The 72089-nt window shown below is 36.9% G+C and overlaps 4 protein-coding genes and 1 non-coding gene across 8 annotated transcripts; 2 read left to right on the top strand and 3 right to left on the bottom strand.

The window, feature by feature from the left end:
• Window positions 1-34451: 34451 nt before the first annotated feature.
• LOC113296723 (histone-lysine N-methyltransferase, H3 lysine-9 specific SUVH3-like) lies at window positions 34452-37272 on the top strand. The gene is made up of 2 exons (XM_026545050.1): window positions 34452-36260; window positions 36631-37272. Exons 1-2 carry the CDS (start codon window positions 34703-34705, stop codon window positions 36645-36647), a joined length of 1575 nt encoding a protein of 524 aa, XP_026400835.1. The 5' UTR covers window positions 34452-34702; the 3' UTR covers window positions 36648-37272.
• Window positions 37273-37567: 295 nt separating this feature from the next.
• LOC113294374 (egg cell-secreted protein 1.4-like) lies at window positions 37568-38017 on the top strand. The gene has a single exon (XM_026542771.1). The coding sequence runs from the start codon at window positions 37568-37570 to the stop codon at window positions 38015-38017; it is 450 nt and encodes a 149-aa protein (XP_026398556.1).
• A 204-nt stretch (window positions 38018-38221) lies between these two features.
• On the bottom strand, window positions 38222-40895 carry LOC113296722. Its single transcript, XM_026545049.1, has 4 exons — window positions 40753-40895; window positions 40539-40652; window positions 38918-39022; window positions 38222-38761 (listed from the first exon to the last, which is right to left on the bottom strand). Exons 1-4 carry the CDS (start codon window positions 40826-40828, stop codon window positions 38490-38492), a joined length of 567 nt encoding a protein of 188 aa, XP_026400834.1. The 5' UTR covers window positions 40829-40895; the 3' UTR covers window positions 38222-38489.
• A 108-nt stretch (window positions 40896-41003) lies between these two features.
• Window positions 41004-41074, bottom strand: TRNAG-GCC. Its single transcript has one exon. It is a non-coding gene; the product is annotated as a tRNA-Gly (tRNA).
• A 2050-nt stretch (window positions 41075-43124) lies between these two features.
• Window positions 43125-50214, bottom strand: LOC113296721 (probable serine/threonine-protein kinase At1g54610). Of its 4 annotated transcripts, XM_026545046.1 has the most exons (12): window positions 50125-50214; window positions 49048-49109; window positions 48737-48891; window positions 48441-48572; window positions 45759-46156; window positions 45384-45662; window positions 44966-45280; window positions 44529-44717; window positions 43970-44064; window positions 43841-43865; window positions 43656-43732; window positions 43125-43422 (listed from the first exon to the last, which is right to left on the bottom strand). In XM_026545046.1, the coding sequence occupies exons 4-12, from the start codon at window positions 48547-48549 to the stop codon at window positions 43392-43394; spliced, it is 1518 nt and encodes a 505-aa protein (XP_026400831.1). In that variant the 5' UTR covers window positions 48550-48572; window positions 48737-48891; window positions 49048-49109; window positions 50125-50214; the 3' UTR covers window positions 43125-43391. The 4 variants fall into 4 exon arrangements, with proteins under 4 accessions (XP_026400831.1, XP_026400829.1, XP_026400832.1 ...); XM_026545044.1 differs by having other exon boundaries at window positions 43656-43865; XM_026545047.1 differs by lacking the exon at window positions 44529-44717 and having other exon boundaries at window positions 43656-43865.
• Between the last annotated feature and the right edge of the window lie 21875 nt (window positions 50215-72089).

Raw genomic sequence — 72089 nt, 5'->3', positions numbered from 1 at the left:
AAATATTAGCTTGAATCTTAATCAGGTTTTCATCTAACGGTGAATATTGATTGTTTTGTACCTAAGGAAAAAACCTTATTTGAAGACTATATAAAGGAGACATATAGCAATGGGAAAAACTAATCCCCACACGTCTGTATAATACTAGTGCGCTCGCTAGAGTCGATTCTCCTCTAACCTTTGGTTTTCTTCTCTAAAACAAGGTTAACGACTTAAAGACTTCATTGGGATTGTGAAGCCAGACCGATACTACTTTTATCGTAGTTGTGTGATCTGATCTTGCATCTTCTATCGTACGAGTACAATATTATTGATTGGCTTGAGATCGTGAAAGTTCTCCGATAGGAAAGATAAAGAAGTCACAAACATCTTCGTTTCACTGTTTGTGATTCCTCGACGTCCTCTTGTTTATACAAGTAATACTGTTGTGAGGTGATTGATTAATCTAGTTTTTCTTCGGGAATATAAGACCGGATTATCAATTGGTTCATATCATAAGACGGAACAAAAACCTAGGGTTCTTCTGTGGGAGACAGATTTATCCTTTGATAGAATTTTCTGTGTGAGACAGATTTGTTTATTATCAAGTCTGCGATTTTGGGTTGCAGCAACTCTTGGTTGTGGGTGAGATCAGCTAAGGGAATTAAGTCCGCAGTATCCTGCTGGGATCAGAGGCGTAGGAGTACAACTGTACCTTGAATTAGTGGGAGACTGATTGGGGTTCCACTATAGTCCAGTCCGAAGTTAGCTTGGAGTAGGCTAGTGTCTGTAGTGGCTTAATACAGTGTGTATTCAATCTGGACTAGGTCCCGGGGTTTTTCTGCATTTGTGGTTTCCTCGTTAACAAAATTTCTGGTGTATGTGTTATTTCAGTTTCCGCATTATATTGTTTATCTTTATAATTGAAATAATACAAGTTGTGCGTTAGATCATCAATTAGCATAATCCAACCTTTGGTTGTTGATTGTCATTGATTGATCCTCGGACATTGGTCTTTGGTACCGTCCAAGTTATTCCTTGTGTTTGATTAACTACTCGCTGATTTCTATTAGCTTGAGTAAATTAAAACAAGAAAGAGATATTAACTCCTTGAGATACTCTTACCTAGATTGAGTCTGACTGTCTAGTTGATTCTCTAGAAAGTGTTTCGGAGTTAGTCCATACATATTTCTAAGCGAAATATTGGGTGTTGTTGTTAGACCCCCGCTTTTTCAATTGGTATCAGAGATGGCAAACACGTTAAAGACCTTATAAATCTGTGTTTGTAGCGATCTGATTATGGACGAGTCTATCTCTAATAACGTACGGGTTCAGAAACTACCAGATGATTCTAAAAGCTTGGATTCACCTGAGAGAACTGTCACATCTAAGTCAATGTCTAAACATTCTCTTGATGAAAAACTGTTGATTGAGAAACTCTCCTGGAAGACAGTTCGATGAACTTTCTGATGAAGGTGATTCAGATATTGATAGAGATGTTGATGAGGAATTCTCAGAGTATGTTAAGTTTTTGGATTCATGGAATATGAAGAATATTACAACTTCTCATGTCTTACCTCTTCTGACTCCTCTCTGTCGAGAAAACAAAAAATTGAGAAGATGTTACGCAGATGTTTATTTTTCGAATCGTTCTTGCGAATCGATCCTCAAGGATTCTGAGGAAAACCTACGTATGAAGTCACTTGAATGTGATAATCTTTATCAAAAGTACTTTTTGTTAGAAGAGAAACTTGCAGAATCTGAAGCAAGGTTTAACTCTCAGCAAACAAGTTTTGATGATAGAGAAAGTGTTTATCTCGCTCGAGAAAAACGCCTTAAGGCTGATTTAGCTGCTGCTCTTGATAAAATCAAGATGTTGTAAGATGACTTGAAAAAGTTCAATACTAGTTCAAGCAAATTAACCTATGCTAGGAGCAAGTAAAAATCATCGCGATACACGAGGATTGGGCTATAAGGGAATAGATGCTCCAAGTATTAGCAAAGAGGTAAAATTTGTCAAGGCTAGTGATTCTTCTCAACAAAAGGTTTCCACTGATGGAAAAAGTGAAAAACCTTCACCGGCAGTTAAGGTTCAAAAGAGCAGAGTATATCAACCTCTAAAACCACCACACATGAATCCGGGTAAGAACGTTCCTTATATTTGTCATTATTGTGGAAACAAAGGTCACCTGGAAAGGAGATGTCGTTTTCGTATAAGGAATGAAAAACTCCATGATATTCTTGTTTGGGTGTCAAAAGGAGTTATTAAACCGGGATCATATGTTACAGCTAACACTCTTGACATTACAGGTTGTAAACGTCCAACCTTTAGGCAAAGGAATCAGTGTTGTGATAATCCTAGATTTGCCTATAAACGTCATACGAAGTCTTTTCACAATTGTAATGATTATTGAAAGAATAACTTTGTAAAGACGAAGACAAGATCCGATGCTCCCAATTGGAGAAAGACTAACTTGCAAAGAATAGTCAATCCAATTCTCTTCCGAGAAATCTTGAAGGGAGTAATGGGAAGAAGGTTTCGGTTGTTCCTAAACACACTCAGAAGTGGGTACCAAAGAAGGACAATGATGTTTTGAGTGTGAAAAGGAATGATCTTCCAGAAAATTCCATGAGTATGGAGAAGGCAGTATCTAGAGCTGGAAAACGGGCGGGGCGGGGCTGGCTTGTGACCAACCCGCGGGTTACGGGTTAATACAAGCCTAAGCTTGCGGGTTGAAATTCTTCACGGGTGGTCATTTCTCCAACCCGCGCCCGTCCCGGGTAAAGCTTGCGGGTTCACGGGAGCTCACGGGTTAGTTGGTTTTTGTTGAGTCAACTCGCCAAAAATCGATTTCTGGTCTATTTCCGGCCACATTCAGGCCATCTAAATCTCCTTCCCAACCTAAGTATTTAATTTAACATTCATCATTTCATCTAATTCATTTGATATTTCGATTCAAAAACTCAAAATTGCAAAACTAAACTACTTTTGCATTTAAAGGAGTAAAGGAACACAAATACTAGTCATTAGTAGTTTAATACTTTAGTTACAGTACTTCATCAGTTCATGATGATATTTTCAACAAAGAAAAAAATCCTCCGAGACTGTAGCAATACCATTGTTTGTTTGTATTTGCAAGTAACCTAAAAACAATAGCACAAAATTAGAGCTAAACACATCAGAGAGAGTAATATCATTGTTTGTACTTTATGACTTTGTGTCCAACAATAAAGATATTAACAACCACTTACTTGCATTGCAATTTGCATCCCATTCAATTGACAGTCACAGACTCATAGTAACATTATCAGTTTATCACAATTCACAGTTTCACACAAATAGAGAGCATAATAAGATGATATCCAGTTATCCACCATACACATTATTATCTTGAATACATGAAACTAGCCTAAAGCATGTAGTACATCAACAATTTATGCTGCATTGTTGAATTTAACAAACAAAATTTAAGCTTTAACAACCAAAACCCAGTCATGGACTTGGAATGTTGGATACTCAACAAAGAAACATCAAGCAGGGAAATTCACATAATAAACCCCCACTTTGTTCTTTCAAGGTAGGAGGTAGCACACTAGCACTAGTCAGTAGTCACTACTCACTACTCACTAGGTCTTGCCAAACATAGCATACAAAATTACAAATATACAATCATTGGAGAATGGAGAATTGAGATGAATGAAAATGTAAAGAAAGAACCAACTGTAATTGTGTCTGTAACACTGTATCCATGCTCTAATTAAAATAAAATATGCACAATCACATATTCACATACATAAGCAAATCCCTAATTAAAACCACATAGTTTGAGCCTTTGAGGCTTTGATCTAATAAAAACATCCATCCAAGATTCCTAATAAAACATAAGCAAATCCCTAATAAAACCACGAATGAAAGTAAAGTATGAAACGCTATTCAAGATTCTAAAACCATAGAAAATATTAAATTAAAACCAATCTTTAATCAAGATGTTATACCTGAAGATCTTTGAGAACTTACTGCACCTGGAGGCTGGAGGTCTTCCACACAATATTAAAAAGAAAGGAACTTCAATTGAAACCTTAACAGAGAAATTGAAGAAAGGAGTTACTGGACAATCTATCAAGAAATTAACCTCTAACAATTCAAATAGAATCAAAGTGATGGAGAAATTCAAATTACCTGAAGATTAATTTGCACCTGAAGGACTTCTACATTCAAAAAAAAAAAAAAAATTAAATTCAAACCCTAACATCCAAAAAATTGAAAACAAAACAAAAAGAAATTAACTTTCGAAAACCATAACATTACCTGATGAGAATTGAAATCAAAAATAGGGTTTTGAAGAAAGGGGATTTTGAAGATACGAAGAGAAATAGGATATGAGAAAAGGGGTTTATAGATATAGAATAGAATAGGGTTTTGAAAACATGGATTTACAGATATAAAAGAGAAATAGGGTTTTCCTTTACGGATTGGATTTTCCAGTTCCCCTCTTTCATTTTCAGTCTTTCTCCCACACCCACAGTCCCGCTTGCTTACACAGAGAATACTCAAGAGTCAAATGACTCAAATCCTTCAAGATCGAAGTAGTAGCATACGGACAAGACGAAAGAACTTTGTCTGTGAACTGACAACTGAGGCTGCCGCTGGGAAGTGCGGACGGAGAAGACGAAGTAAGTAGGGTTTTTTTGTTTTTATACCATGGCTGCATGGCAGATTGGCAGGAGAGGAGACACGTATAGACATAAGTGACACCCGGCAAAAACGAAGTGCGGGTTAACGGGTTAATTCGTGATTGTACGGGCCGGTCCGGGTTAACCCGTTTTTTGACGGGTCACCATTTCTCCAACCCGAACCCGGCTTGTTTAGAAACCAGCCGATCCGGGTTCGGGTTTTCACGGTCTGGGCACGGGTTAACCCGCGGGTTTCAACTTGTTTTCCAGCTCTAGCAGTATCCATGATGTTGGAACTTAACAAGTTTTTTGGAAAAATGGAATTGGATGTAAAAGGTTCTAAAAGCGATCTCTTTCATGATAATCCAAAGGTCACTTGTGGTGATCAAGACATTGTTCACCCCAACGCAACTTGATTGTGTTGTAAGTGCATCCTCACCAAGGAATGTCCTATTATGTATACGGTGAGGGAAGCACGAGAATTGGGGCACACAGTTTATGTTCGGTAAAGCGGTAGAATTCAATTGGACTTTTCTAAAAAGGTATGTCTATAAAATTGAGCAAATTTTATGTTTTTGTTACTTGTTTGAGTACTTATAGTGATCCATGTACCTTTCTTATCGTTCATTTCTACCTAACTTGATCTGTGTTTAAGGTTCTTAAATGTTTAGGTTTGAAAACATTAGTTCGGGATGTTTGGACTTCATGGTACACATAACAAGTATGCATAACATCATTTAAAACCAAAATTCAAGGGTTTAAGTTCGCAAACCCCGTCTGCATACTGCTACAGGATACGAAAATTCGTTTGCAACCCGTATGCATACTTGACGTCGATATTCGGTAAACTTGTTTTGGCCGTAACTTCTTCGTCCGAACTCGGATTAACCTCATTATTTTTGGACTCTCTTCCTCTTTGGATTATCTTCAAAATGGAGATGAGAAACCTTGAATTTGGATGAGTTAATATTGGTATTTGTCCAGTATCTTGTTTTTGAGTATTTTGCTCCGTTTCGTTGTACTTGTTCCACTTCTCTTGAACTTGGGCACTTGGATTCTTGGAGTACTACTCTTCTAAGCTAATTTGTAGCTTTTACAAGGATGTTGTTGGTGAATCACAAAGAAGGAAGTTCAAGAATGGAAAGTAGTACGCAGTGCTATGGAATTCTTGAATGTTCACAATCATCCTTTGTGAACTATGGTGCATAGTCGTTATTGACTTTGTATGTTCTTCTTTGTTAAGAAAATCTTTTTATATGCCTTTGGTAGCTATTATTGGTGTAAATCCATGCGAAAAATATTGATTCTACCGTATAAGGACAAATTATTTTGTATGTGCATTACGAGTTTGTCTTGTTGCCTAGGAAACTTCTTATTATAATTTATTCTTATTTTTGAAGGATTACTAGAGTTTGGAATAGCCATTATTGTGATTACACATAGCTATGTCCAACGTTTTCATCTTCATGTTTTTAGATATATTTGGAGGATGATGTTTTTGCAGTATTTAATCTTTATGATTTGTTATATTGCAACTTGTTATGGGATATGTATTGTTTGCATCTGTGAACTTTAAGGTCCCATATGTTGTCAAAAGTAAAGTCGTTCAAAAATTGGTATTCGTATTGATGAAAGGACGAATGGACTTTTGAAAAATACAAAAGTGTGCCTATGCAGTCATTTATTTGATGAAAAATAGGGTAAAATATTTTGTGTGACAAGGATAAAGTCTATTATGTCATTATGAAGATAGTGATGGAAAAATAGAATAGATCCTTGTATGTATTCCACAATAATGATCACCACTGATCCATATCTTATGTATTACTGTGAGGCTCCATAATGTGTCTTATGTCGAGCACGATATAACCAAGTTGATTATTTTTTGATTAACTTTGTTGGTTGTTCCGTAAGGTACTTTATTTCGAGCATCGTTGAACTAAATTAATCATCTTGGTTGGTTATTTAGTTATTTGCTCTGAAAGTCTTCTTTTGTCGAGCAAAACAATTGACAATTAAATTGATTACTTCTGTGATTAGTTTGGTTGTGTTTTCCAATTAGATTAATTATAGGTTCTCTTGTAATTAGTCTAGTTGAGTATTCATATATTCCACAAGCCCTTGTGTTGAGTATATGAACGGATATACTAATCATGTTCTATTGGTTAATGTAGTCGTATATTTCATAAGGTTTTCCTTATGTTGAGTATGTGAACGATTAAGTTAGTCATCTTCGTATGATTACCTTAGTAGTATATCCGTAAGTTTACTTATGTTGAGCACAATCAATTAAATTGATCACTTTTATGGTTTGATTTAGTTGCGTATTCCAATTAAATTAATCATGGGTTTACTTGTGATTAATTTGATTGAGTTTTGGATATAGAAAATCATTCCTATGGTTTTTTGTGTCCAATTAAAAATCCTTCTTTTCCTTCGAAATTAAGGTCGCTCTTGTTGTTCTTTCAGGAATGATATCAAATGGGGGAGAGTTCTTTTGAACTTGTGCTTAATGGTAATATCTTGCGGGGTGTGCGGCTGTAGAATTTTATAGGGGATATCTTGTATCTTAAAACTCCTTGATGAATGCATTTATCTTTGGCTTTATGATTGCATCTAAGTTAAGTTGGTATGTATTTTTTTTCTTTTAGTCTATGGAACGTCTCTTCTCGGAAATTTCATTAGGATCCCGTTCTTGTACCTTTGCCAATTTTATTGACAAAAAGGGGGAGAATCAATGTGTAGTTCTACTACATATACATATGGTTTTCGGATCATTGTGTAAGGGGGAGTGGTTTCCATGTGAGATGGAGTATTGAATAAGGGGGGGTAATACATATCACCGTAGTATTATTGTTAAAGTCGTGATGCAATTGGACTTTGATGTTACATAATAATACTATGTTAATGTATAATGATGATCGAGAATCTCGATTTCTCTCATTGTTATAGCTACGGATCTTCAACAACGGTGATGTTAAACTTACAACCTTTGGGATCATTGGAGTACTTGGAAGGACGAAGATTTCAGGGAACGTTGAAGATTAGACTATGGAATAGGAGCCACTAAAGTTTATCTTTTTTGTATTCCATATGTATTAATAGTTTTGTCACTAAAATTGACAAAGGGGAGATTGTTAGAGAATAGCTCGGTCGACCTCGCGTGCGTTGCTATATCAAGCATGTTTGTCAATGTTAGTGTTCAAAACTATGAGTCTTGATTTCTAGTCTACATAGCTAAGTCTCGGACTAGGATATAAATGTATATTTGAGCTCAAGGACTTCATGGTGATTCATCATACAACGACGAAGATCTACACAAGGAACCGTGGAACTTCATCAACAAAAAGGTATGTGGAGACTTGAACTTATCTATCACTCAAAAGTCTATCTATTCTATCTCCTACTTCTTATGAGACAAAAGTCGTATACTATATAGACTGGATCATACACATTTGATATTTCGAGCCGAGTATATCTCGCCTATCTATATCTCGAAATCATGTGTTGGTAAAGCGTTTCGCTTTGATCAGGTTTATCTTCACCTAGTGACGAAAGTCATAATGTTTCAATCGCTTTGACGAGAAACAGTGTAACAACTATATAACGTCCTCTAAGAATGTTTCAATGGTTGGAATGAGAGTTTAGGTCAATATAACCAATGATGGATATAAGCATTACGTGGTAACACATATGTGCATAAGTCCTATTTCTTAATCCGAAGTTTGCGAACTTTGTTAATTGAGAGAAACCGGAGGAATTGGCTTTTCCAAGTTTGCGAACTCAGTCCGCGAACTGACGGAAGTTCTCTTACCGAGAATTTCTGCTGGGATTTCCAAAAACTCGTTTGCGTTTTTAGTCCGCGAACTGGCGGAAGTCTCTTTGCCGAGATTTTCTGCTGAGTTTGGAAAACTCTGCCGGTTGCCTTAAGTCCGCGAACTTGTTTGCGAACTTGAGTGGGTTATGATCTAAAGATGTGCTCTGAACATGAAACTTAAATTACTAAGGAATGCAATATGCAAACAGTGGCTATAAAGTTCATGAGCCGATTCAAATCGAATCGAATCATCTTTGTTTCAATTGTGTCTTGTGTAGTTACATAAGATCTCGTAGAAATTGAACAACTCTCTAACTAGTTCACTTGAGTCAATTGAACTAGTTATGGTGAAGATAAACAAGGTTAATATGAAATGCTCATATGATTAACCTTTTGGGTTACTATGTTGAACCAACATACACGTACACGTTCGGGCACGGTTTTCACAAAACCAGTAAACATATATCTCAAGCGTGTGTGACAAGCTAAGTTTTCGATCTAACAGTTGAGAAATATTAGCTTGAATCTAAATCAGGTTTTGATCTAATGGTGAATATTGATTTCTTTGTACCTAAGGCAAAACCCTGATTTGAAGACTATATAAAGGAGACATCTAGCAATGGGAAAAACTAATACCCACACGTCTGTGTGATACTAGTGCGCTCTCTAGAGTCAATTCTCCTCTAACCTTTGGGTTTCTTCTCTAAAACCAGGTTAACAGCTTAGAGACTTCATTGAGATTGTGAAGCCAGACTGATGCTACTTTTATCGTAGTTGTGTTATCTGATCTTGCATCTTCTATCGTACGAGTATAATCTTATTGATTGGCTTGAGATCGTGAGAGTTCTCTTATAGTCAAGATAAAGAAGTCACAAACATCTTCGTCTCACTGTTTGTGATTCCTCGACGTCCTCTTGTTTATACAAGTAAGACTGTTGTGAGGTGATTGATTAATCTAGGCTGTTCTTCGGGAATATAAGACCGGATTATCAATTGGTTCATGTTCACCTTGATTTCATATCATAAGACGGAACAAAAACCTAGGGTTCTTCTATGGGAGACATATTTATCCTTTGATAGACTTTTCTGTGTGAGACAGATTTGTTTATTATCAAGTCTGCGATTTTGGGTTGCAGCAACTCTTAGTTATGGGTGAGATCATCTAAGGGAATCAAGTGCGCAGTTTCCTGCTGAGATCATAGGCGTAGGGAGTACAATTTACCTTGAATTAGTGGGAGACTGATTGGCGTTCAACTATAGTCCAGTCCGAAGTTAGCTTGGAGTAGGATAGTGTCTGTAGCGGCTTAATACAGTGTGTATTCAATCTGGACTAGGTCCGGGGGTTTTTCTGCATTTGCGGTTTCCTCATTAACAAAATTTCTGGCGTCTGTGTTATTTCAGTTTCCGCATTATATTGTTTTATCTTTATAATTGAAATAATACAGGTTGTGCGTTAGATCATCAATTAGCATAATCCAACCTTTGGTTGTTGATTGTCATTGATTAATCCTTGGACATTGGTCTTTAGTACCGTCCAAGTTATTACTTGTGTTTGATTAAAGAATCGTTGATTTCTATTAGCTTGAGTAAATCAAAACAAGAGAGAGATATTAACTCCTTGAGATACTCTTACCTAGATTGAGTCTGACTGTTCAGTAGCAAGTACCGGGTTGGGGAGGAGATAATGTTAACTCCCAAAAGTATAGCTAGTTTTCTACCGGCGCGCCAAGCCTGCATAATATAAGAACCGTCGTGATAAAATTTCAACATCTAAAATGGAATTGTTAACATGAGAATGCACTAATTATATATGTATTGGTATTAGGCTTTTTGCATTACTAAAAATAAACATCTTGTATGCATAATATAAGAAATATCTTACACAATCTAAGTCTCATAAAAATTATTGTTTACCAATTGTGATTTATAAGATAATTTTTTCAATATATGTGATACTTGTGGTAACTTTAACATTTCAAAATGTATTCTCTAGAAAGTGTTTCGGAGTTAGTCCATACAGATTGTTAAGCGAAATATTGGGTGGTGTTGTTAGACCCCCGCTTTTTCACCTTCTATTGCAAAGAACTTGATTTCTGTACATCAATTAACCAAGGAGAATACTTGTTTCTTTCAGTTTCATCCTGACAAATTTATTGTAAAGATTATGGCTTCTCACAAGGTCCTCCTTCATAGTGCCGGGATACAAAGATTCCAGTTATTTGAGGTTCCCCTTTTATAGACTTTTAGACCATAGGTTGCTTTAGGTTTAAGCTAAGATAGCTTTGAAACCAAGCAAAATATATCTATCTTTAGATGAATCTTTGAAATGTGATTGACATATCAAGATATACACTCTGGTTAGGATGAACCGTAAACGAACCGTGTACAAAGACATTGTTCATAAACGGTTAGCCGAAACTAGTCGATTGAACTATAAGCTTAATCATTTTCATAAACACTTAAGACTTTTAAGTTTGAATCACAATCATAAGTTATAATATGATCAATGATGTCTATATAACAATGATTGAGAGCTACTTCTTCACATACTTGTATGTCACAAAATAAAAAAGTTTCGAGCAAATAAATGACAAACTAAAAGAATCTTACAAATCTAAAAGACTTGTAAACAACCTATCAGAGTTAAGCACAAAGGTTTCACATACCACTTTGGATAACCAATATTAAAACCGAAACTACAAGTAATTTTAGATTTAATATGTTATCAAGGAAACAATTGCCCGAAGTTATTTTCCCTAATAGTTTAAAAAATCGACTAAGAAACTTAATTCCCTTGTTAAACCGATTGCATATGTGCAATCGCTTATTTCGATAAGACAAAAATAAAGATCAGAATTAACTTTATTTCTCTCATTGGGCTCTAATTCAGACAACGACTTAGACCTTTCTCTTTAGACAAGACAAACACTAGGTTAGTTAAATAAAATTTTCTTGTCAAGGCATTCGATTAGACTTGAACAACCGAATCCTCCAATTTGATAAGTCTAACTAAGATCAAAATTAACTTAATTTCTCTTATCCGGAATCAAATTTGGACTAAACAAATGATCCCGTATTTTGTTAAGCCATAAAAAACACATACAAACCAAAATAAATTGACTTGCATAATTATTTTCTTAACCGGAAGCAATTAAAACAAACATAGACATTATAGCACCGCAATTGCACCGAATTTAGTTAAGCAAAAACACTTGATACCCAAAAATAAAGAAGATACCAAACAATAAGCCAAATAAATTGACACACTTTTTCTTAACCGGAAACAATTGAATCATACACACACATACACATCCATACACAATAATAAATGTCTTTTTATAGCTGCAATCCTTGAATGAAAATCAGTACATAAATTTGAAATGCATCTTCGGATCTATACCCTACAGGCTAACGAGTAGTCCCCAATATTACAACTTTAAAGGATGCACAAGTAGGATAGGAATAATATTCCACAAATATTCGATATCCTTGAGCCACAAGCCATCAAAACCTCCTTATTTTAGATTTAGGATTACCTTTGTGCATCACCTTCCATGCTCACATTCCATGATTTGTATAATTGGCATTTCTCTCTGTTTTGTCATATTTACAGGGATTAATTTGAAAAGCATAATGGTCGGGATTCCTTATATTTTGATGCTATGTTTTGGAAGTTGTTTACATCTGATCAAAGGCTCAAGGATCTTTGTGTATACTATAAACCAGCACCCATACTAGATTGGAATGAGTGGAAAGCTTGGATCCTCTTGATAATGACAATAAGTATGGGAATCTACATTTCCATGTCTCCTCTGCCTGTATGTGGGAAGTGGGGGAACCCTCCAAATTCCAATATATGTTAAACAAACAAACAGTAAATAAATAAATGTGATATTTTCATGAAAATCATGGAAAACTGTGATATAAGTTTTGTCCCTTCATTTTAAACTTATTTATGTACTTTATAAGTTGTGTCCACTAATTTTAGACCCGTTACTTTTCACTTTGCTACATAAGTTGTGTTCCTTATGTGCAATAGCAATAACTTAATTATAAAAATGTATCTCACGTGTTAAACATACAATAAATAAATAAATAAACATGATATAAACTGTGTCCTATCATTTTTAACCCATTGTTTAAAAATATTGTTGATTCTTGTGAAAGAATGTCTATAACTTGGCAAAAAAACATGAAAATTTATTTTAAGAACCCGCAATTGAAGGATAATTTCACAAATTGGGGATACTCAAAAAAAAAAAAATTTATGAAGTAATTGGAAGAACCCCTTGTCAAAATAATTAAGGTAATGTCGACTCGTCGATCGGCATTGCGATAATAGATTAAAAGAACTAACGGGTTACCTACTTACCTTGTATTGTCTTAAGGAATAGTAATTCCCTAAAAAAAATATTTTTCTTTCGTCCTCCTCTATTATCGGATCTAAAAGAAAAAAGAAGACAAAAAATAAATAAAAAATAAAAATTGTAAAGAGTAAATAGGAAAAAAAAATTATTTATCCAGGTATATGTAGGAAAAAAATTCCTTTTTCTGCTCCTTTCAATTGAACTTTGGTCCCTTTGTGTCAGGGCCACCCTGCTTTGAACGTGTCCAATTCTGCCCAACATTGAAGTCATCAGGTTGCTGCAAGATCAATTATAAGAAAAGTGTTAAGGGTCTATTTAGAGGACATACAGATACTTCTCACATGCCCTCGTCTTTCCGGTTGATAAAGAGTTGCCAACAAAACGCTATCCGGTGGACGTCGTTCGATCTCTAATGCAGAGCTATGGAAAGTTGGAGGACGAATTGATAATTTTATTGCAGGAGAAGATGTTACCATTTCAGCATGAGGTACTTTTGACAAATTCTTGGAAAAGGGGAAAGTTTTTTGAAATTGAAGAATTGCCTCAAAAAAATCAATTTTAAAATCATAGCAACTTACGACAAAAAAAATTGAAATAAGTGTTAGTATTTGTAAGTTTAAATCATGACCGTGTAGGTTTTCAGTCATAGATCTACATCTCATTCTTAAACTTCTCTTTTCTTGTTCCCCTCCCAAAAGGATTCATCTCTAGAACTTTCTCTCTTTAGTAGTCCCTCGATCCCTCTTTACACGGACCGTCCAATATGGATATTGACCAAAGAGTGTCCCTATATGACGGTCTAGATATATTTCGTCTTTTTGAAACAGGGATATAATAAGAAAATACTATTGCGGGTGATTATCCAGAATCAGACAATCTTTTACTATCTGGGCAGAGGATTGGAAAAGGTAGTGGAACTGAAGTTATCCCATATGAGCATGGAAGGTGATGCACAAATGTTGTAATCCTGAATCTAAAAGCAGGAGGTTTTGATGGCTGATGGCTCAATGACATCGAATATCTGTGGACTATTACTCATATCCTACTTGTTGCATTGAGCATATCCTTAAAAGTATAATATTGGGGACTCCTCGTTAGCCTGTTTGGTAAAGAGTAAAAGACGCATTTCAAATTTATGTACAAATTTTTATTCAATTGTTTTTTGTTTTGTTTTTTTTGAAAAATGGCAAACTTATTTTTATTCATCAAAATAATGAAATAACAATTAAAAAAAAGAAAAAAAAAGTTATACCTAAATGCTATCAACTACAGCTTCTCAGTTACAAATTAAGGTGCTCAAATGCCAAGAGACCAGCTAAATATTGTACATTTTATCGAAATAATAAGCTGATCGAAGTTCCTTCTATAATTTCTGAAAATCCCTTCCGTTACATTCATTCCAAACAATCCACCATATAGAAAATGGTAGGAGATTCCGAATCTGCTTCTTTAAACTACGGCTCTTGCTAACTAAAACAAGAAAGAAATAACGAACTAAACAACGTGGAGGACCAAAATAAAAACCCTAAATGCAAAGTCGACAAATATATCTAACTTGTTGAAGAATTTTGGGCATCACTTATCATTGCCCAAAACCAAAAGATAAATAACAAATAAATCTACAATTATAAGTACTGGAGTTTTCACAGTTTACACGGGCAAAATGAGACATGTAAGTAACTGATCTTATCAAAAGACGTGAGAGAGACAGTTAGTACTATCTAAACTAAAGTTACCACGTATAACTAAGTACATCGTCTAGTTAGTACATTTTCTGAAGCTTCATCTTTTCGATAATAATTGGGGCACTCAGCATTCGACCAAGACCAGGTACCCACTCCTCCAGAATATGTTGGCCATAATACATATATCCATTAAAGCAATCATCATAGAGTATATCCACTACTTCCTCAGAAAATTTATCCGGCTTAATTACCATCTTATAAACTTCAAACTCACCATCTAACAACTGAAACAGTTTCATTTCCTCAGTTGTTGGATTTCCATAACACTTTCCAAGATGAATCGAAGCTTGAGAAAGATTTTCTGAAACACGTACATAAGGGCCCAATTTACAACGCAACTGTAAAATTTCGTTGATAACTGGATGCAACACTTCAAAATTTTACGTGATGAAATATTCAAGTAGATGCAACCCCTCACATGCAATACAAACATGAGACTCATCACCATCATCTGATTTAGAATAACGTACAACATGTGATATTTCAATTATAAAGATAAACAATATAATGCGAAAAAATAAATAATACAGACACCGGAAATTTTGTTAACAAGGAAACCGAAAATGCAGAAAAACACCCGGGACCTTGTCCAAATTGAACACCAAACTGTATTAAGCTGCTATAAACACTAGTCTACTACCAATTAACTTCGGACAAGAATGTAGTTGGGACCGAATTAAACCCTCACAACAATTCAGTTACAGTCGCGCTCCTTGTGCCTCTTGAATCACAACAGGAATCCGCATACCTGATTCCCTTAGCTGACGTCATTTACAGCCTAAGAGTAGCTTCAACTAAATAGAAGACTTTAAACTAGATAAAGGTGAAACTAGAAATCAATTGCAATAGATAAAGTCTAGCTAACCTTTGTGTGATATTTCCTTTTTGATCGTAGATCAAGGTGAAACTAGAAACCGATAGCAATAGATAAAGTTTATCTAACCTCAAAATCCGGACTTATGCTTCCCGAAGAGCATCCTAGATTATTATTCTCCTCACAAGTATTAAAATTGTGGAATCAACAAAGTTTGAGACGAAGAGAACTTTGTGATTTATATCTATCTTGATTGATGGAGCAATCTCAATAATCAAACAAGATCAGGATACTCGAACTATCAAGATAAAAGATAGCTGGACCTGGCTTCACGAATCCCTATGAAGTCTTTTTAGTCGGTAAACCCTAGAACGATTTTAGGAAGAGGAGGACTCTAGTTTACAACTAGGACACACAAAGATAGTGTCGGGATACAAAGATCCCAGTTGTTTGAGGTTCCCCTTTTATATACTTTTAAAGCATAAGTTGTTTTAGGTTTAAGCTACGATAGCTTTGGAACTAAGCAAAAAATATCCATCGTTAGATGAATCTTTGAAATGTGATTGACATATCAAGATATACACTCTGGTTAGGATAAACCGTGACCGAAGAGTGTACAAAGACATTGTTCATAAACGGTTAGCCGAAACTAGCCGATTGAACTATAAGCTTAATCATTTTGATAAACACTTAAGGCTTTTAACTTTGAATCACAATCATAAGTTATAATATGATCAATGATATATATATAACAATGATTGAGAGCTACTTCTTCACATACTTGTATGTCACAAAATAACAAAGGTTCGAGCAAATAAAGGACAAACCGAAAGAATCTTACAAATCTAAAAGACTTGTAAACAACCTATCAGAGTTAAGCACGAGGGTTTCACATACCACTTTAGATAACCAATATTAAAACTAAAACTACAAGTAATTTTAGTTTTAATATGTTATCAAGGAAACAATTGCCCGAAGCAATTTTTCCTAATAGTTTAACAAATCGACTAAGAAACTTAATTCCCTTGTTAAACCGATTGCATATGTGCAATCACTTATTTCGATAAGACCAAAATAAAGATCAGAATTAACTTTATTTCTCTCATCAGGCTCTAATTCAGACAATAACTTAGACCTTTCTCTTTAGACAAGACAAACACTAGGTTAGTTAACTAGTTTTCTTGTCAAGGCATTCGATTAGACTTGAATAACCGAATCCTCCAATTTGATAAGTCTAATTAAGATCAGAAGTAACTTAATTTCTATTATCCAGAATCAAATTTGGACTAAACAAATGATCCCGTATTTTTTAAGCCATAAAAAACACATACAAACCAAAATAATTTGACTTGCATAATTATTTTCTTAACCGGAAGCAATTGAAACAAACATAGACATTGTAGCACCGCAATTACACCGAATTTCGTTAAGCAAAAATACTTGATACCCAACAATAAAGAAGATACCAAACAATAAGCCAAATAAATTGACACATTTTTTCTTAACCGGAAACAATTGAATCATACACACACATACACATCCATACACAATAATAAATGTCTTTTTATAGCTGCAATCCTTGAATAAAAATCAGTACATAAATTTGAAATGCATCTTCGGCTTTATACCCTACATGCTAACGAGTAGTCTCCAATATTACAACTTTAAAGGATGTGGAAAGTAGGATAGGAATAATAGTCCACAAATATTCGATATCCTTGAGCCACCAGCCATCAAAACCTCCTTCTTTTAGATTTAGGATTACAACATTTGTGCATCACCTTCCATGCTCACATTCCATGATTTGTATATTTGGCATTTCTCTCTGTTTTGTCATATTTACAGGGATTAATTTGAAAAGCATAGTGGTCGGGATTCCTTATATTTTAATGCTATGTTTTGGAAGTTGTTTACATCTGATCAAAGGTTCAAGGATCTTTGCGTATACTATAAACCAGCATCCATACCAGATAGGAATGAGTGGAAAGCTTGGCTCCTCTTGGTAATGACAATAAGTATGGGAATCTACATTTCCATGTCTCCTCTGCCTGTATGTGGGAAGTGGGGGAACCCTCCAAATTCCAATATATGTTAAACAAACAAACAGTAAATAAATAAATGCGATATTTTCATGAAAATCATGGAAAACTGTGATATAAGTTGTGTCCCTTCATGTTAAACTTATTCATTTACTATATATGTTATGTCCATTAATTTAGACCCGTTACTTTGCACTTTGCTACATAAGTTTTGTTCCTTATATGCAATAGCAATAACTTAATTGTAAAAATGTATTTCACGTGTTAAACATACAATAAATAAACATGATATGAATTGTGTCCCATCATTTGTAACCCATTGTTTAAAAATATTGTTGATTCTTGTGAAAGAATATCTATAACTTGGCAAAAAAACATGAATTTTTTTTAAGAACCCGCAATTGAAGGATAATTTCACAAATTTGGGATACTCAAAAAAAATAAAAATATTATGAAGTAATTGGAAGAACCCCTTGTCCAAATAATTAAGGTAATGCCGACTCATCAATTGGCATTGCTAGAATAGATTAAAAGAACTAATGAGTTACCTACTTACCTTGTATTGTCTTAAGGAATAGTAATTCCCTAAAAAAAATTATTTTTCTTTCCTCCTCTATTTTCGGATCTAAAAGAAAAGAAAAAAGACAAAAAATAAATAAAAAATAAAAATTGCAAAGAGTAAATAGGAAAAAAATTCATTTATCCAGGTATATGTAGGAAAAAAATTTCTTTTTCTGCTCCTTTCAATTGAACTTTGGTCCCTTTGTGTCAGGGCCGCCCTGCTTTGAACGTGGCCAATTCTGCCCAACATTGAAGTCATCAGGTTGCTACAAGATCAATTATAAGAAAAGTGTTAAGGGTCTATTTAGAGGACATACAGATACTGCTCACATGCCCTCGTCTTTTCGGTTGATAAAGAGCTGCCATCAAAACGCTATCCGGTGGACGTCGTTCGATCTCTAATGTAGAGCTATGGAAAGTTGGAGGACGAATTGATAATTTTATTATAGGAGATGATGATAACATTTCAGCATGAGGTACTGTTGACAAATTCTTGGAGAAGAGGAAAGTTTTTTGAAATTGAAGAACCGCCACAAAAAAAAATCAAATTTAAAATCATAGCAACTTACAACAAAACAAATTGAAATAAGTGTTAGTGTTTGTAAGTTTAAATCATGACCGTGTAGGTTTTCAGTCATAATTCTACATCTCATTTTACACTTTTCTTTTCTTGTTCCCCTCTCAAAAGGATTCATCTCTAGAACTTTCTCTCCTTAGTAGTCCCTCGATCCCTCTTTACACGGACCGTCCAATATGGATATTGACCAAAGAGTGTCCCTATATGACGGTCTAGATATATTTCGTCTTTTTAAAACAGGGATATAATAGGAAAATACTATTGTGGGTGATTATCCAGAATCAAACAATCTTTTGCTATATGGGCAGAGGACTGGAAAAGGCAGTGGAACTGAAGTTATCCCATATGAGCATGGAAGGTGATGCACAAATGTTATAATCCTGAATCTAAAAGCAGGAGGTTTTGATGGCTGATGGCTCAATGACATCGAATATCTGTGGACTATTATTCATATCCTACTTGCTGCATTGATCATATCCTTAAAAGTATAATATTTGGGACTACTCGTTAGCCTGTTTGGTAAAGAGCCAAAGACGCATTTCAAATTTATGCACAAATTTTTATTCAATTATTTTTATTTTTTATTTTTTTTTGAAAAATGGCAAAGTTATTTTTATTCATCAAAATAATGAAGTAACGATTTAAAAAAAGAAAAGAAAAAAAAAGAGTTATAGCTAAATGCTATCAACTACAGCTTCCCAGTTACAACACTAGTGGAAAAAAACCGTTTTAAGATAGTTAGATAGTGTCGTTTTAACGATTTAAACGGCACTTTCGAGTTGCAGTTGAAAGTGCCGTAGATTAAGTGTCTTTTTCTGGAACGACACTTCGGTTCTGAGCGCGACACCTGTGTTACGTGGTTGGTTTAATTTATTTTAATAAAAAAACAAATCAGATTTGGCTGACTGATTGCAACCAGTCTGACTGGGCTGAAATAATCTGATTCAGAACTCAAATCACACGGAATAAAATCTGAATTTATAAATTGGAATTATCATTCGAATTGAACATTCATTCTATTCATTTATTCAGCTCATCAATGATCCAAAAAGATCAGGTCCTAATAAGTTCAATATTTTATGAAACATATGTGCTGCAAGTCGTAATAAGTTGAAGGTTTCTTAATGACAAGTGCAAACCAGCAAAACGATAAGCCGCCCGATGATCAAAAGATCCCCAATCTCCGAACGGCGCACCTGCATCAAAAATAAAATTTCAACATCAGTTAACCAAAATGAACTTACAAACAGTATCATGGCATTTGTATAATAGCACAACAAGCCGCTTCATGGCAATGGATAGCTCTCACCATCTCCTTGTCTAATTTTAACAACATCATCGCAATAATTGCACTTAACTAGTAAACAGATGATCTAAGCTACTAGGCAAATTCCAACTAAAGCAACTGTGCAGTCAGAACACAGAAGCACCCAACACTGAATTAGATTAAAACTATGGACGGGATGTAGCTTACCTGCAACAATCGTGTGCTTAATTGCATCACTAATCTTACGACTCAGCAGTGGATAACAATTATTATGATGAGAGGGAAACTTATAAAAGTGTCTTGTTACAATTAAAACCATGTTAATGACCCCTGTACCGTATAACTAATATTGGGTATAATTATACAGAGTTATAAATCCAACTGGAAACTAGCACACTAAGGACAGTAGTCAAACATCGAAACTTGATGAGAGATTAATAAAGATTCACCTTCATCATCCTCCTTTTCTTTTTCTTCTGGAGGATCTGTTGGCAATGGTGGTGGCAACGGTAATTTCATCGAGCTGAACTGTGGAAATATATCAAGTCTTCGTGCAAGTCTAGGCTTTCCCCACTCCTGTTATAGAAGAGCAAATATAATTTACACTGGTTTATGTCACCTCACGAAAATGACTTAACTCATCCACAACTGACTGCAAAAATATGCGAAAATAACAAGACTCAAGAAAATACAGCTACCCAAATTTTTGGTTCTCGCTATGTAGCCCAAATCCACATGCCATAAAGCGTCACAGTTCATAAGAAAACACAGCTAGCTACCTGGATTCTTAGTTTTCATTAAGTAGCTCAAATCTAACTCAAAAGTTTAATCTCATATCTACTGATTTGAACACTGTCATCATCCTACCCATAATTCAATCATACAAAATCAACAAACCTCCGTAAGATTTTCATCTAACACAGGGAACAATTTTCATAAAAAAACAGAAATAGTCAAAGATATGTCTATTTAAAGTACGTTGATGGGTAGCTAATAGTTCGCAAAAGTGATTTCCAAACTAACCACTACTTCCAGCCATGGTTTTCCAAACTAAATGAGTACACATAATAATTCGATAACAAGGGGTTTAAAGGATGAACACCAACATTCAGACCAGTTACTAGCCCAACATAAGTGAAGTCAAGGTTTATGATGTGCCCATAGGCATGAAATTAAATCCATACATACATGATACATAAGCATATCAAGTACAAGCGTTTGTGCATATCAAGTTCACATCTGTTAGAACGAGGAACTTATGCACCAAAAACACATACAGTTCAGATAGTTTCTTTAACAAGCCTGAAAGGGATAGTTCAACAAAATGCAGAGAGAAGCAGGGGAAGTTTACCTTAGCTTTGTTAAAAAAAAATAGCTCAATTCTTGTTAACACCATCAATAATAAACATTTCAACTGCATCCAAAGTAAAACTAACTCAATTAGAGAGCAAGATACCATGAAATTTATATGCTACTCGTGGTTTCGCCCAAAAGTATATACTTACCAAGTTGCTGAAGGTTGAAAAGATTCACTTCCAATTCCACTATAATCAGTGAACGCTGTCTCGGATAATTTTATCACACAAATTGTTTCTTCCTACGTAACTCAGACATACTTATAAGTACCTGCAAAATCTAGAAAAATCGTTATCGATACACAAAACGGAGGATTTTATACATTCTCACAACACCAGATTTTCTACCTCATACATATCATTACCATTCAAAGACGGCTAGGCAAACACTTCACTTACCAAAACTACACTTTAGTCGTACATAGAACATTCATTCAAGTATAATAGTCACAAGCACTTGATACCAACTTTGGGTAGGGGATTAAAGCTAAAAAATAAAGCCAATAAGGGCATTAAAAACAAATGAAGTAGAGGTCGGCCGAAGGAAAACAGAAATCCATAGATCCAACGCAAAACATAAGCAGAAGAAGCTGCCTGCTATTTCGTATACGCTTTACCTGGATCTCCAATTTCCCATTCCTCTGGTCCATATTTATTATGTCAAATACATTATAAACCATTCACAAAAAATCCCTGAATTCAAAAATTCAACTATGGATTAATTACAACTGTAATTGATACTGGAAAAAGAAGTCATCAAACAACTCAGGCAGTATTTACAATCGCATCTGAACCAAAAAAAAGAAGTAAGTTACTTAATTTCAGCTATCTCCTGTGACTCTGAGTCTATATTCTCATGAACCCTAAATGTAAGAAAAAGTAAACAAAACACAAAATGGTAAGCTAACCCATTGTAACATTATAAGAGACAATTAAAAACCTCAAAGAGAGTCTATACCATCTTTGCCAATCAATTCGACCAGTTCCATCATCAAGTGTAAGAGTAGTCTTGGTAATCCTTTCCTCCCACTTGGTAATCCTTTCCTCCCAACAAGTGTAACCTAATTATTAACAAGATAACAACACCTGATCAACAAATAAAACAAAACTTCCAGACATAAATAGGAAATTAAAATTTGGGTTATTTTGTTTTTGGTACCTAGGTTTTATCCGATTTTTGAGTTTGGTTTAACATTTGTCCAGCTTTGCGTTTGGTACTTGGAAATAACGTTGACCCGAATTGACCTCGCCAATTGATGACGTGTATTAATTTCTGTCAACTAAATACTTAATTACAAAAACAGTTTAAACTTTACTAACAATGACAAACCAAGTCCTTTAATCGTCGTACACATGGACGTACCATATTAGATCTCCACCCATCTAAAATCTCAACGGCCAAGATTGAAAACATTTTTTATTCATCTCTCCTCTACTTCTTCATAAAATAGACGACCAACAGCAGTAGAATCAAACAATTCGCGTTTCTTTAGATTTTGATTTAAACCAAACAATTAATTCAGAATAAGAGATTCTTCATATTTTGAAGGCTAGAATAAGTTTTTCCTCGAGGATTGATATTATCACTGCAACATGACGGCTACAATTGTTGATTCAACAGAGGGAAATAAGTTATAAAGCTTGATATAATCGATCCTTACTCCTTCACTAGTGGTGCACCTGATCACTGCAAAAATGGGTATCGATTAATCATGGCCGTGATAAGTCAGAATCAAACATTTTCGCTTTCTCGACAACCACCAACGCAGCCTTGTATTTTTATTAGAATCATACGGGTATGATTTTTGTTCATAATTGTTGATATTGGTGAGAGTATGATAGGATGGAGATTGAAGTGCTGAAAAGAATTGGTTGTACAAGAATGATGGGATTGCCTGGTAACGGATATTGTAAAATAAGAAGATGAAATTAGGGTGAGGGGATATAATATATTCAATCTGATAATGATGGTGAATTTTGTTTTGAAAGTTTGAAGAAATTGTGGATACGGGTATTGTTGCATTAATTCAGTTCGATTGTTTTAATAAATTCGATCTACTTATTCCCTCCATTAAATTCGATCTCTCGTGTATTCACAAAAAAGAAATCGCAAGAAAATTAAGGAAAAAACCCTAAAGTCAAAACAAAAGAAACCCTAAATTTCAACATTAAAAATATGATAAAAATAAAATTATACCAAGATTTGTACCCCACGCTCAAGATTTGCTATCCTCTACACCAGTTAAAGTGGATGCTCGAGAATCAGAAAAAAGATTAGAATTGAGATTAGTGGAAACCCTAGTTTTCATTTTTCGTTTTTACTGAGTAGAAACTGAAATATTATTGTCTGAGAAAACTAAAGAGGTGGGTATGAAGAGGTGAAGACGAGGACGAAAAAAATTATCCGTCTAAGAAACACTAAGTTGGATGAAAAAAGTTGTTCTCATCTGAGAGAGAATGAGGGAAGAAGGAGAAAGAGAGATAAAAGGCAATGGAGGCGGAGAGAATGAGGGGTGCAGTTTCTCTCTCTTTAAAGATAAGGATAAGGATGATGTGAGATGTTTCATCTCCGGCTGTCTATGCATAAGAAGAGAAGATCACAACCACACAGTTGGAAATACCTATCACATAAACAATATTATCCTATTTGTCGTTGTAAAAGTCAACAAAAGTCATATACAACGACACCTTTGACTTTAGTCAATAACACAAACAAGTATGTCGTCCTAGAAGTCGACTAAAGTCATACCATAACGACGCTTTGACTTTAGTCAACGACGCGCTCAATATATAGTGGTTTTGAGACATTTGGTATTTATGTCGTTTCATTATGTCTCAAATAGCCTCTTTTCCACTAGTGCAAATTAAGGTGCTCAATGCCAAGAGACCAACTAAACATTGTACATTTTATCGAAATAATAAGCTGATCGAAGTTCCTTCTATAATTTCTGAAAAAATCCCTTCCGTTACTTTCATTCCAAACAATCCACCACATAGAAAATGGTAGCAGATTCCAAATATGCTTCTTTAAACTACGGCTCTTGCAAACTAAAAAAAGAAAGCAATAACAAACTAAACAACGTGGAGGACCAAAATAAAAACCCTAAATGCAAAGTCGACAAATATATCTAACTTGTTGAAGAATTTTGGGCATCACTTATCATTGCCCAAAACCAAAAGATAAATAACAAATAAATCTACAATTATAAGCACTGGAGTTTTTCACAGTTTACACAGGAAAAATGAGACATGTAAGTAACTGCTCTTATCAAAAGATGTGAGAGAGACAGTTAGTACTATCTAAACTAAATTTACCACATATAACTAAGTATATCGTCTAGTTAGTACATTTTCTGAAGCTTCATCTTTTCGATAATAGTTGGGGGACTCAACATTCGACCATGACCAAGTACCCACTCCTCCATAATATGTTGGCCATAGTACCTATATCCCTTGAAGCAATCATCATAGAGTATATCCACTACATCCTCAGAAAATTTATCCGGTTTAATTACCATCTTATAAACTTCAAACTCACCATCTAACAACTGAAACAGTTTCATTTCCTCAGTTGTTGGAGTTCCATAACACTTTCCAAGATGAGATAATAGGTACAACGCAATTTACATACATAAGGGCCGCAAATGCAGCTTGAGAAAGATTTTCTGAAACACGTACATAAGGACCCAATTTACAACGCAACTGTAAAATTTCGTTGATAACTGGAAACAACACTTCAAAATTCTCCGTGATGAAATATTCAAGTAGATGCAACCCCTCACATGCAATACAAACACGAGACTCATCACCATGATCTGATTTAGAATAACGTACAACCTGTGATATTTCAATTATATAAAAAAATATAATGCGTAAAAGAAATAATACAGACACCAGAATTTTGTTAACGAGGAAGCCGCAAATGCAGAAAAACCCCTGGACCTAGTCCAGATTGAACACCACGCTGTATTAAGCCGCTACAGACACTAGCCTACTACCAGTTAACTTTGGACTGGACTGTAGTTGAACTTAATCAATCTCACACTGATTTAAGGTACAGTTGTGCTCCTTACGTCTCTGATCCCAGCAGGATACTACGCACTTGATTCCCTTAGCTTATCTCACACACAACCAAGAGTTTTTACGACCCAAAGTCGAAGACTTGATAAACAAATTTGTCTCACACAGAAAAGTCTATAGGATTGAATATATTTGTCTCCCACAAAAACACCCAAGAGTTTTTCTTTCGTCTTTTTATAAATCAAGGTGAACAAGAACCAATTGATAAACCGGACTTATATTCCCGAAGAATAACCTAGTATTATCAATCACCTCACAATAAACTTAATCGACTAGCGAAACAAGTTATTGTGGAATCAAAAACGATGAGACGAAGGTGTTTGTGATTACTTTTCTATATTTCCTATTGGAGATATATATCAAAAGCCAATTTTACAATTGCACTCAATCACGATAGAAACAGCAAGATCAGATCACGCAACTACAAAGAGAATAGTTGGGTCTGGCTTCACAATCCCGGTGAATTCTTCAAGTCGTTAACCTACAGGGTCTCGAGAAGAAACCTAAGGTTAAAGGAGAATAAAATCTAGTTATGAAACTAGTAACACACATGAGGTGTGGGGATTAGGTTTCCCAGTTGCTAGAGTTCTCCTTTATATAGTTTTCAAATTAGGGTTTGCAATCCAAGTTACCTTGGTAACAAAGCATTCAATAATCACCGTTAGATGAAAAACCTAATTCAACCAAGCTAATATCTTTCAACCGTTAGATCGAACTTAGCTTGTTACACACAAATGAAATGTACCCTCATTTAGGTTTATGTAACCGTACCTAAACGTGTACACCATGTTGGTTCACAAATAGTTAACCGAGGTTAGCCATATGATTACTCTCATATCAACCTTATTCATCTTAACCATAACTAGTTCAAATGACTCAAATGAAACTAGTTAAAGAGTTGTTCAATTGTTATATTCTCATGGATTTATACAAGTATACAATTGAAGCAAAATCGGTTTGATTCACTCGAATCGATACATGAACATTATAGCCACGGTTTGCAAAGATTGCATTCCTTATTGATAAATGTTTTAGGTTCATGTACAACCGATTTTAGAAAGGTAACCACTTAAGTATGCGTACGTATATGGTACTTAAGTAATGGATTTGAGTTTGTTTTAGTTTCCAAACTCAGCAGAAATTTTCGGTTCGAGAACTTCCGCCAGTATGCATACGGGTACGCATACTTAAGGTGACTAGTTAAGAGTTGTCAATTCCCAAACTCAGCAGAATTTTTCGGTTCGAAAACTTCTGCCAGTATGTGTATGGGTACGCATACTTAACTTGTCTCCTTCACCGATTTTGTGTACACACATATGCATACACTTGGCTCCTGGTTTATGGATTTATACACTAATGTGCGAACATACTAGATATGCTTATATCCAAAAAAAGGTTACACGATTCTAAACTCTTTATTTCAATCATTGAAACATTCTTCTATAATGACAATAGCCGTTTTCACACACTATCAGCATCAAAGCAATTTTCAAGATATTAAAATAATCATTATCGAAACATTCCAAATAATTGTATCACACAAACCATGTAAGATGTTACTCGGCAATTTTTTCATGATATAAGATGAACTTGGTCGAATCGAAAGCTTACCAACACATATTTCGAGAAATACGTAAGCGAGATATACTCAACTCGAAATCTCAATGTGTATAGAGAAAACTATATCATAACACGACTTACGTCTTAATATAGGAGATAGAGTAGAAATAGACTTTCCAAGTGATAGATGAGTTTAAGTTTCCACATACCTTTTGTCGATGAAGTTCCACAAGCTCTCCTTAGTAGTTCTTCGTCTTCAAGTGATAAGCGTCGTTAAGTCTAAGCTCAACTACACAAACTATGTCCTAGTCCGAGACATCTATAAATAGGCTAGAAATCAAGACTTATAGTTTTGATCACTAACATTGACAAACGTGCTTGAGATAGCAACGCATGCGAGTTCGAATGAGCAGTGCTCTAACAAATATGTTATCAAGGAAATAATTGCCTGAAGCAATTTTCCCTAATAGTTTAACAAATCGACTAAGAAACTTAATTACCTTGTTAAACCGATTGCGTATGTGCAATCTCTTATTTCGATAAGACCCAAATAAAGATCAGAATTAACTTTATTTCTCTCATCAGGCTCTAATTCAGACAATAACTTAGACCTTTCTCTTTAGACAAGACAAATACTAGGTTAGTTAACTAGTTTTCTTGTCAAGGCATTCAATTAAACTTGAATAAATGAATCCTCCAATTTGATAAGTCTAACTAAGATCAGAATTAACTTAATTTCTCTTATCTAGAATCAAATTTGGACTAAACAAATGATCCCGTATTTTGTTAAGCCATAAAAAATTCATACAAACCAAAATAAATTGACTTGCATAACTATTTTCTTAACCGGAAGAAATTGAAACAAACATATACATTATAGCACCGCAATAGCACCGAATTTCGTTAAGCAAAAACACTTGATACCCAACAATAAAGAAGATACCAAACAACCAAATAAAATTGACACAGTTTTTCTTAACTGGAAACAATTGAATCATACACACACACACACACACATACACACATCCATACACAATAATGAAACATTGTGGTAATGTTAGAAGCCATATCCTTTACAAATATGAACTCCAAATGATAAATACCATCTTTAACATGACCATGAAGGAGGACCTTGTGAGAATCCATATCCTCTACAAGAAATTTCGATCAGTTGAGTGATCGAAATTGATGTACAGAAATAAAGTTCTTTGTAATAGAAGGCACATGAAGTATGTTAGATAGAGTGAACTTATGAGAATAAATATGATAAATTGATGAGACGATATGAGTAATATGCAAACCCGTACCATTGCCAACTTTGACTTGATTTTGTTAGAGCATAGCTCGGTTGAACCCACCAAGCGTTGGTATGTCAAGTTTGGTTTCACATTTTAGTGAATCAAAACTCATTTAAAGAGTCGCTTGATTATATACTAGAGTCAACTTCGTATAGGTTAGCTTGAAAGTGTTAGGATATGAGACTTACAAGTATTACATGAAGACTTGAAGATTGTGAAGAAGTATGGAGCTACAACGACAACATCATCCTTCCTCTTGAGGTTAGTAATATTTGAATTGAACTGTTTCTTTCCCTAACGTATCTTTCAAGTCGTGCATATTGAAAACATAACTGCGAAGCTGTGCATGAAACTCTAGTTAGACATAGTATTAAGGAATAAAATACGTGGTTTATTGCTTAACTATTAAACTTTGTATATAAGACATCGACATGATCATATGAATGTTATTGTGATTATGTATGGAGTGAAGATTTCATCCTAGGAAAAAATGTTTTACATTCGTTTAAAGGAAGTAAGTTCATAAACTTTTTTTGTGAATCGAAAGGGAAATCACTAGGCTTGTTAGTATTGTTATTCATTGCAAATCTATTTTTAATTACCAATATGTGTGTTTGTCATAACCGCGCATAAACTTGTTTATATATCTTGGTAAAACTATTCACAAGGCCTGACTTATGTACTGGTATGACTTTTCTTAGTGAAACCGATCTTAAGTAATCACTCAAGATGGTATGATCGATGCCTTGTAAATAACAACTTTTATATAGTCATTGGGGAACCGATCCTAGTAAGAGGTGCAACAAATTTGCAAGAGAGAACCGATCCTTGTAAGAGGTGCAACACGTTTTTAGTAAATGGGGGAACCGATCCTATGAACATGTGCAACAAGTTTGTAGTTTTGGGGGAACCGGTCCTATGGACATGTGCAACCTAATACAGGTAGTTGCCATAAGTTGTGGGGAACCGATCATAGTACCTAGTCAACCGAATTTTGGTAACCAGCGTGACTATGCACAATACTCACATGGAGGTAGAACCAACTTGTTTTGGTAGAACCGTGAAACCCATAATTGATGATTTGATAGGATAATCAATCATATAGTTCTTGGAATTCAGACGAATCAATTCTAAACTTGTTTGGAAGTGTGGAAAATCATTTCCAAGATTGTAAGTATCAAAAAGGCATTTCAAAGTAAAGATGTCGACATACTTTGAACGTGTGCAATAACTCTTATCATTAATTGTTCAAAGATATTCCTTAATAGCTAAAGGAAAACCATAGGATCGAAATAAATTGAGAATCTTTTTAATTAAGGTTTCTTAGTTTTTATATGCTATTTAATCTCCAGCAATTAAATGCATATCTTTAGAAAATAATAATTAGTAATGTGCATTTACTGATTATAAATTTTTCTATTAGGATTTCGGTCAATATTTGGTCAGTGCAGTTCCAGGAATTATGAAAATCGATTTTGTGTTTATTGCATATCTTTGAGAATATTCGGTTTTGGAAATTCCTTGGTGTCCAAACTTCCTTGTCTATAAATACTGAAGTTTGCATTTCTAGCAAACTAATCCTCAGACCCAGCAAAACTACCTAGTTGTGTTGTTACTGGTGGAGCCGCCTATTCCGAGAGGAAAGTAACCTAATTAGCCGAAATCTCTTACAACCGCTCAGTTTAAAGACTTATTTGGGATTGAGAAGCTCTATTAGTACCGTTGGCGGGAAACTAGATAATTGTGGTTTATTTTAGTTTTCGATTGATTTGATTGACTAACGGTTGTTGAACTTTGATTGCACCTAGTTTGTTTATGCTTGAGAATATTCTCTTCTGATATAAGATTCACTCAAACTAGATCGAAGTTTCGACGGGGATCTTTAGACTGTTTGTAGATCTGAAGACGTCTTGTGATAATCCAACGTTAACAGACTCTGTTCTGTGTGTGATTGATCACAAGAGATTCAAGTTGATTGTGTGCAGGTGTTAATTGAAGATTAAAGAAGATTTGAAGACAAGAAGACTTTTTGGGTTGATAATCTTTGGTGTACACAATACTTGTTTCGGCTGCAAAGGGATCCAACTATAATTGGTTTATCTTTGTGATAGTTTTGATTGATTAGTTGATTAGATCGACATCAATACACTACTTTGTGATTAAAAGTATTGATTGCATAGTCTAACAATTACTTCGGTAGTTGTTGAGAGATTGATCTAAGGACCCGACAAAGGAGTTTATTGGTTAAACGGAAAAGCCTTCGTCAAACTCATATCACGTTGTTTGAAAAGATTTGTTATCGAATAGATTTGTTGTTCCTTTACTGTTTGGAATACGAACCAAATGAATTGTTCCAAGTGCGTGAATTATTAACAAGTTGGAGGCGCAGGGATACTGAGGAAACTAGGTTTACTATAGGTTTAGTTGCTTGGTCTCAACTATAAGAAGTTGGTTTGATTTTGTATAGTGGCTTAATTATGAGAGTATTCAATTCTGGACTAGGTCCCGGGGTTTTTCTGCATTTGCGGTTTCCTCGTTAACAAAATCTTGCTGTCATTTACTTTTATTTTCCGCAATTATAATTGTTGTTAGTATAATTTAAATTAAATTACACAAACGTTAATTCCTATTTTACTTGATAGACAATCCTTAGAGTTTGGTTAAGTCTGAACCTATTATCAAGTAAACATACTTTGTTGTTGTATTGTCTCGATCTTGTATCCATAGTCCATCACACAAGTTATCTTGTTGTCGTATTGTCTCGATCTTGTATCCATAGACGATCACACGAAGTGTGAACCAATTAGTTGTATTATCTCGACTCAGTCTATAGACAATCACTTTCGGAGAAAGGACTTATAGGTGGAAATTTTTTAGATTGAGGTATATTTGGGTACCCTCCTCTTTTCAGATTTGATCCTTAATACTCAGAGTGCGGATTTAAATTGTTCAAGTTAGAAGTAAGGTGATGTGTCGCTCCTGAGTTAGGTACCCAACCATAAGTAGAAGCAGAAGATTCTTCATTGCAAACAACAATAGCTTGTGGTTCATGACGCCAGAAATTATCAAATTTTTCAATACAAGCAACATAAAAATCATGAAAGGTGTTATGTGCTTGGATCATTGAGGTATCACTATGTTGAAATCTGTATCTGCATTCAGCAGCAGAATGACCTGATTTTCTAAAAATATGACACTCAATGTAGCAGTTGTACTTTACAGGAGGATATAAGTTGTTTGTACTACCAGTTCTGCCAAAACGACCTCTTGACAAATTTATTCCACCTCTAAAACCACCTTTAATTCTTCCATAATTTCTACTTCCTCTAAAACCAAAGTTACCAGATCTCCCAAAATTACCACGTTTTAAGAGATAAATTTCAATGTTGAGGATTAGATCGATAAAAATATGTTGCCTGAGTATGGATGATTATCACCGTGGGAGGAAACATGAGATCATGAATATTGTTGTTCAAATTGATTTACATGAGGTGCAAAATAGTGTTGTTTTGAAACATAGATCAACCTTATTCTCATAAGTAACTCTAACTTCTTCATAAAGCAACAATCCTAAAAGCTCCAAAGATGTGATGAGATTCTCATTCTTTAGCTGTTGACTGCAAATCGAGGTTTTGAAGGCACTGAACTCATAACGTAAACCTTGTAAGATGTGAAAACTAAATCCTCATTGAAAATTGCTCTGTCAATCTGAGCCAGTTTGTTTGAAATTGAACGTGCCTTATTGAGGTAAATCGTCATTGAATCCAAACTTTTCTTCAAATGAACTAGATCTGTCGTAAGTTGCATAAGACGAGATTTAGTTGTAGAGTTGTAATTATGCTCCAACCGATTCCAGATTTCATAAGAGAAGGTGCAATCAAGAATTTGTAATTTTCTTCAATACAAGCAGAAAACAACCAAGAGAGAAGAGCCGAGTTTTGATTTAACCAATTAGCCAATGTAGGGTTACGAACAAGCTCACTCTCAGGATCTAGATCAACAAATGTAGTATCCTCTATAATAGCAGTATCAGCAACAGATGTTCATCGAAAAAACTTCACGGGACATTGATAAGATCCATCAACAAATCAAAATAAATTGTAACTAGGATGTAATGAAGCAATTTGCGATTTCCACAGAGAATAATTTGTAACAGATAATTTTGAAGGAGGTTTGAATGTCAAAGGAATATGTTTATTTGATTATTCCATTGAAGATTTTGAAAAGAGAAATTAGTGTTTTTAGATGTCTGATACCATATTAAGAGAGTTACAGTAGTTGGACTTTCTCCTAAATTTCAATTTCATTTCCGTTCAAAACTTACAGAAGACACAAAACAGTTATTTAAGCTATTACAGATGACAAACTAACACCGGTTACAGTGTTGTCCAGATACTCTAATAATAGATAACTGACACTAGTCAATAGTGCACATGTAAGTCAATGATCTAACATAACACAACGAGTCCGGAAATAAAACTAATACTCAGAGAAATTTCAGTATAATTTGAACAAACATAAATTTTCATCGGACGGTTCTTAGAGCCTTCTTTAAAATCAAACTAAAAATGATTTCCAATATCTTTCTTGATTTTTTTTTGTTACCGGTCCATGGACCATTCATGCGAATGTTGTCGATGTTGTTAAAACCTCCACGACCCTTCATTTCAAATCTTAAAACGTCAAATTACTACAGTAAAGAATTTATTACCCGTTTCGAATTGTTAAAATAAAAAAAAAGCAAATTATAAAGAGTTGGTTGGTAGCTTATCAACAAGCTTCCTGGATAAAGCTAAAAAACATCAAAATGTAGCTAAAAACTGTTTTACGTATATGCAAATGCAAATGCGGCAAATTCAAGAAAAGTTAATTTTCCTTCTCATGGTAATTAGCCGGGACAGTTTGACCATAAAGCTCACTACTGATAAAGCTGTCGGCCCCATTTTGCAGCAAAAGCATTAGTATTTGTATGGGCGAGGGGCGACCACTCTGTCAATTTCAACTAATTCATAATCAGGATTAAATTTTAGTGTCCCCCAAATGAAATTGTTGTTTTACTTTGGTCTCCAAAACGATGCCACAATCGAGGAATGGCGCCATGGTCAGTTGGATATTGTTCCTTTTGATATGAAGGGTATTATTGGGGCGTCACACTTTAATAGAGGGGTTTCATTTGGATTATTAATGTCCAAAAAAGTAGTTATGAGATATCCTAACACATATACAAAATGTTTAGCTTACCCCTTAACTAAAATAAAATTTAAAAACCGTAAAAGTGATTTTACGTCCATGTTTGGATTAATTCCAACCGTAAAATTTTATTTGCATGCAGTTTAACGTCCAGGTTTGGATTAGTTTTCAACCGTAGAAGCTCATTTTACGTCCAGGTTTCTTTTAATTCCAACCGTAAAATCCGATTTTACGTCCAGTTTTCTTTTAATTCCAACCATAGAAGTGATTTACGTCCAGGTTTAGTTGAATTCCAACCGTAATTTTCAATTTCACGTCTAGGTTTAGTTAATTTCCAACCGTAATTTTTAATTTTACGTCTAGGTTTAGTTTACTAAATTTTCTTTTCGTCAACCTAGCCGTAAATTTTAATTTTACGTCCAGGTTCCTTTTAATTCCAACCGTAGAAAGATTTTACGTCCAGGTTTTGATTGATTCCAACCGTAGAAATTGGTTTTACGTCCAGTTTGGATCGATTCCAATCATAGAAATTAATTATTATCTAATTAAATTAAATAAAATTAAAATTAACTAAAGGGATTATTCGGTCATTACAAAATTATTTGAGATAAGGGATTTTTGATATTACTTCTGGATAACCCGTTTTTGTCCTATTAAATGACGCCCCTCTAATGAAATGCGACGCACTAATAATAGTCTTCTTTAATATTCTCTGTCTTCCCTGAACGATATAACCATGCTAGATAGTAATTTGTTTGACAATCAAAAACACAAATACGTTTGAGAAGTTAGAAGCGGGAAGAAAAAAGATGATTCACAAAGAAATTATTCCTCGCGTTTCAAAAAAAATGGATGTGTAATTTTTACGTAAAATCAGGCTATTTGTTTTTAATAAACGGAAGTGAGTAGTCATCATTATAATCAGAACTTAATAAAAGATAAATTTGCATTTATAAACGTTGGAGGGTTCACCCAAACAGGTAAGATAAATTTGGTACGTGTCAGGTTAAGAGTCTTCACTTTTAGATGCCTAAATGTACAACACGCCAAGGCCTCAACGGCAAGGTGTTGCTTATCCAAAATTCACGTGGGTCCCACAAAAAGAATAAGAATGTTTTTAATTTCTTTCTTAGTTATCGAGAGAAAGAGTAAAAGAGGAAGAGTTCTTTTTTTTGGTTCCGATCTATGCAAGTCTTCCCATTCAAAACTCCATGGATTTTCATTCCACTCCACTCCATTTCTCCTTCGTTTAAGGTATTTCTTTAAATCTCTGTTAGATTTTACTTGTTCTTGTGGATATTGATTGCAGACAAGTAGTAACCCTAGCTTAACACAGACACTGTGTGATTCATTTGGTAACTTGCTCTTGGAATTGCACTATGGATTTTGACAAGCTTGAAGTTGTAGATGCAACACCTCTGCGTTCTCTTCCTCCAGGCATAACCCCTTTTCCTCCTCCTACATCAAACCCCACACCAGTTAAAGGTAAAGTTAGTGTGTCAAAGAGAAAAAACTCAAAAACCCCTTCATCAAAGACTACTAGTAGTGCAAAACCAACCAAGAAAATCAAGATTAGTGAAGAAGTTAGGTTGTCATCACTAGAAGGGGATAGTGCATCTGTATCAGGGGTTTTGATGAAATTTGATGCACTTAGAAGAAGGCTACTCCAGATTGGAAATGATGAACCCAATCAGCGGCCGGATTTAAAAGCTGGTACGATAATGATGAGTAATGGGTTCAGAACCAATACGAGGAAGAGGATTGGGAATGTTCCGGGGATTGATGTTGGAGATATTTTCTATTTCAGGATTGAGACTTGCTTGGTTGGGTTACATACTCCAATTATGGCTGGAATTGATTATTTGGTTTCGGAGGAGCCTCTTGCGGTGAGCATTGTTTCGTCTGGAGGGTATGAAGATGATGTTGGGGATGGGAAAGTGCTGATTTATACTGGCCAAGGTGGGAATGTCTCTACTGATCAAAAGCTTGAGAGGGGAAATCTCGCATTGGAGAAAAGTTTGCACCGGGGAAATGAAGTTAGGGTTATTCGCGGTGTCAAGGATATTGAGAATCCAAATTGTAAAGTGTATATGTATGATGGTCTGTATAAAATTCAAGAGTCATGGACGGATAAAAGCAAAATGGGTGCGGCTGTTTTTAAATATAAGTTGGTGAGAATACCTGGGCAACGTGAAGCATTCACTATTTGGAAATCAATTCAGACATGGAGGAATAACATTAGCTCTCGGCCTGGGCTTATATTACAAGACATAACCTCAGGAGCGGAGAAGATACCGGTGTCTCTTGTAAATGAGGTTGATGGTGTTACAAAACCTCCTCAATTTGTTTATGTTACTGGTCTCAAGTATTCCAGAACTAGGGAATCTTCTATTGGCTGCAGTTGTCAAGGTACATGTGTTCCAAATTCCGGTTGCTCTTGTGTTCGGGCCAATGGAGGTGATACCCCATATGCCAATGGGGTTCTTGTGATTCAAAAATCTGTGGTACATGAGTGTGGTCCTTCTTGTTCATGTTACCCTGATTGCAGTAACCAAGTGTCGCAAAATGGTCTAAAACTTCGTCTGGAGGTTTTTAAGACCAAGGATAAAGGTTGGGGCCTTCGGTCTTGGGATCCCGTACGTGCTGGTACGTTCATCTGTGAATATGCTGGGGAAGTCATTGGTAAAGATGATAGGGGAGGAGCAAATGTAGATGATGAATATACCTTTAACGCCACCGATACAGGAAACTACTACTCAAAAGAATGGAATTATGTTCCAGAGCTAATAGAGGAAGAGAGGCACATGGATTCGGATGAGAAATTCAAGCCTTCATCTCCCATAATGATCAGTGCCAAGAAGATGGGAAATGTCGCTCGGTTCATGAACCATAGCTGCTCTCCAAATGTTCTTTGGCAGCTCGTCTTACATGGCAAAAGTAAGGATTCTTACCCTCATATCATGTTCCACGCACTTAAACATATACCTCCAATGACAGAGTTGACATATAATTACACGAACTGTGGGTTAAAGAAAAGATGCTTCTGTGGGTCTTCAAATTGCAGAAGTTATTTTGGTTAGGAGTCCAGCAAGAGAAAACTAGTTAGGATATCATTTTCGAACAACTAAAAGTGTATCATAAGTCTCTGACTTTGCTAACTGCTTTTTTAGATTGTTGCGGAGAAATAGTTTTTAACTTCGTTTGCTGTTTCTCCTTTAATGCATGGTTTGGTTGGTCATGTTACGTTGTCCATGTTAGATGTGTTCGAATGTTTTTCTTGTTTTTGTAAGAAGTGCATCTTCTGTAGAAAATTTTCAGCTGTAGGCATGAATCAGAAAAGCAGTCATCAGGCAACTGTTTGAACAAATGCTAGCCCTTCATGTATTGTTCCAGCCGAGGTTAACATGGCTAAAGGATGGGGTGTGTGGCAATTGATAGTGAAGACTAGATCTCCACTGCAGCTTTTAGTGGATGTAAAGGTTAATGATGGCAGTTTAACACGATTCAGCTTCTAGTGGATGTGAAGGTTAATGATGGCAGTTCAACACATTCTGGAAGCACTGGTGGCTGAATAAGAAAAAGGTTATCGTTTGTCTTCTTCGTCTATTCGAACTTTTTGCTCGAACAAGGATTCAGTGGTGAGTTACATTAGCAGTTTCATGGTTTCTATAGTTCATCTAACAACTGAAGGAAATATAACTGCGAATTGGCTGCCAGAAAATCTAAAGAAAGGGAGATTAGACTATTTTTGTTACATGATTACTGTGATGAATGTAGTAAATTTTCGGTATTTCTTGGTATGTGCTAGGTGGTATAGGTACAAGGGTAGTGTCACTGCAACCTAAGAGGTAGCTGAAAACCATTGCAAGGGTATATTGATTTGTGAGGTGTAACGAGAGTGTAAGAGAGATGTTTCCGAGGTGTAATAAAAGTATGTTGTTTCTCTTTCTGTTAACAGCTGTATATCTGTAGACTTTTAATGAAATACTGAATCTCAAAAGTTGATAACCTTTTCAACTTCCATAACTCTCCTTGATCTATAATTTATTTGCCTTGAATGAAATCCATGATCAAGTATCGATGATAAACTCATTCCCAATTCAATTCTACCCATGTAACGCACTCCACTACTTGCATGCATCAATCTCTTTAACTTCACCTCTTCAGCCTATATAAATAGAGTTACCCAATACCCATACTCGTACCTTCATCTATTTCTCTACTGCACTACACCTGCGTATACAATGGCTTCTGCTTATTTCGCTTCTTCAAAGTTTTTATTTGGGCTGACAATGTTGATTGCAGTAGCACCGAGCGCAATGGATAATATTAGCACTACTGCACTAGCAAGACCTTTGGTGCATGTTCCTGCAGGATCACCAATATCCTTGGCTGCTCGACTTCAATCTACTGGGTCATACTCAGAATGTTGGGACTCCTTAATGGAGCTTCAAGCCTGTAGTGGCGAGGTTATATTATTCTTTCTTAATGGTGAGACGCATTTAGGTACCAGTTGCTGTCAAGCAATTCTTATAATCCAAAACAGCTGTTGGCCTGCTATGCTTGGCTCACTAGGGTTCACTCAAGAGGAAGGGGATATACTACATGGATACTGTGATGCCTCTGCCAATGGTAATGATGTCGTACGTTCACCATTGCTGCCATCTACAGTGCCTATTGTGAAGGGAGCATGATTCGAAACCCGATATCTACATCTTTTCTATAGTATGCTTTAGTGTCTGCAGTCTCTTGTAAGTCTTGCTTGCATTTTAATAAAATGGGTTTCTTTCTGGTTTAGGTTTTAATTGAGAGGTTCAGTAATATGTTATTCGACCAAGATATTTATGCCATGGGATTGACTTCATTACCGAAACTTAAAAAGCATCAAAATATTACAGTAGAGATTCAACTGCCCATTTTTAATGGAACATAATTCTCTGAAACACTTGATGGATTCATGGGTTTCTGTGTTCCTAATGCCCTTAAGTATCATAAAGAACAACAAAATCGAATTGTTTCAGCGAGTAACATAGCTGGTGTGCATTTTTGTCAGAAGTTGAACAAGAAAGACATGCCAAAAAGAAAGATTACATGATCTTGGTTGGATCCAGAGCCTGGATATACAAAATGTACTCAAAATTGTTCTATATGCTAAGCTAAGAGTAGTCAATTTTCTTTCTCATGTATACTAACTGGGGCAGTTTGACCATAAAGCTGTTGCTCACGAGCCCGTTTTGCAGCAAGAGCTTCCTCATCTAGTATTTGTATGGGCGACCACTCTGGCAATTTTAACCAATTCTTATCAGGATTCTGACTGTCCCCCAATAGAGACTCTTTCTTCGCCTCCAACAGATGCCTCAATCGAGGAATGGCATAATCTGCTGTAGTGCCTACCATGGCAAACATCATCGAGTATTTGATTGCACCGAGTGGACCACCTGAAATATGAGAGATGTCAGTATTTCGATAAATAGAGACGATTTAAATGAGACTACGAGAGGACCATGTTAGATGGCTGCTTAAATTTAACGGCAACTACTATTTTATGGTAATATAAATACTTGCAAAAGAAACAGAGAATCGGGAAAATTGACCTTGAAGTCTTCCAAGAATAGCACCAGCACCAAACCCTCCAAGTGCAGAGTTTATCAGATCACCAGACTCTGAATTTCGAGCCGCCGTTACAAATTCACGTGCTCCTGTTAAGTGAGCGAGAATAATGGAATTGATGTAATCTCGATTGAGTTGTACTCAATTCACTTACTAAAACATGGTTTAGCTTATAAAGCACAATACTTGAATGCAGGGGTTCAAGTAGTTTCAACAAATATGACATTAAATTTCATGCAGTTGGATTTCAGCCTACATAATGATGTAACACATGCACTCTGAATTGTATATAAATACCTAGTGAACAGTTTCGGTAGCCATAATATGAAAATAAAAAGTACAGGATGAAACTTTCGCAACACCAGAACATTCAATGACAACTGCATATGAATAAACTATATGCACTGAAGGGTTATGGTCTCTAACTAACAAATCAAAGATACACCAAAGCAGGTCCTTTTAGTATGTTTTCCAGTACTAAAAGTGTCCTCTCCTTCTTGCACTAATTTTAAGAGTTCAGATTAACTCATAGATCAAGGTTAAATTGCATGAAGTACTCAAACAAGAGTTCAAATTAGGGCTTCCCTCCGTGACCTGCAGGCTTGTGTCCTATAAAATACTAGAAAGCTGAAGCGACATATTTAAAGAAAGACTAACAAATTGTCCCCTTTTGTAATGTCTATAAGGTCTATCAAGAAGTGATAGTTTTTACTTAATCATCAGAAGATGTGTCTTTCATTCACATGTGTTATTTAATGATTATGGATAACCTCCAGACTTGGACACAAAATTGGCGAACTAATTTGGAGGAGGAATCCATCATTATTTGACCTGAAAGGGTGAAACAGTGTACAACATGTGCTTAATCCTCTTCTGGCACCAGCGCATCTATTTCCTTCATAATTTGGAACAGTCTTACAAACACAATACTTCATTTATCTATTTGCTTATATGATGTGGGAGCAATATGCTCTTAGTTTCAGACTTGTCAGGAAAAGAGTTATAACACATTCCCATAAAACATAGCTACGTAAAGTGTTTGTTCCTCTTCTAGTTTTCTATAATTTTCTGTAAGTTCTCTGCAAAAACCACCAATGTTCCTCTTGACACCTCGAACAAAAAAGGGGGACTCGTAAGCATCCAGAACAAAATGATCAGGTGTCACAAAATATTTAGAAGATCCATCAGTTTCTTTCCACTGCTCATCTATAGTAAATTTACATGCTTAAACTAAAATAAGTACCGAACTTAGCTTAAACGTTTTTCAGTATGCTCATTTCACTTACCCAAAAAACGATAAACAGTCTTTGTTTTGAAGGCCCTAATTACAGTATCACAACATACTCTCAACATCATCATAGATTTATTTCCCAAAAAAGAAAAAATTCCAACTCAATCCCTTAAATTCCATTATCTGTTCTCTTAAAGGTAAACCCTAGTCTAATTAGACTATCAGTAACATCAATATTAGGTATTATCACAGAAATGAAACACGAAATCTGTGTAATCTCAATATGCACACAATAATTAAAATAAAAAATAAAAAATGACATGAAATGTAAGAAATTGAGAATAAGAAGAGAAAGAAAGTTTAGTGTTGCTTACCACAGTAAGATCCAGTAACAATAGCAGCATTAGTAGCATATGTTGCACAACTTCTACCAACACCAAGAACTCTTCTATGTTTACTTACCAATCCAAATGCTCCACCAATTGCTCCTACAAACAAACAAACAAACAAAATGAAATCTAGGGTTTTTAGAATAAAGATCCCAAAAATGTAAAATGAATTGAAAACAAAGAGATCACTGGAATTAACCTAAAACAAGTGTGGGGATTAAAATTCGTTTCGTCGGAGATGATGAGGTTTCGGTGATCTTTTCTTCTGAATCCATTTTTTATGTTCTTCTTCTTCTTTCTAAATTTCGAAACAGAAGTTACAGAGAGAAAAAGTATGCAAGAAAAAAAAAAAAAAAAAAAAAAAAAAAAAAAAAAAAAGGAGTTGAGAGAGAGAGAGAGAGTTTGGCAACAAAAAAAAAAGGAGTGCCGAACGAAAACAAAAATAAAAAATGCACCAGCCGGGAATCGAACCCGGGTCTGTACCGTGGCAGGGTACTATTCTACCACTAGACCACTGGTGCGTGGTTGTCGAATAGCCTTAGAAGACTAATGTTGTAGTATTCTCTTTTAGTAACTTCTGCTATTTACTAGTATTGAATCATGGCATGATGGTTGACTTTCAAACAGGTAATTGGGTGACAATATGTAGCTGTTGCCCCGAAAAGTTGCATGGAGAACAAAGTCTATTTCCCGAGATTGCATGACGAACGGATTTTGTACTACTCGCTTGAGACAGATAAATAACTAGATCAATACATGGGTTATGTTTCTTCGACTTGGGAGTTTGGCTTGGGCATCATAAATGCCTGGGCCGGACATGTATTTTTCTTAAACAGTTTTATGGGGACTATTCAAAAATGGTGGGGACTACTTTGTGATAGGAATATCTACCCTATAGTTATAAGGAGTATCCTAAAATGTAGAAATGACTAATCTATCCTTAACCTAATTCAATTTAAAACCAACCTAATAACCACCTATATATAACCACCTCCTCCCATCACCACTGCCGCTCACCACCACCTACCACCTTCGCTACCACCACAATCGACCACCTCAAACCACCACCGCCGCCACCTCTATATATAGTTTAATGTAAATCATTAACAAAATCAAAATCAAAATTATAACAAACTCATTATTTTTCATTCGTTTTTGGTTGAAAAAAATGAGAAGTAATCGTCAAAATGAGTTGAAAATGGATGTCGTAGAGAGAACTTCGGCTAGGAATTTTGGGAAAATTTTTGTCGAACTAGCCGAACCTGATGGAAACGAAGAACATGAAGGAAAGTTCGGCTATTCGAAAAAAAAAAGTTTCTAGACGCAGGTTGCCGAACTTAGTTTTAATGCAGTTTTTGCTTTCAGAAAAAAGTTCGGTTACATCGCAAAAAAAAAATTCTAGCCGAACTTTTAGTTCGGTTACCTCGCAATTTTTTTTCCTAACCGAACTTTTCTTTGAAAGCAAAAACTCCATTAAAGATGAGTTCGGGTACCTGTGTCTTCAGAAGCATTAGCCGAACTACACTAGCAGAAGAGTTCGGCTACCTGTTCTTCAGATTTCGTAGCCGAACTCAATTGTCATAGCCGAAATCAGTTTATAAAATTTTCATTTTTTCGAAAGTTTATGCCAATTCAAACAAGATTAAGTAAATTTGAAGTATACCTAAGTACTCGAAACCCTCATTTCCAAATCAAGCATCTTAAATAAAAATAAATAAATAAGCCTAATTCTCAAAAATTATTCTTTTAAAAACACCCAACTAATTAATCTAACCTCACTAATCACTGATTAATCATTATACTAACACTAATTAATCATTACACTAACTAATTTAATTATCAAGGGTAAGTTTGGTATTAAAAAAAACTTAGATAAGGGGTGACTTAATATTACTTCTAATATCCACCCAAAAAAAATGGAGAGTAGTCCCCCCACCATTTTTGAGTAGTCCCCAAAAAAACGGTTCTTTTTTTTAGGGAAATTCAGGAGCATCATTTGAAAGAGAGGTTTCCTGGTTATGAGAGTTGGATTCCTCACATTCAGACCATTGCAGTTTGCAGAAGCTGTTGAGCTGGTATTGCAACACAAAGGCCATTTTAAGGAGATTGACTGCTCATACCCAAGCAAATTTACTTGTCACCATTCAGACATGTTTTTGTAATGCAATACGGGGCTAAGGCAAAATCCGCTGCTCAGCAAAAATTTACCGTCAGAAACACTTTGCAGTGGTTTCAAATTCGAAATGAACACATAAGGGATCTACAATTTCGAATCAATCTGCATCTTTCTCAACTTCTGTGTGTTTAGAGATAAATGGACGCCCCATATCCACAGGCAAGTCAGTTATTGTTGCTTTAGTCATGAGTGTACCAAACTTTATATCAACTTTATAAGAGAAAGTAGTCCACATTGATATTAACACTGGAAGAAAAATTTGACTTGCAAGAAGATGTTCAGAACATCCTACTATGGGCAGCAAAATGAACCCCTTTACGGCCATAATTGACAATGGCTACTGACTAATACTGCCACTAAATGAGCCACAGAGTAACTCAAAACAAACGAAAATACGAGCATATAATTCATGAATTGAATTAATTATAATGTTAATGTGATACCAAATCTAATACACAAACAAGCATTTCCAAATTAATGAATTGAATAATATCAACAATGGACAAAGAAAACTTCGAAAGTTCTAACAAAGTGTCTGCTTGTTGTTTATGTTGGAAGTTCTGATCTTTTAATTCATCCACTCACGCACCTGCAAGCAAGCGCGCGGACACACAAAGACACTTTCTTTGTGTTTCATGGACTTACTTAGCAGATAATACCTTTTAGGAACCATCAATGTACTGCACACCCCCCCTACAAAAGCATGGTAGGAGTAGTTCAATAAATATAAACAGTTAAACAATCAGAAAGAAGTAGCTTGCTATCTTGAATCCTGAACTAAAGAATTCGCCTACTACTGCAATATGTTACAAGAGGGATCTATATAGGCACAATTATCACTACGAATGATTTTCATCATGACTAAAAATTAACCGTTCTTGAAAGAACAACAACACACAACCAGTCATTCAGGCTCTACTACGTACCTAGCACATTTAACAGGTATACCAGCGGTTGGAGTCGTGGGACTTGGAGGAAGGAACTCAGATGAAGCTCTACTAGACTGCAATAAGAGGTGGTTCAAATGTGAGTGACATACAATTCTAAATACGCGCTGCACCAACGAATTTTTTTTGTTGCAGGTCTTGAAAACGCATTTTAGATGGCATACCTCAAGATGAACTGAAACCTGAAGCCTACACATCAGAAAATTGAGTGGAAAGGGGTTATATGGTCGCAAAGCAACATAATTAAAATTTGAATTTAACTACACTCGGATAAAAATTTATCATCCACAGACCTAACTTTCTTCTTTTTCAGATTAACCAACTCTTCTTTTGGAGGGTACTTCTGAAAGCTTGAATCCTGACAGCAACATGGTCCTGTGGTGAAGAACTGCATCATACAATGAGCAAGTCACAGGTACTGCTTGTCACATACACACACGTTCGTACATAACTATTAAACCAAGTCAAATTACTTGATAACGGAAATCAATGAGATGGTTCTGCAGAGTACAATGCCAAGGATCCTAAAAAAACAACAGAACGACCTCCAATATTTATTGGTGGAGCCGAGCATAACAGAAATAACTAAAACTGCATCATAGATTAGAGATAAAGCTTTAGAACTAGTTGAATTAAAACATAGGAAGAAAGGGATGTGATCTGTCACTGTTGGAAATATAAAATTTAGTGCTACCATAAAGAGAACTAAAACTACTCCGTTGAATTTACGATTTTAATTAGTAAAATGTAGTAATAAACTACGTATGGCAACAGGACGGGAGGAGAAGAAGCCCATGAGATAGACATATCCAAGGGCAGAAAACAAGAAGATAGTAAGGATATGAATATTACTTCACTCATCAAGGCAGCGATGGCAGTTTTACGTTCAGCTGGGTCAATAGCAAGCAGAGTTTCAAGTAGCGCTACCGAGGATGGTGGGAATTCTTTGAATGTCTCTTTTACATGGTTTTTGTATATTGGAAGTCTCCTTCTCCAGTCTTCTTCAGTAGTGATTCCACATAACTTGAAAATCATATCCATCTAAATGGATGATATGTAAATTTGCATTAGCTATGCACTTTTAGGTGGTTTTTCAAACTTCAAGTGAATGAAATGGAAAATAGATTAGCTTATTTTCATGCCTAGCCGATATAGAAGCAGTAAGTTTAAGCAGACATGTCACTGTTACATCCTACTCTGGATTGCAAATGGAAACAAATTAAATTACAAACAAGAAGAACAATTTCGGGTTTCTAAAAACAAAGATAGAGAGGGAGGTTACAGTTTACCTCCGTTTGTGCAGCCATAATAGGCTTACCACCCATAAATGCAGCTAATACGCAACCTGCACTCCATAAGTCTACACCAATACCATAATTTTTCCCGTAAAAAATCTCCGGCGCTTTATACACTAAATTGCCAGACGGAATAATCCTGGATTTCCGATCAAATGACAAGATTGAGGCTGATCCAAAACCAGCAATCTTAAGCATCCAACTATTATTGTGAATGAGGAGATGCGACCCATTGATGTTACAATGAAGTACGCCACGGCGGTGACAGTAGTCGAGCCCTGACAATAGTTGATTCATGTAAGACTTTACCTGCCCATGGACGAACAAACTTCAGCCAGTCGGTCCATTTACTTAATAAACAAAAGGGAAACAAAACTAAAAAGTGCAAAAGATGAAAGTAAGAGAGTTTTACTTGACCCTCGGAAAACCAGATTCTTGCAGATAGGCTAGCCAAATCATGTTCCATGTATTCAAACACAAGGTACAAAGTTCGAGACGTCTTGGAAGTTATCAAACCTTCCAATTTCATAACATTAGGATGATCCAGTCCGCGCAAGATGCGAATCTCCTTGGCCATAAACTTCACACTGACAGGATCCGATGTATCAAATCGAACCTTCTTTATTGCGACAAATTTTCCCGTCAGCAGGTTTCTAGCTTTGTATACAATGCTTCGAGGTCCATACCCAATCTAGATAAGTAGAAAACTAAACCATGAGTTTGAATTATCAGAAAAAGAAAAGAGGAAAAACACACACACGTATATCTTAAAGAGAGAGATGGGAACCTTTTCGAGCTTCTCGAAATTCTTTCCTTGTAGAGGATCCCAGCCTTTAGTCACATCACCAGCAACAGCTGAGAGCCAAACTGGCCATCTGGAGGCAGGTGAATTAACAGTAACTGTAGACGGAACATGTAATTTATCTCTCTTCTGAAAGTCCTGTGTTTGTTTATTAACAGTAACCATAGTCGGAACATGTAATTTATCCCTCTTCTGAACATCCTCTTTCTGTTCATCAGTGGGAGGAATAACTGGTCCGGTAGACACCTTCTCCAACAATTCATTATGAATTATTTCAGAACGCACTACCAAATCAGCTCCAGATGATTGCTCCCCAATGTTTTCATTATCACAAGTAGCAATAATTTCCGATCCTTGCTCGACAGCGTCGTGATACCAAAGGCCTGTAAAAAATATATTGTATTAGTCATCCTCCTCAACCTCCCTTGAGATCCTTAATGAGTAAAAGCCAATCAAAGAAGAATTAATGAACAACAGATGAAGATGAAAATGAGCCAGAACAGGGCGAAGGAGATATTTTTAGTGGCGATTCGGTACCGAGCTTTTGTCTTCTTTTACCCATTTGCAAGAAAGAAGTGAGAAAATGAGTCGTTTAAAATGTAGATAATTGGAAAAAACACGGTTTGGTGCAAGATTTATTTGAAACGCGGAAAAGATAAACTTAACCTTCCCAACCAACTTAATAATGCAAAGTTGTGTGGAAAATGCACTGCATCTGCATATGTCAATATCTTTGTTTTCAATCTACTTAGCTAGTGCATTTTCACTGCATATAGCTACTGCATGAGATAGTGTTTTGTTTCTTATGTTGTCTGGCACAAAAGAAAAACAACATCCTGCAGTCTTAAAGATGCAAGAAAACATGCAACTGTCATAATCTTCAGAAGGTAGACAAAAATGATCAAAACATCGACCAACAGTAACAGAATTTACATTAGTCTGCATCAACCAAAAGGCTCCTAAATATTAGTAGTGTCTTTGTTTTTTACTGGTTGTTTTCCAAGAAAGGTCTACTTGCTTTCCTGCCATAACATGTCAACCCACCATGAGTCGAGGCATATGTACACTTCTGCTGGTGCTGCAACTTGCACTTTCTTGCTCATAGTTGGTGGTACAACGGGGTGGGGTATAATGACAGTTGCAGTAGTAGATGTAGTCGGTACCCCAATGTGACTAATCCTTGTATGAACCACCCCTACAAAATCAGAAAGAACACACCACATTGGGACTTACGGGGTGTAGTATATGAATAAATAGATCCACCACCTTCTCTATCGGTGGCCTAGGTACTGGTGAAAATTGAAAGACTTGATTAACAAATTTAAATACATATAGAAGAATCTCTGCCCTAATAAGAATTCAAACCCAACTACAAGTAGACAAAGATATTATAGATCACTAAAAATCAAAAGATATACGGTAATTCTCTGAAACAGATGAAAATAATCAGGAGGGATGACCCTTTTAGATTTTACATAAATTTGAACGTGCTTTTAAACCTGGCCTGTCATACCACTAAACTTTAATATCTTTAATTGATTAATCATTTTATAACTCTACTATTTTCAAAATATGACCCAGGATTATAATTCTACTACTTTTAAACCAGGCTTATTATCAGAGTGAGCCATGCTTCGAGCACAGTTCCAAAATGACCCTGATACCAGGCTCACTTTGTAAGCCTGTCTGATAAAACTCAAACCCAAATTTAGCTTGTCATTTAGCTATTTTGGGTTTTAACATTGTGGATGCTTGTAGGCATCAGTTCACCAGGTATTTTATTTAATAACCTTATGGTAAAAAAGGTTGACTAAAGTCACGCAGAAACCTGAGATTGGATTCTAACCTATGAAGGTTATAAGACTAGACATAGATTCCGCAAATACACAATATTACAGAGAGATTCACTAAATTCAAATTCAAAGGTACCTGTTTTGTTGTCAAAAGCCAAGTCAAGTATATTTAAAGGATTTGGAAAAGCAAAGAACACGGGAATAAATAGTTTCAGCAGCAGTGTGGAACGAAATGAAGATATATAGCATGGGTAGATAGCACCATCACTCGGTTTAATCACTTTGTAGAGATTACTTTTAATCACTTAATTTTGTATGTGACATGTAGACCGAACTGCACATACGGATACAACCCTAATCAATTAATCTGAAAGAGCCAAGCTACGGATGGGTCGCTTAATAGACTGAAGGTTTTACACAATCGTAATAGTATTTAGTAACATGAACAGTATGAAAAAAGATACTTATGCACGATAATGAACTCATTAAGCTAACTAGGTTGTGAAGAGCCTGAGGTTGAAACTAGGTGGTTGGAAAGAGGTGGCAGTGCATGACATTTGGAATATTATTAGAATGACCAAGGGTACAACTGCTACTGCATATCATCTTACTAATGCAGTATAAAATGAAGTGGGTCATAACCCAACCCACTGTGCTAGACCACGAATGAATACAAAGAGGCTCATGCCAACTGAAGACTCAGTCCGTCGTTGAGTCTAAAAGGAACTGTTAGTCGACTCTGAACAGATCGGCAGTTTGGCACGTAAAGCGATTTTGCCTAAAAACTGAGGTATGACTTCATTCTGTTTTATATGGCTAACTACAAGGTTACCATCACTGATATTAAAAAAGGTTTCAGCCCAGAGAGAGTTACCTTTTTGCCTTTCTTTGATGATACGAAACAGACTCTTCAAATTCTCCGCAGTTCTCATATTCAAAATATCTGTAAACCCACAAGGTGGTGGACATGAGAAACTGTGCATCCAATGTGACAAGTGCTTTATACCTACAAAACATCGATTGCATTTGGGAATAACTTAGCACGATAATCAAACATTTCCAGGATTCGATAGCAATTATTATTACTGAATGTGCAGATCATCAAAATTGAGCCATATTACAAGTCATGAGGAAGAGAAGTGCTTGCAGAATATACAACTATTAACATACCAATGTAGGATCTACATGTATAAAGAGGACCACCAAAGCGTATCTATGCTACAGGTCTGTGACCGGACGCTTTTCAACCACTCTTAAGTAACAAGGAAATATTGACAATTATCCTGTGTTTTGATTATGTTCCTGGTAAAGAACCAGGTGAATCACTGAAGAACATAAGTGAATTAACATTTAGTCATTTAAAAAAACAAAAGAGATAGTACATCACCAACTTAACTGTGAATATAAACAACAAACTTAAGAACTGATCATCTTTAAAAGAGAATTAGAAAAGGATGTGAGGGACATATAGAGTTGTTTACCATGTACTGATGTGCAACAACTCTGTTCTTCAATCTCGACCCAAATCTATGAAACTGAAAGTCTATCTTGTAAGCAAAGTAAACAGAGCAGGAGATAAAATTGTTACACTTCATTTACAACAAAATACAGTCTGTATTAAGAATTACAGATGTAAACACATCATCACTCTGAGATAACTCTTTATACTCTGCAGCTTCTCTTCCCAGAGAATGCCCCTAATATAGCTTACCTTCCATTTATTTCACTAAGTACATATTTACATCCACTACTAACTTTTTCTCGTAGAGGTGATATCACCCGAAATGAGTCACTTGAGGTTAACATGTGTCAGTATAGTGTCTCCCCAGTAAACCTCAGTGGTGCAATGGTTTTCAGACACCAGTGACTGAAGTTCAGGTAATTGATTTCGACCTAACTAGTATTTAGTGTCAAGGGGTATAAAAGTGAATCAGTTTAGTTGTGTTGGTTCTCTGTAAACTACATAACATGAGTATTCACATTTTTAACAAAAATTTGCACCAAAACTCTTCCACAAACACAATAGACATCAGATTATATTGCTCATCACTAAATATCAACGACAAACATACCTCTCAACAATCTCCATTGGCATATGAATTTATGTTACCCCACAGATATTAAAAAACTATAAACTACAGAAGTGCTTAGCTATACTTTGTGTATTCATCTTCTCTTTTTTCTTCTAATGAAGTGATTGACTAGTGGATAATATATTGACTTGAATGTTTGTAGCATGCAAATAAAAACATTTTGATGGCCGATATTTATGAAAAATAGAATGAAGTAACTAAAGAATATTTTTCGACAATCAATATTCAACTTTGCGGAACTTAACATGTTTACATTACTTTAATTACATGGCATATCCCACAGTTTCATATATCATATAAAGCTAAATGCATTGTAATGGAAAAATCGATGAAAGAACAGATAGATAAAGTGATTGGCCTGTCATCATCAATCTGATGTAGAATTCGTCATATAAATACATTTACAGCCAAAATCTAAACATTAATAAGATGAAGAAACCCATGAAAAAGAAATTTCAGACTAACCAGATTAGCATACACAACCGAAGTCAATACAGCTCCAACAGATGCACACAGTCATACACAAAGGCGCTGCCCCTCACAACTCCATGAGCTTCAAACGTCCAATCTACGTCCATTATAGAACCCAGGTCACCCATCAACTATATATTGGTCATCTTGATTATCAACCTCAACCCTATTTTCACCATGAACAATTCCATTAACAGGATGCAAATTCTGTATCATTTGTGAGAGATACGCATTTCCAGATCCTGTATGATCAGGAAGTCCATGAGAATGACCAGTCCAGTGCGATAGTACTCCAAGCAATTGATTGGTAACCGTCTGTTGATCATGAAGAATTCTTGTTTGCATTTGATCCATCGCAATTCTGTGCTGAGTTAGCATGCCATCCATTCTCTTTTTCCAATCCAATCTCCTTCTTTGCATCCTCTCTTCCCATTCTCTCTCCAGTACCAATTCTTCCTCTCTCCTTCTCCTTTCTCTCTCAATACTCTCATTTTCCATCGTTTCCCATTCACGAATCCTCTCCCTTCTCATCTTCTCTCTACTCCTCTCTCTGTCTTCCCTCTCCTTCTCCCTCTCCATCAACCTCCTTTCTCGCTCCTGCTCCTGCTCTAATCTAATTTGTTCCCTCCTCTGTCTCTCCCGCTCTCTCTCAGCTTCACGATCTTCATACCGTGCTTCTCTTTCTCTCAATTTCACGAATTGACTATTCAGAAAACCCCAGATCTTTTTATCTGTTCCTTTCAATTTCTTCCTCTTTTTTCTACTCCTGTAACCAAATTCTTCATACTCATATCTATCACCACCACCATTCTCCTTCACATTACCATTCATATCATTACGCCCGTCCCCTTCCTCTCCATCGTAATCGAATCCTCCCAACCCTAGCCCTAAAACCCCATTTTCCCCACCATCATCAATCCCAACCCCAAATCCATCTTCCCCCAAATTCCCAAATCTTGATACATCAACAATAGATCTATTATAATTCCTTCCATTTTCTACTCGAATCATCAATTCATTCCCAACAATATTATTATTATGATTATGACCATTAAATCCACCTAGAGCAACATCACCAAATACATTTTTATACCTAAGAAAATTAGGCCAGTGAGTTAAACCCTCACCCCAATCAAACTCCTCAATATCCAAAATCTCATCATCTACTTCTTCATTATGATTATGATTAATATCAGTATCAATAATCTCTTCTCTAGGTTTTTTGATTTTCTGTTTAACAAGAAGATATTGGTGTCTCATGTTCTGAACTTTAGTAGATGTATCTTTCCATGACCATTGCCATGGAAAAGTAATAGGATCTAGACAATGGTGTAGAGAATTTACCTGAGCTGCAATTGGTCTGAATTTTTTCTCTCTAGTTTTCATCTTTGAGAGAGTTCCATTGTGCAGCATCTCACCGTATTTGTCAATTAGGGTTCGTTCTTCTTCTTCTGTCCATTTCTTCCTTCTTGGAGTTGGTGGAATCATTTTGGAACTTTTTACTATCTATCTGCGAGAAGTTGGAAGTGGAATTCTGATCATATCGAAGAAGAAGAAAGAAAGAAAGAAAGAAAGATAAAACTCACTGATGATTATGATGTCAGCTGATTTTACACACGAGTGAAAGGGATGCATGATTTTTAGACGGTTGAGATTTTTCTGGACATGGGAGTGGAAGATAATTGACAAATACTCCCATGACCCAACATTTAAATGATCCAGTCGACATTTGTTAGATTGAAGTGTGGACTCCACGCTCCAAAGTCTTAATCGATTTAGAAAACCGGAAAAGAGGCTAACCTCAATACGTACAATGAGAGACCCGATTTAAGAAATCGGATACCTTACACAAAATTTTCTAGATTTTGAAGCAGTCATATTTGTAATATCTCCACCAATTTTTACCTATCAAATCTATCTTTACAGATCTAATTTTTTTTTCCAGAAGACCTTCTCTCTCGCAAAGGAGGTGACCAAACATCTTGGGCCAAATTGATTTTGAAAACGAAATCAATATGTGTCACTGCACAAAGCATTGACTGGATAGAATCCAACCCGATGTTCATCAGAACATGTAAATAACATGAGCATGAGTTTTTAAATTTTAGATTGCCTAATGCAATCAAGGTAGCACCGACCCAACTAATAGTAACAGAAACCAAGAAATAGCCATTGTGTCTCAAATCAATCAGTTGACTTTTGTTAGATTGAAGATTTGAAGTCTTAACTCCAAGCTCCAAAAGTTGAAGTTATTGATACGGCCGCATAATGATATGGTTCGGCTCGGTTATTGAGCCAACCAGAATCGGAACCGAAAATTTCGGTTTTCTCAATTCCAAAACCGAGCATTATCATTAGCCAATTCGGTGTATAAAGATAGGAAGGCTTGATAAATCGACAATATTAAACATATTACTTATTTTCCTGTTGGTTTTGCATAACCCATAGTTAGATTTTCAAAAACAAACAACATTGAACATTAATATGTCATAAACTAACTGTGGAAGTGGAATCTTCCGATCATATGCGTAGTGGAACTGGAATTCTTCTGATCATATTGAATAAGAAGAAAGAAAGATAAAGTGACTGATGATTATGATGTCAGCTGATTTTACACACAAGTGAAAGTAATGCATGATTTTTAGATGGTTAAGATTTTTCTAGACTCGAGGAGTAGAAGATGTGGAAAAATACTCCCATGATATTTAAGGAGAAATGAGTCAGTTGACATTTGTTAGATTGAAGTCTTAACTCCAAGCTCCAAAGTTGGAGTTACCGGTCCGACTTAGCAGTGGTATGGTTCGGCTCGATTATTGAGCCAACATAATCGAAACATGATATCAAAACCAAACATTACCATTGGCCAATTCGATTTGGTACAAAACCGACAAGTATTAAACATATTACTTTTTTTTTTGTCAATTTTGCATATTTCATAGTTGAGTTTTTAAAAATAAACGACCGTGAAACTGAATCTGTCCTAAACAGTTTGTTTTTAAGATTTCTAATACATAAAAAAGTTTAACAACTCATAAACATTTTTTTATTAAAATTTGTAATACATAAAAACTTCAGCAACACATTAACAGAAACAATATACAAAAAGTTTGTTATCATGTTGATAACTTCTTATTATATATTATTATATATCTTAAAAAGCTCGCTTTCGCTGTACACGTTCTTTACACTGTGGTGTGAGAGCGCTTCTCTCCACGTTTTCGCTTTTTAAAACCTCGAGCGAATGATTTCAATTATTAGGGGTTATATGCATATCATTGAAGTGTTTGTGTCGCGATATCTTGTATCATCTGGATTTTGATTGACATGTGTCTATAAATAGCCTGACATCCACCATGTGAAAGAAAAATATTTTTAAAAGGAGTAGCTAGGAGTGAGATGTTCTCAATAGAAAAACTCCAGCTCTCCAAACATCATTCAACTCCCTCTCTGCAAACAATGGTTGTACTTTGGACGAGCTTTAAAATATCACAAAAAAGTTGGTTTTCAATTCCTATTGAAAGTCATCAAAAAATATCGGGATGGAGCTCGTATATATTTTTGTGGATGAAATATTAGAATCGTCTAACTAGGAAATTTAATTTTTGTTGATCAAATAAAAAAAGTACAAATCTTATTTTGGCAAACTCTTTGGAAGTGCTTCTGGATCTTAATAGCAGAATGGATTGTGTAAATAATATCTTAATAAAAGTTATGATCGAATAAAAGAGATAAACATAGATAAGTTTTGTAGAATATAATTCAATGAAAGGAATCAATAAGTTTGATAACTTAATTATCTGACCAGTTGAAATATGACACTTATAAATGTGTTTCGGACCTAATAAACTGTGTTCTCAACTAGAGTCGGAGCCACTTATTTGTAACAACACAATATTCGTTTACTTGTAAAAACACAAGATTTAGACATGCAAAAGTGAAAAAGCGGGGGTCTAAAAACACCACCCAAAATTTCGCTTAGCAATCTGTATGGACTGACTCTGAAATACTTTCTAGAGAATCAACTAGACAGTCAGACTCAATCTAGGTAAAAGTATCTCAAGAATATTTTGTTACCATCGGAAGGGTGATTTTAGTTAGTTTTGTCCTGTAGAAATCCTTCTCAGGTGTGTTGTTTCTGATAACGTCATAGTCCGTATAGTTAACCTGAATCTGAGAGGAATACCGGATGGTGAAAAGAATTCCATGAGTTGCTCTTCTTTTCGAATATCAAACCACTTCTTACGCACTGGTTTACATTTGAATACGGATACAAGAGGAACGTGAGAAATAATTTCATATTGTATATATTCGGGAAAATACTTCATCCTTTTGCAGAAATATGATTGAATTAGAAAAAGAAAAAAAAAATCTTTCTCACTTCTGATTTGATGAAAGAATTTGGAAAAGACGAACTTTGCTGACTTCTAATTTGATGCGGGAACTTGATACAAGAATAAGAATATATATTACGTACTTTGTAAAATGACAAGCAGGTTCGTTCCTAAGGGAGTGTTGTGCTAAAGTTGTCTATTCAATTTCTGAATGAATGTAAACAATGAGGATGAAAATTATCAAGGGTTCTTTCTCGGTCACAAAACAAGAATCTTATCAATATAGCTATGTTTCTGCAAAGTACCCATTACTAATAACCCTAGAATAATTAGTACCCTCAACTATTCCGTTATATCTCCTAAGTTCACCGGACACGGAAGCGCTCGACTACCGGATTCTACTTACCAAGTTTCCTAGAAGTACGCTCTTTAGGTGTGACTTAAACAAATGCTTTAAGTTCATTGAGATAGGCTATTCCTAGTGACAAATACATAGGCTCTACTCATCTACTAGTGTCATTCAGTACATATGATCACTTAACAAAATCCCATTGTCAATAACCACATATTACTACTTGTATTAATACTCTCTAGACAATTACGGGTCGAAGAGGTCTCAACTAGCATTAGAATCATCCATATTTAATTTGCAACTTAAACGATTCAAGAATAATTCATAACCACTTTTGGCACGGTAAAGAATAAGCAATAACAATATATTTGCAAGAAACAAGCTTTTTAAATATCAATTCGTGTTCATGTTTCGGACTTTAAAATCGTCCCTAATCAGATGCTTAGCTACTGGAGTTCATGGTAAACATAAAAGACAAAACAAAACAAGCAAACCAAACAGTTGTGATGGAGTTGTGGATATGAAGATGGACTGTCGTGGCTGGTAGAATTGGTAGTAGCGGGAACTCGCCAACAGGATGGTAACGGAGTGGCGGTGACGATGTGGAATTGCTGCTGATAGTTTCCTGTAGTCTGCTGCCTTGTGCTGTGGAACGGTGGTAGTGGTGATAGTCTGTAGATGGCTGTGAATGGATGGTGAACTGAACTCTAGCTGCTACTGTTGGTATGATGTATGCAGGTGGAGGGAGATACGCTGATGGATGCAGGTACAGGCGCAGGTGAGGGTATGCACTGGTGGAGATGGATATGCAGGTGCAAAATCTATGCAAGGGATGTATGAGATGCAGTTGAGATGATGGAAGCGACTGGTGATATGCATGTGGACTGGATGTATGGAGATACAGTTGAGATGGTGGTGGAATGGAGAGGAGAAAAGAGATCCTCTCTGTTGATGATGATGCGTGCAGTCATGAGGGGTATGAGATGTTTTCCTCGTAGATTTTAGGTCTATTTTATAGCTCTTATTACTTGCTACACAATCCTGCAAAATCGAAACAGATAGAGACCCAACTCCTATTTCCTTTAATGGTTCAAAATCAACGGCTACAACCCATGTTTCTCTATTCTCTCGGCTCCAAACAAATCTCCACAAACCGAGCCACTGATTCCCTGTCCTTGTTGTGGTCGAATTCCTCACTAACCCCTTGTAAACGTCCACCGGACCGATGGCTAGCAGCTGCAAAACCTTGTCACAAGGGTCAAAAAACTCTGGAAGACTAACCCTTTTACTCAACCTTGGCAAACTTGGATCAATGCATCGGTCGCGGCTGAAATTGATATGAGATTCACTCTTTCAGGCATTTCTTCAAGCAGTTGTAGTGCGTCTGGCGAACTGGTAATGGATGGATAATGCTGCTGTGACTACTCGTTTTCCCGTAGTCTACGTAATGTATACAACTCTGAGGATCTGATACTAAGTAGTATTGATACCTCTGTTGAACTGATAATGCTAAGTAATAAATGATATCTAAGATCGCAATAATAACGAAGAACACAAATATAATATAAAAGCTTCTAAGTTATCATGAGACACAAGAGATTACGTGGTTCGACATTTGTCTACGTCCATAGGGTAATGAGTGATTGTTTTGTATTAAGTTTGAGGTGGTTACAAAGATCTTAAATGCTTCCCAAAGTAATAGAGAGAACTCAAGTGGAAGTAAATACTTAAGTTCTAAACATTAAAGAGGTATAAGCTTAAGACTAGATCTTCTCTCCTAGATATTGAATGCCTTTAGTTTGATGGTGAGGCTTGGTATTTATAGCCCCTATTGCTCCAGGTATATCTTTGTTGCCTCTGGGTCCATGGTCTGCTGATATATCTTTCGTACCAATGGTACCTTCGTCCACGCGTACCTTCTCCAGTTGTGTTTCGCCACCTCAGCTGGCCCACGTTCCTTCGGGAACTACCCAACCTTAGCACAGGTTGTACCTTCGTTCACCGCCAGCTTCCGCCAATCGGGTTCTGCCACGCCTTCTCTCTCCACGTGCCTTGATTCATGCGTGTAGATAAGAGATTTGAGCATTTAATGTTGATTAGATGCGTCATCTACCTCTGTCCCCTCGCCAGCTGCCTCTTTGTAGACTAGGCTTTTACCATTCTTATCTTGACCGTTTAGGCCTTCTTTCTTGGGATGAGATAAAGTAGATATGCGGAGGTATCCTTTGCTACTTAGGCTTCTCAGTTCAGCGAAGGCTACACAGTTGAATATATGTGCGGCCACTAAGATCGTGACACGTGCTCCACAAAATATTGGTATTCACAGTTTTCCCCTTTTCTTTCATATTCTACCGTTTGGTATAAGTGGAAGAAAACTTCCGTTACGCCGCCATTTTTGCACGTACCTCTTGGGTGGTCCCCACATGTTCTTTCATGCAATAACTTCCCCTTGAATTTCGGGACATCCGAATTTTTGGATTCTCCAGCCGCCTATAAGAAGGGAACAAAGAGAAGGAGTTTTTATTAATTCCCTTTCTCCTTCTTCTTCGAACTGTCGCCCTCCATATCTTTCATTGAGATTCTTCCGCTGCCAACTGATCTTTATCTCCTTCGATCTTTCAGTGCTTTGGCTTCACAGTTGATCGTGCAAGTAAGTGATGCTCGTCTCTTTAGTGTTGATTCTCTTCATATCGTGCCATGTGTCTTCTTCTTTGAGTAGGGTATTACTGATGTTGCGATTAATATCTGCATGTGAGAGTTTTTGATCTCTTTTAATTGCTTGCGCTGTAATGGAACTTGGGTTTCACTCCATTTTTATTTTGATGATAATTCTGCCATGATCGTACCTTGCCTGCAATTTTGCTTTTCGTGATGTACGATATTCATTTCTTGCCTATGGTGTGTTCAAACCGTTCCTTTGGTTGGTTTAGTGAAACCCATGCCCAAAGTATGTCGGTTTTTGCCCCTTTCTGCTTTTGGAATGAACTGTGATTTTCCTCCGCCATTGTTGATGGAGATGTTCTTCCTGATGGTGTTAGGTATCATGAGGCTTCCAAAGAAACCTACGCGTAAGGGTCTGAAGATATCTTCGTCGACTGATCCCCCTCCGAGAATGGATCATTCTGATGCTACGCCATCTCCTCCTTCTGAGGACTCTGAGGTGCCTGCTGGTACTGAGGTGGCTGCGGTTTCTGAGGGGGTTGCGGACCCTGATGTTGAAGAAGTTGTTGTTGAAGACCTTCCGCCTCCTCCTCCTCACTATGATCTTCAGAGGCTCCAACTGCGTGACAAGGACAACTTTGCTCATCTGTCTATTGCTGAGATTACCAAGTCTTTTCGCCTCCATAAATTCGAGATTTCCTTCGTCAATGGCCCTGATATTCTCACTGAGTCTCTCATCCGGGATTTTCCTTATGATGAGAATAACCTCCTCATTAGCGTTGTCCAATCGGCCGCAGGTATGCTCCTCCCTTTGTTTAGTAGAAAGGATCCCTTCTACTATGATGTTTTGTCTTCGAGGGATGACCCGACAAACAAGACTCAGGTTAGAGGAGTTATGCAATATACTGGTAATTACTGGCGTGCCCTTCCCGAAAGCTGATACCGTAGCAAGGGAAAAACAACCCTGGAGTCTTATGACCCCTTTACTGAGGGGAGATCTAAGCGGGAGGATTATACCCCTGTCAACTTCAATGCTATGTATGTTGATGCTATTCAGAAGAGTAATCTTCTTCCTTGGAGTGTTGGTCCTCGTCGTATCCATGTTACTGCTAGGTAGATTAGGAAAGGTAATAGCCTTCGCTTGCTGGAGGAGATTGATAAGACTGGTTTGACTACCATCCCCTATTATGCTAGGATGCCTTTGCCAAAGTCTGATCGCATTCGTCTTGATCACGATGATCGTTGGGCTCGTACTCCTCTTCGTGTGGTTGGTCCTTGGGATTATGGTTTTACCACCGCGGATCCCTCAGTTCCTCGTTCAGCTCGTTCTTTGCCCGAGAAGTATGATGGGTATCGGCCTTGGATTTTTAATCCTGCCCCTTCCCATGAGGTACCTTCGTTTTTGATATCTTCGTTCTCTTTGATATCTTTGTCTGCTTTGATACCTTTGTTCTGACGGTTTTCTTTTACAGTCTGCCCCTGCTTCTTCTGCTGGGACTGCTCTAGGTTCTGCTGGTAATTCTGTGGCACAAGGACTAGGAAGAGAAAGGCTTTGGTTGAAACGCCTGCGGAGGTAAGGATCATTATGATACCTTTGTGCTTGTAAGTTCCTTAGTACCTTGCCCCTGATCATGACGCGTGTGTTTTTTTATAGTCTTCCCAGAGGAAGGTTAAGTTGAAGACCGTCATTGATCTTGATGCTTTGGATGATGATCCTAAGGCTGTCGGTGAGGTACCAGGTGACGAAAACATGGAGGATATCGAGAATACTGGCCTCAGCCCTCATTTGGATGATATCGAGGAGGATTTTTCCAAAGATAACCTTAGTCCCGTCCGAGCTGCCTCAGTTGAGGGTGAGAACCTGGTAGGCTAGGAAATATGACAGAAAATAAAAGCAAGATAAAGCCTACATGTTAAACCGCAAGTGCACGGTGTCGTGTTGTAGAATGTGCAAATACGGGTTGATCCAACAGGGACAAGTGTGTGTGCTTGAAGCTAGAGAAGTTCCTAAACTTTTTTCTAAGCTTAACAGAGAACAAAGGCAGTAACCAAAGGCAAGGCAGTAAACAAGTGGTGAAGTAAAATGCAAGACAGTAAAAGTAAGAGCAACAACAACAACAACAAAAAGAGGCAGTAACACAGGCAGTAAGCAAGTTAAACAGAGAGATGAGTGAACTGAGGTTAGCAAATCCACCACTAATATTGTACTATGCCTTCCACTGACTGCACCATTCTTGTCCCTATAGAAGATAAGGGGTAAGATCCTAGTCTGCCCTATATATGAGGGGTTTCACCGATAGAAAATTCAATCGCAACTAAAGTATCAATCCGAAGCACTAACTGTCTAATTAAGCACAACTAGTCAAGGGATCAAAGATGACCTGTTTGAGCATGAGTTGTAGTTCAATCATCATGGTGTAAACCTAACTACAAGGTATGCATGACATACAATGTGAGAGCAAGATGATGATGCACTAAGTTGAATATTTCATAAGAATTGTAAACATCCAAGAGCAATACTATCAAAATGAACACACATCAATATTAGGGTTTCATTGAAACCTCAGCAAGCAAATTAGAACATATTGTAACTAACTGATAACTGAAATAGAGAGTTGAACATTAACACTACATGGAACATCAACAAGACAGTAATATTGAGGGCACTGGCTAGTCCAGGCCTCTAATGGCTTTGCTCTGGCTAACCCAGGCTTCCCCTCACACACACAAACCTAATATCTATTTATAGTACAAGAAATCCCCAAATTTTACAAACCCTAAATGAAAATCCCCAAATCAGAAAAATTAGGGTTTCGAAAACCACTAAAAAATCAATACTTTCCTGAAATCTGCTCGACCCATACTTGTACTTCTCTTCCTCTTCTGTTATTGTCTGCTCGATCAACTCCTCTTCAACTGTGATGAAACCCTAGTTTCATCTCTCTCTTGATTGTAGCACCTAGTGTGTGTGGGTTCTAAGAACGAGAAAGAGAGGCAACTAGGGAATGGGTTTATGGGGTTTTGGTGATGGAGGGGGTATGGAGATGGTGGCGCAGCGGGTGAAGGGATGGAGTTGCAGACTGTTGTCGGGGGAAGAAGAAAGAAATTTGGGGAAGGGAAGGGAGTGATTGGGTGAAGGGTATAGGTTTCGATGCTAGGATGTGAAGCGGGTATAGCGAACTTTGATGCACAACGAGTAAAGAGCGTTGGATGATCCCTTATAGATTGAATCGAACGGATACGATGGAGAGGTATGTAGCGACCGTTGGATTATGAGATACAACAAAACTGACGGCTTCAAATGGAGTTAGGTACTATGGTGTTTGACAGGAGCTTCGGATTTTGATGCACAATGATGAGGCGGTCGTTGGATGATGAGATGGATCCAATCTGACGGCTCTCATGGAAATGGGTATGTGGAAATGGATTTGGGTAAGGGTTTTGGGCCTTGGGTATGCCAAGCCCATATCTTCTTTAAAAACAATTCTTCCTCTTCAAGCCCAATTCTAATTGATCCGGCTCTTGCAAACATCATTCTTCGCTGCCTTTCTGCGGGAGTCTTTGTCGTTTCTTTGCTCTTTCCGCTCTGTGAGTTAACCAGGCTTTATTTAGTACCTAAAAATGCAAAATCAATTGAGAAAAGTATTTATTCTTGAAAACAACGAAAACACAGATATGGGATAAAATGGAGCGTTAATGCACAAAAGATGAGTTAAGTGCCAATAAAAAGGGTGCAAATATATACAATATTTGGCACTCATCAAATACCCCCAAACCTGAATTTTACTTTTCCTCAAGTAAAACAAAACTAAGGAAATCCTACCTATACCACTGTCGCTGTTCTCTCGATTGCATTTAGCGAATGCAATAAGCCTTTTAAACCACTAAGTGTCCCTAGTGGACGAGTTGAAGTCTCGTGAAGGTTTCCTTGGAACGTACCTACAAAGTTCTAGGACAAAATATAAGCTCAGATTCCATGAAATGTGACATGTGCAAGACAGTTGAAGCTCACAGCAAAATGGAGATGTCAATCTAGCTATCAAAGGCACAATCCTAGCACTGATAACAAATAAAGACATGTGATAAGAGTGTAAAGTGTATCTACACATGTGTAAAGAAAGATCGGACGTTATGACTACTAATCACCAGGAGATAGTTTCTCAGGCTAAGAACCGAGGTCGAAATCTAGCTAGCTGTCCGGACTTTACGAGAATTGTGAATGAGTTGGAGGTATTTCACAATTACTCGCGTTGTACATCAATGGCATACACCCTTCCTTGCTTATAACACAAAAACACAAAAGATGACTCTTTACATGACTCTTATTTACATTGACTACTCTCATTTATTTTTGGAACAAGAGAGGATGGAATTGATAAATACTTGATTTTTTTTTTTTTTTGATATTTTTCTGAATATATACATCGTTTTTTTTTTTTTGAATTTTTTTTTTACAACATGGTAACTCTTTTGATACATAAGCAAAAAGAAACAAAAATTACATGACACTTTGCAAGAGGTAGCCCTTTTTGATGCACCCAGTTAAATTCGATGGTTGTCTTTCTTAATGTAACCTCCACCTTCTATCCCAACCAACCAAAGAACAAGCTAGTCAAGTTTCGTTCAGTATTCTAAAGTGATTGGCAACTAAAATTTCCGATAGAACACCTCAAGGATGAGGCTATACATGTATTGGTAGATCGTGCGCGTGCAAGTTTCTTATCACTATGTGAATTGTGCTAGAATCAGGGTGCCTAAATATCTAGACTAAGAATCCTAAAAATTACATATTTGCACAAGAGTCAACATTTCAAGGTAAATGAGCTCCATTTTTATGTTGTTTTTTTTTTCGATTTTTTTTTAATTTTTAATTTTGATTTTTTCACTTTTCTTTTTCTTTCTTTTTTTTTTTTAAAAGAAAGAGTTCTATTTTCAATTATAGCATGTTATCAAAGTATCTACCCAAACCTAAACTAAACATTGTCCTCAATGTTTCAAAAGATAAACATGATTATAACACATGCCATGAGAACGATGCTAAGTGTAGAAAAAGGAAAGAGATTACCGGATATTGGCGAAAGCAAGTTTTGAACTCCATTATTCAAGGCAAAACCCAACAGTAACTCAACTGAATTCACATTGGGTTAGCAAAATATATACAAGAAACATATGACTCCACTAAACATTACCTACCAGATTATATACAAACAATTCACTATATACATACAGTCTAAAGAGTTGAAGATCAACCCAAAAGACAAAGTGTTGAAACATAGACAGTTTCAAAACACTAAAATTGGATTTAAATGGGAGTGAGAGTGAAAAACCAGATGAATCACCCCCAAACCTATATTTTTCAACAGGTTTATTTTTTAGCACAAAATCTTTCAATTTTAGGGGTTCAGGATTCACAAGGTCTAACTCGAAATGGACTTTGCTAGGGACGGGCAAACATGCATATTCTAACTGTGGCTCCTTAAAGGTATTGTATTTAGATGCAAAATATTCCAAGAGGACTTGGGAGGCACACAGTTCCAGGCCTAGATTAGGTATTCTCAGAAAAGTTGGTTTTACAATATTGTTACAAACCAAATCTAGGTTGGGTGGAAGGCTATCAGATTGTGACTTAAGCAGGAAGGTGACATCTAAGTTTCTCACATGCACGAGGTCAAGAGTACCAATATTATCAGTCACATCAGCATTTTCTAAGTCATAATCAAGTTGTGTAGCATGCTTATCATCACAAAACAATTGCACAAGTCCAAATTCAGAATCATGGTTATCCGAAATATACAAATCAGCATCAAAAGAAGAAATATATTGTGGCTTAAGTATGGAATCAGACACATCAACTATATTTTCATGCATAGGATCATTAGTGTCAACAGAAGATTCAACATTACCTAAGTCATGCTCTTCACAGGATAACTGCACAATATCTAAATCAGTAGCCTCATCACATGTATATGGAATACTAGAAGAAACATCATTCATGAAAGTCGGGGTAGAAAAGTCTAATGTATTTGAACCCAAAGGTTCCATAACATTTTCAGCATAGACATGTTCTTCTAACATAACATCATCATCATCATCACAAATACATGAAAATCCTACTTTGTCAAAACCATTAGTGTTTTTCGTCCATACATCTGCCTCTAAAATAGGTGAATATGGATTGACATTTTCAGCAATAGGGTATGAATCACTAAATCCAGAATTAAGCTCATTGGGAAAATCAACATCTGACTCATGGTGATTACCCATATCATGTGGCATGGTCCTAGTTTCCCTATAGGTTTCCCACTGATGGGTTTTCTCTGCAACTTCAGCTAGAAATGACCATGCATCGTCCACAGTTTTATCAATGAACTCACCATTACACATAGATTCAACCAAGGCTCGAGACTTAAAGTCTAGTGCCTCATAAAGAATGGCGACCAGTCTCCACTTCTCAAGGCCATGGTGAGGACACTCAAACAACAAATCATTAAAACGTTCAAAATAGTGAAAAACAGTTTCCTCATCCAATTGGACAAAACAATTGATACTTTGACGAATAGCGATGGTCCTATGATGTGGAAAGAATTTTCTGAAAAATAGATCTGTGAGTTGGTCCCAAGTGTTGGTTGATTGTGGTCTCAAACCGTAAAACCATGTTTTGGCCCTTTCCCTTAGAGAAAATGTAAACAAACGCAATTTCAGAGAGTCTTCGGACATATGATCAGGTTGCATATTGCGATAAATTTATTCAAACTCTCTTACATGAGTATAGGGGTTCTCAGAATCGAACCCTCGAAATATATGAAGTATTTGTATCATGCTTGCATTTATTTTAAAAGGGTTATTGGTTTGAGGTAAGACAATACATGATAATGGAATTTTTATTGTGGGATACATGTATTCATGGAGAGCACGAGGTTGGTCCATATTGAAAAGACACAAAGCCCACTATTTGGTTTTAATGGGTTTTCAAAAATTTGGTTTTTTATGGGAAAATTTTGGTTTTGATGGGAACGAAAAACATTTGGTTTTTGATGGGAAACATTTGGTTTTTATGGGTTTTGAAAACTCCTTTTGGTTTTAATGGGAGATAAAAAGAAAAATTTGGTTTTTAATATTGGGAGAAAAACTTTGGTTTTTTAAAATTGGGAGCAAGCCCACATTGGTGGAGCAAGAATTTGGTTTTGAGTTGGGAGAAAAATTTGGTTTTGTTGTTAGGAGCAAGCCCACATTGGTGGGAGAATTATGCAGCCCCAAAGGAAGTTTTGAACAGGCCCAACTGTTGGGTTAGAAGTTGGTTTGAAATTTTTTTAACTTTTGAAGCTTGAGCCAAGCCCAGCAGTTTGATTTTGTTATGAAGCCCAGCTGTTGGGTTTTGAAAATTTGAAAATTTTTAAAGATTGTCAAAGTTATAAGCCCAAACAGAAATGTTTAAAAACAAACAAGCCCACAAGTAATTGAGATTACAAGCCCTCAAGAAATTAAATTACAAACCCAACAGAAAATGGAAGCCCACAAGTTGGGTTCTTTTAATGGTTTTAGGCTTACCTTTTTTTTGGGGGAAGCCCAGTTGGGCTTTGGTCCCTTTGTGTTTGTATCCAAAGCCCAGTTGGGCTTTGGATCTTCCTAAGCTTTTGTTGAAGCCCAGTTGGGCTTGGTTCAATCTTCACTTCAACTTGTGCAGCCCAGTTGGGCTTTGGTTCACAGCAGCAATAGCAGCAGCAGCTCAGCAACAGCAGCAGCACAACCAAGAGCAGCAGCAGCAACACCAGCTCCACAGCACCACAACAGCAGCAAAATTTGCAAGTTCAGTGAAATGCAATGAGATGCACAGCAAGAAGGCAGAGATTATGTGAATGCAGGAGGCAATAAGATTAATTGAAAGATGCAATTTATGATGCAGAACAGTATGCAAAGATAAATGCAAGAACAATATGCAGTGAAGATGCAAAATGCAAATGCTACTAGAGCAGAGAAGATGCAGATGTAGTGATGATGCAAATGAACATCAAGAGAAAAAGCTAAAAGATAAATGCAAGTACAGCTAAGAAAGTGCAAGAATAGCTAAGATACAAGCCAAGAAACTTCAACACACAACGCCAAGTCCCCGGCAGCGGCGCCAAAAACTTGGTAGGCTAGGAAAGATGACAGAAAATAAAAGCAAGATAAAGCCTACATGTTAAACCGCAAGTGCACGGTGTCGTGTTGTAGAATGTGCAAATACGGGTCGATCCAACAGGAACTAGTGTGTGTGTTTGAAGCTAGAGAAGTTCCTAAACTGTTTTCTAAGCTTAACAGAGAACAAAGGCAGTGTGTGTGGGTGCTAAGAACGAGATGAAACCCTAGTTTTTAAGCTTAACTGTTTTCTAAGCTTAACAGATGAAACCCTAGTTTCATCTCTCTATCTTGATTGCAGAACCTAGTTTGTGTGGGTGCTAAGAACGAGAAAGAGAGGCAACTAGGTAATGGGTTTATGGGGTTTTGGTGATGGAGGGGGTATGGAGATAGTGGCGCAGCGGGTGAAGGGATCGAGTTGCAGACTGTTGTCGGGGGAAGAAGAAAGAAATTTGGGCAAGAGAAGATCGATGAGAAGAAGGGAAGGGAGTGTTTGGGTGAAGGGTATCGGTTCCGATGCTAGGGTGTGAAGCGGGTATAGCGAACTTTGATGCACAACGAGTAAAGAGCGTTGGATGATCCCATATAGATTGAATCGAACGGCTACGATGGAGAGGTATGTAGCGACCGTTGGATTATGAGATACAACAAAACTGACGGCTTCAGATGGAGTTAGGTACTATGGTGTTTGACAGGAGCTTCGGATTTTGATGCACAATGATGAGGCGGTCGTTGGATGATGAGGTGGATCAAATTGGACGGCTCTCATGGAAATGGGTATGGATAATGGAAATGGATTTGGGTAAGGGTTTTGGGCATTGGGTATGCCAAGCCCATATCTTATTTAAAAACAATTCTTCCTCTTCAAGCCCACTTCTAATTGATCCGGCTCTTGCAAACATCATTCTTCGCTGCCTTTCTGCGGGAGTCTTTGTCGTTTCTTTGCTCTTTTCGCTCCTTGATTTAGCCAGACTTTATTTAGTACCTAAAAATGCAAAGTTAATTGAGAAAAGTATTTATTCTTGAAAACAACGAAAACACAGAATATGGGATAAAATGGAGCGTTAATGCACAAAAGATGAGTTAAGTGCCAATACAAAGGGTGCAAATATATACAATATTTGGCACTCATCAGAACCTTCTTGTTGGAGTTGGTGATCAGTTGGTAGAGCCTGTTAGTGTTCAAGCCCCTGCACCTACGCTGTCCTTGAAGATGCCTTCGTTTTTTGCTCCTAACAAGGCTTTGCCCGTTACTTCCGTCGCTGCTGGAGATGATGTTGTGGCTTCTAAAAGTCTGCCTTCGTCTCCTGCTACCTCCCTTCAATCAAGTGGTTCGTTTACTAAGGTTGTGACCCCCACGGTGAGGGTTGGTAGCTCAGATTCGCAACAGAAGAAGAAGGTTGTGATTTCACTAGCCAGCTTCTCCTTCAATGCTGCTCCTGCTTCACTAGGGAGTGCTCAGTCTGTCTCTACTTCCCCCGTTAGCAAAGTTGTTAGACCTCCACCTTCGTCACCAGATTGGACTGTACTGGGTAATCTTCCTTCTTCCGGTGACATGGATTTTGGCGGCTCTCAAGCTCATCTTTCTGTTCCTAGCTCATCCACCATGCCATCTATTTGTCGTGGTGAGGGCTCAACAGTCGTGCCCCTTGCTCGTGTTCACACAAACGAGGGAGCTGTCACTGAATATAGCCAAGGTAGGTTGCCGGAGAGCTTGAACTTAGGTAGTTCTGATGACGCTATTCTTGAGGCCATCCTGCGGGATTCCAAGGGTCCATTTTCTGTTGGAGTTGATCATCATCATCTTGGTAGTTCTTTCGAGATGGCTTCACAGTTGGACGTGTTATCTTCCCAGTATCGTGCTGCCAAAGACTTGTTCTTTGACCTTGATTGTCTCCGCTCCAGTCAGAGCTTTGGTGAGATCCATAGGGGTAGCATCCAAGAGATGGAGGCTTTCATGGACACCTACGCCAACTTCCTCCCTCGTCTTTCAACGTTCTCAGTAAATGATTCTTACCTTATCATTTTTCTTCTTAATTTGATACTTCGTCCGTCCTTATACTCATTTGTTTGCAGCTTTGCAAGCAGATCGATGTTTGTTATACCTTATTCAAGGTTTATAGGGCTAAGCGCACTCATTTGAGTGCCCTGTTGGAACGTGCTCATCAATAGTATGCTCTTTCTGTTGCTCAGCGGCCTTCGTTGGGTGATGCTACTTCTGCTGCTAAGATATCTTCGTTGGAGGATGATCTGAGGAAAAATCAGAGGTCTCTGGAAGCTTGTTTATTGGCTCTTGAGAGAGCTAACAATTCTTCTAAGGTTGCCGAGGATGGTCGCAAAGCTGCTGATACTGACTTAGCTACTGAGTCATCTAAAGCCATAGGTTCGTTTCTTCTTCTCCTTAGGTTTTTTATTTACTTTCTGGTTGCATAGTCCTAAGACAACCTTCGTCTACCAGCCGACAGCTCTAGTGAACTTAGATGTCTCCAAGATCAAGTGGCCAAGTTAACCTCCGACGTTTGGTATTATCAAAAGAAGTCTGATAGGCTGATGAACGTAACTGTTCATAATGAGGCCTAACTTTCCCTTGAGTCCGCCCATAATGCAGACTTAGTGACGCAGATGGCTTTGCTTCGTAAGGAGTGTGACGAAGCTCTTAGATGGAAGGAGAGTCTTATTTTAAAGCAAAAGAAAGATATTACCTTAGTCGAGAAACGTCTCTCAGCCCAAGAAATTATTCGTAAGAAATATCACGCCGATTTTGAAGATGCTTGTGTTTCCTTAGCTAAGGTTATTGCGGAGCGTAATGTATTAACTTCTGAGGTCTGTTCTATTAAGAACAAACTTGTTGATGCCAGCTCCGTGCCTTCTTCCATGTCTCATGCATCCTTAGTAAAAATGTTTGAAGAGTTAGATAATGTGTACCAAGCTTTATCCTCTGAGAATGCTTCGCTCCGGATAGATGTTGATGATCTTCAGACGGAAAGGGATACCCTTGTGGAAGACCTTGATGCGGCTGAGGTGGATCTTGTTGAGGCTCAACATAGTTTAGAAGAGTCCCTTAGCCATGCCGGAGGTATCTTAGGATAATTATTTTTTCCGTAGCATTCTTTGTATCTTTAGCTGCTTTTTCTCGTTGTTGATACCCTTCGTATCCGCAGGTCTCCAAGAGCAGTTGGTGGGTGCAAACGCCAAGATTAGCCGCCTTGAGGGTCAGATATCTCAGTTGGAAATATCTCACCAGTTTGATGCTGCTGCTAAGTTTAAAGCTGAGGCACTTCAGCAAGCTAATGATCAGCTTAGCGCTCAGATCAGGGAGATCCATCAGAAATCTGCTTCGGACCTAGAGGCTAAAGCTTCTCAAATGAAGGTGTAGCTCGAGCGTTCTGCCATTGATTACATTAATGATGCTTTTGCGGAGGCTGAGCTCCAAGCTGAGGGTGTTGTCTTCCCCCCGTCTTCCTTACCCATGATTATGTTATGCTTACTTTGTTTTCAACTGAACTCCTTTATTGTATTATGCCCCCATCTAAGGGGCCTTTGTTGTCTCATTTCCTTGAAACAATGCTTCGTTACTTTCTGAACCTTCGTCATCTGCAACTTTTGAGATGTGTTAGTCTTATTTTGGTAGTACTATTATGGTACCTTTGTTATTATATATAGACGTATTGTGTCTAATTATTTGCACATTCGAGTCATCACAAGGTGGTGTATTTAACCTTTGGTGGAACATTCATCATCCTACCCAAGTATTCTTTGGCCAGAAGGTACCGTGGTGGCGAGGGTTCCTACGTGGGTAATAATTTTCCTGTAACCCTACGCGTTCAGCGCGATGGCTGCTTTAATTCGACAAGGTATCTCTCTTTGTGGGATATATTGCTTATTATTTGCCTTTTAGTGGGATTCATTTTCTCTTAGGATCCGAGATTGACATATGCACAGTTATGACATGCCTTGCCTCATCGTCAATTCTGACGGAGGGTGTCTATTTTAACCCAATTTGTATTTAATCAACATGCACTTTTTCTTAGCAAAAAGTTTCTTTCATTGATTAGTTAGGTTTATAATACCTTTGATCAGGGATAGAACATGGTGGGCCATTGCCCATTCCCTTCTTCTCCTGAGTAATAACCATTCTCTTACGGGTAATACTTCTTTAGGTACATTGCATTCCAAGGGTGTTGCAATACTTCTCCTTTGAGATTCCTTAGGTAGTATGAACCATTTCCGGCAATATCGTGTATAATGTAGGGTCCGTCCCATGTCGGAGCTAGCTTTCCCCACTCTTTCTTCCTTTGATATGGTGGTATTTGACGTAGTACGTATTCTTCAACCACAAAGTTTCTAGGAATTACCCGTTTGTTGTATTCACGAGCAAACCTTCGTTGGTAGTTCACCATTCTTTGTAAAGCTACTTCCCGCCTTTCTTCAAGGTCATCAAGCTTTTCCAGCAGTAGATATGTTGTCATATTCTTTTCCCATGCCTCTGTCTTTGTCGTTGGCAGTATTATCTCTGTTGGGATGACTGCTTCGACTCCGTAGGTTAGCAAGAACGGAGTTTCTCCCGTGACTGCCCTTCTTGTAGTGCGGTAGGCCCATAGGACATTGTGCAGATGCTCGCACCATCTTTTCTTGTGTGCCCCCAACTTCTTTTTTAAGTTCATTGTTATCGTCTTATTAGTGGCCTCCGCTTGTCCATTGCTCTTAGGATATATTGGAGTAGACTTGTTTTTCTGAATGTTTAAGGCGTTAAAGAGCATGTCTATGTTCTTTCCTTCCAACTGTTTGCCATTGTCAGAGACTATGGCGGCTGGTATCTCGAACCTGCAGATGATTTGCTCGAACAAAAATTTAAAGACATCTATGTCCCTAATTCTTGTCAAAGCCCCTGCTTCCACCCATTTGGTGAAATAATCCTTAGCTACGATAAGGTATCTTCTTTTTGATGTCCCCTCTATCAAAGGTCCAACAATGTCAACTCCCCATTTGGCGAATGGCCATGGGCTGATGACCGAGTTAAGCTCCGTTGCTGGTGCTTTAATCTTCATGGCATAGCGTTGGCATCTTTCGCAACGCCTTGCTACGTTCTTTGCATCTTCGTCCATGCTTAGCCAATAATATCCTTGCATTTTGGCTTTGATTTCCAAAGACCTTCTTCCGCTATGATTGCCAGCTTCTCCGCTGTGTATATCATGCAGTATTCTTCTACCTTCGATTTTTGAGAGGCACCGCATCAAAGGTCCAAGAAATGACCTTCTATACAGTATTCTGTCTCGTAGGATGTACATTGCTGACTTTGACTCGAGTTTTCAACCTTCTTTGACATCTGCGGGTAAGGTACCTTTGTCAAGGTACTGGTGAATCGGAATTCTCCAATCGTCCTCAGCTTCGTCCTTGTTGCTTCCGTCTGACATGGGTTGATCTTTTTCAGACTCGTCGGCTTCGTTATCTGGTTCTTCCATTCCTTCATTTTCATTTTTTTTTTTTTTTTTTTGCTTCCCTCATGGCCCTGGTCTGGACGGCTAAGGTTTCCTCGGTGGCGGAGGTTAGTCATTCTATCAAAGGTTCATAAATTCTCCCAATTTGGACCGAGGTAGTGTTTCTGTCCATCAACATTGATGATATAAATGCTAAGGCATCTGCGTGTATGTTGTATTTTCGGCAGACATGTCTGAATGTGACCTTGTTGATCTTTGACGCATGCTCCTGTGCTAGCTTTAGGTACGAGGATAGTATTGGATCCAGAGTTTGGTATTTAAGCTATTGTCTAATGACCAATTGCGAGTCACTAGTCAACCGAACATCTGATAAACCCAGCTCCTGTGCTAGGCGTAGGCCGTGTATGACTGCCTCATATTCCGTGATGTTGTTAGTGTATTGTTCGAATTCTAACCTGAATGCATAGATGAGTCGGTCTCCGGTAGGGGTTGTTATTACGATCTATATACCTGCACCTTCTTCGTTGGAGGAGCCATCTATGAATATCTCCCACCTTCGTGAGTTTTGTGGTTCCAAGAGGTCTTCTGGTTCCGACTTTTCTTCCTCCATTCCTGGGATGTCGTCTATCTCTGCTTCGTCATTCAGAGGTAGGTCCGCCAAGAAGTCTGCTAAGATTTGTGATTTCTCCGCTTTCCTGGTTTCGAAGATTATGTGAAACTGTTTGATCATGGCATTCCATTTTGCCACTCTTCCAATCTTCTCGTGCTGTCGAGGATTTGACTTATTTGAGCCTTTGTGAAAACTCGGATGGTGTGTGCATCGAAATATATCCTTAGTTTTGTGTTGCCACTACTAAGGCATATATGAGTTGTTCCACCTTGGTGTAGTTACGCTCCGCTGAACTGAGTGTCTTGCTGATGTAGTATACGGGCTTTTCTCCTTCCCTTGGTCTCGTACCAATACTGCGCTCACAGCGTAGCTTGTTGCTGCTAGGTATAGGGTGAGTATTTCACCTGGCTCCGGTTTCTGCAGGATGGGTACTGATACTAAGTACTCTTTGA

This window comes from Papaver somniferum, chromosome 7 (assembly GCF_003573695.1).
Source record: "Papaver somniferum cultivar HN1 chromosome 7, ASM357369v1, whole genome shotgun sequence".
Classification (NCBI taxonomy): domain Eukaryota; kingdom Viridiplantae; phylum Streptophyta; class Magnoliopsida; order Ranunculales; family Papaveraceae; genus Papaver; species Papaver somniferum.
Note: the sequence above shows the minus strand (reverse complement) of the source record. Positions and strands in the feature narration are given on the sequence as shown.

What these genes read in the sequence shown, in the direction of transcription:
- LOC113296723 (XM_026545050.1), top strand. Translation starts at nt 34,703, where the DNA reads ATGGATTTTGACAAGCTTGAAGTTGTAGATGCAACACCTCTGCGTTCT.
- LOC113294374 (XM_026542771.1), top strand. Translation starts at nt 37,568, where the DNA reads ATGGCTTCTGCTTATTTCGCTTCTTCAAAGTTTTTATTTGGGCTGACA.
- LOC113296722 (XM_026545049.1), bottom strand. Translation starts at nt 40,828, where the DNA reads ATGGATTCAGAAGAAAAGATCACCGAAACCTCATCATCTCCGACGAAA. An exon ending in TGTTACTGGATCTTACTGTG is followed by an intron (nt 39,023 to 40,538) that starts GTAAGCAACACT and finishes CTCACTTAACAG; the next exon opens with GAGCACGTGAATTTGTAACG. An exon ending in TATTCTTGGAAGACTTCAAG is followed by an intron (nt 38,762 to 38,917) that starts GTCAATTTTCCC and finishes CTCATATTTCAG; the next exon opens with GTGGTCCACTCGGTGCAATC.
- LOC113296721 (XM_026545044.1), bottom strand. Translation starts at nt 48,549, where the DNA reads ATGCACAGTTTCTCATGTCCACCACCTTGTGGGTTTACAGATATTTTG. An exon ending in TCGCTGCCTTGATGAGTGAA is followed by an intron (nt 44,065 to 44,528) that starts GTAATATTCATA and finishes TGTATGATGCAG; the next exon opens with TTCTTCACCACAGGACCATG. An exon ending in ATACCTGTTAAATGTGCTAG is followed by an intron (nt 43,423 to 43,655) that starts GTACGTAGTAGA and finishes ATGCTTTTGTAG; the next exon opens with GGGGGGTGTGCAGTACATTG.